This window comes from Gossypium arboreum, chromosome 3, assembly GCF_025698485.1.
Source record: "Gossypium arboreum isolate Shixiya-1 chromosome 3, ASM2569848v2, whole genome shotgun sequence".
In the NCBI taxonomy this organism is placed as follows: domain Eukaryota; kingdom Viridiplantae; phylum Streptophyta; class Magnoliopsida; order Malvales; family Malvaceae; genus Gossypium; species Gossypium arboreum.
Window position 1 is genome coordinate 101,318,202 of NC_069072.1, and position 72,089 is coordinate 101,390,290.

General features: G+C 37.4%; 1 pseudogene; it reads right to left on the minus strand.

The window, feature by feature from the left end:
* Positions 1–34,723: 34,723 nt before the first annotated feature.
* On the minus strand, positions 34,724–57,983 carry LOC128290585 (protein disulfide-isomerase like 2-1-like; annotated as a pseudogene).
* Positions 57,984–72,089: the final 14,106 nt, after the last annotated feature.

A 72,089-nucleotide genomic window follows, 5' to 3' on the forward strand; every position in this document is an offset into this window, starting at 1 on the left:
GGGACACATGCCTGCTAGGGAGGCACCAGCTTCACCGAAATATGAGATGGTGCAGGAGATGGAAGTCAGGGTAAGTCCGCCAACTTCGGGTAGCGATAACCCAGAGCTTGGAACTGAGGCGCTAACCCGGTTAGTAAGGTAACTGCTGGAGGAAGTTAAGGAGATTGGTGAAACACTCTGGGCTAGGTGTGTGGGCTATAAGAAGAAGAGAGATTGCAATTCTCTAGGGTTGGGCCTCGTTCTATGAAGCATGTTAAAACGCGTCTGAAATTTTTGACTTGCGAGCATTGCAGAAGGCGTCATCCTGGTAAATGCTGGAGGAAGTCAGGAGCATGTCTCAGATGCGGGTCTAAAGAGCATCGAGCTCGGGACTACCAAGTCACTTTTAAGTCAGGTATGTTTTGTTTGAGTGTGATGATTTAGACATAGAGATTGTATGCGTGTGATGTCTATCTACTCCAGTGGGTAGGTGTTTTGGGTGTGTGTAAGAAGTTCCAAGTTCAATTTAAAGTGTGTTTGTTTTATTGGGATCAGAGTGCACAGCAAAAGCGTAGTGGTGTAGTTGTTACGCGGCTACCGTGCTAGTCAAAAAATTACGAGGACAGAATTTCTTTAAGGAGGGGTGAATTGTAACGCCCCGAATTTAAGCCTAAAAGTATTGGGCCTTGAGTATGGGTCCGTAAGGAGGTTGTATATAAGTATTTAATTGTGCAAGGAAATAACACAATTAAATGTCTGCTTTCATGGTTAATGGCCCTGAGAAGTGTTGGAGAAATCTTGGGTTCAAACTTAGGCTTTAGCAAAATTTTATTTTATTAGTAAATCCCTAGCTTTGGCCCAATAAGGTTATAGTTAAATTTGGGTAGACCATGACACAAAAAGCCTAGTGGTCTATTGGTAAATGGCGTATGGATTGTACATGGGCTCTGAGGTTCAAGTCTTGGCGTAGACAGAATTTTCATTTTATTTATTTAAGTGAACTCAGACTTTGGCTTGTAGGCTTTATAAATAATAGTAGGAGGAAGGTGACACAAGTGAGCTTGTGGCCTAGTGGTGGTGGCATGACATGGCTATTGTAAGAGCTTGGGTTCGAATCCCATGGAATGCAAAGGGATATTTCATTTTATTTCTTTATGGTGAGAGAGGTAGAGTTTGATTGAAACTCTGCTGATGGAAGTTTGAACTGGTCAAGGAGTGGATCATGGAGGAGAAAAATGAGGATTTTTAGGATGAAAAAGGGGAGTTTGAGTTGGTGTGGTATTATGTCTTTCTTTTGGCATTTGGTTTTTTTGCTTTTTGGTGCCAAATTCTTCTATTGGCTCCTCATTCTGCTCGTTTTCTTTGTTTTTCCTTCCTTATCTCGAATAGCTACTTCCTTGGCCGATTAGACAGTTAATTTTTGTGCCGAAATCAAACTTTGCTTCTTTTTCTTAATCTCTTTTCATTTTGTTAGCCGAACCACTGCTCTCTTCTCACCTTTACTACTTCTCAGTTTTCTTAGCCGAATACTCTTTCTCCCAATTCTTTCAATCGGTTTCTTCTTTGTAGACTGGTTGCTGTTTTTCTGTGGTGTTCTGAAGAGGTGTTACTTTGGCCGAATATCAGCACTCTCCCTCCCTACTTTGGTTTTCGACTTGTATGAGTATTCTGTGATCAAGTGGTGAGTATTGATTCTTTGTAAATCTTCTTCTCCTTGCTAGTAATCCTATGTTTAACCTTGTTCTTTAAAGCCATTCAATGGCTAGGGACGAATGGTGCTAGCTTTGCTCCTCTGTTCTAGTTGGTTAGGATGATTGTCCCTTCTCCCTAATTAACCTTGCGGTTCGGTAAGTATTCCCTTTATCTTACTTAAGTCATTTATTTGAGTAAGGGTTAATAAGGTTGGTTGTATTCCTATAGGCATATGATTGATTGTACGTTGGAATTGATGTAGGTTTGGTGCTCAAGGATTAGCCGCTCTTTTTGTTAACAAAGGTGTTTAACCGTATACCATGTTTGCTAATCTGCTAAAAAGCCAAAAATGTGTGTGTAATCGTTCACCACTCAATTATTGTCAAAGCCAAAAGAGGTGTGTTATCACACCCCTGTTAAACTATGATTCGGCAAATGTCGAAAAACTGAAATGTCGAAACGCCGACATTCGTGGCCTCACGAGCGTGCGAATGCACGTGGGGAAATCCGAACCCACAAAGTGTGGGCAATAGGCTGTAAAGGCCGCCACGAGCGCTCTCGTGGCTTGGGCCTCGATGGGCTGAATGGGCCCAATAGGCCTGTGGGCTCGCTTGTGTAAATTTAACTGTAGGTAAGAAGTAGTTAGGCTTATCATGTCGTGTACATGGCATAGGTCGTTCTAGGCCACATTGGACTGAAATGGGCCGAGTGGGCCCAATGGGCTCATGGCCCCACACAAATTAAATCCACGATAAGTGATAAATATTGGATTGGGCTATGTGGGTCACATAGCCGTAACTGAATTTAGGCTAAATGGGCTACACGAGCGTGTGGGCCCACTTGGGCCGAGTTGGGCCTTAGGCCCATTTGCACCATTATGTTTGTTTAGATTAATTAAGTCGCTTGAGCCGATGATAGACCTTCGGTTGGGTCGTCAAGACCACTATTTGTAAAATAATCGTAATACCCCTATAGGGTAAAATGATCGTAATGCCCCTGTAGGGTAAAATAATCGTAATATCACTGTATAGTAAAATGACCATAATACCCCTGTATGGTAAAATGACGATTATGCCCTTATGTTTCATATGATTGATGTTCTTATGATTTACATATATGATTGTACTAAGTATGACTTTGCATACACGTAATGTTTATGACATGACATACTGTGTGGGGTTAAGATTTTGATATGGAGGAAGTACTGTACTAGTGACTATGTCACATTCACTGTTACTGGTAGCTATGCCACGATTATTGATACTAGTGGCTTGCCACATTTACTGTTTCTGGTAGCTATGCTACATTATTATTACTGGCAGCTTTATTGCGATATTTGTGTGCTGGGTGGGTGGGTCGATTTATATCCCACATGGTGTATTGGTTGGTACGGGTGGTGTACTGGCTGGATTTGGGTGGGATGCATAATTGCATTACACTGTACTGATACTGTATTGGGCTTAGGTCCACATTTATCAGATAGGGCTAAAGCCCAAACTGCTCACATCAGATATGGCTAAGGCCTGCATCGCATCTTGATACTAGATAAGGCTCAGCCTGCATCATATCGCATGTATTTTTTTCTGTTTGACTGATAGGGGATTACACACTAAGTTTTCATAAACTCACCCTTTCTTTTAACTGTACAGGTAATCCTCAGCCTTAGATGGTTTGGTGCTGCAAGGGACTCAGAGGTGGCCACACAATTGCTGATGTTCTACCTTTGACTTTATTTATTTAAATTTCATATTGGGTTTTTGTTTATGTAATAAGGCCATTTGTGGTTTAAACTTTTATTTGGGCTTTAATTTCTTACCTTAAACTGCTAGACTAGGAAAAGATGAGTTTTCAAAATAATAATTATTTTCAAGGGAAACCCGCATTTTAAACTTCAAGGATTTTAAAAGCTTTCGCGATTTTATTCAGTTTAAGGAATCAATGGAGATAAATATGGCAATTGTTTTGACAAATTAATTTCAATTAGTAAAAACTTAACTTGTCGAATTTTCTCAATCATTAAAAACTAAAAGGGTTTTAACTTAAGTTCAGATTCTTAACGACAACTGCTATTTCTGAAAAACACTTCAATATGACACGCCAGATTTAGTTGTAACGTCCAGGCTGGGTTTGGGGTGTTACACGCGTGGGGCACGCAGGCCTGTCCCCATGTACACGGGCGTGTACTTTTCCTACACACGGGCGTGTGAGGCATAACCCTAGGTATTTCACTAAAATTTTCTATAGTTCTTAATTTAGTCGCGGATTGCTTTTAATGTATGTTTTGGACCTTGTAAGTGCATAATTGGGACACTATGATGTTGTTTGATCGGTTTTAAATTAGAATGAAATTTTATAACCCTTATTTTCTGGAAGTGTCCGAGTATGTGTCTGATAATGCCTTGTACCTTGTCCCAGTCTTGAGTACGAGTAAGGGATGTTACAAAACCCGAAAGTGGATGGTTTACTTGGGTCAATAACAGGAGTGGGAGTGGGTCGATAAAGGAAAGGATTGATAGATTCCTTAGTTTGGTTTCAGTGGTTGAAAATTTCCCATTTATTGCTAAAAAAGTGGTGAGGGAAACCTTGTAACACCCCGAACTCATGGCCGTTACCGGAAATCGAACACGAGGTGTTACTGGCTTACTACATTTATTTCCCCCTTTTTTTTTTTGTTCCAGGCAAGCTGGCTACTGTATCGTGGTCGCTTTAAAAATCATATTTTGAGTTCTGAAACTCAAAATCCAATTCTGTAAATTTTCCCCAAAACTAGACTCATATATCTATATGGGGGAATTTTTGTAGAATTTTTTTTGTTGGGCCAATTAGTACAGTTTATTTTTTAAAGTCTCCCTGTTTCAAGGTTCGACTACACTGACCTCTGTACCTTACGATTTAAATATCTCCCTGTACAGGGCTTAAATGCCTATGCTGTTTGTCTCTAATGAAACTAGACTCGATAATGAATTTGTACATATAAGGCATGACCTCTAATTATCTCGATAAAATTTACGGTGAATTTTCTAAATCAAAATAGGGGATCCAGAAATTGCTCTGGTCCTGGTTCACAAGAATTTAATTAACTCCTACCAAACATTTCATATGGTCGTTTCATTTCTTCCATATGAAAATAGACTCATCAAGCTTCGATTTCATAATTTATTCATTATTTAATTCCATTTCTACTATTTTTAGTGATTTTTCAATCTCACATCACTGCTGCTGTCAGCATCTGTTACTAAAACAAACTATGCCTATTTCATGAGTTTTCCTTGATTTAACTAATAATTCATCATACATGTCACAATTTATGACCATGACTAGCCATGCCAAAGGCTAATCCTCACCGAGCATCTCCCCACTACACTATTACCAAATCATGAATTTAACACCGAAAATAATCAGCCATGACATATGGCATAATAATCGAGTAGGCCTCTACCAATACTCAACCAAAACTGAATTTCCAAGACTTGTGTCCAAACATCATAGAACCAATTCCAACCGAACATTTATGCCATTTTCGCATGGCTAAAAGTTTACATACCAAATTTCAACAAAACATAATAGCCTATACATGCCGAAATGTTCTCCTAGACCAACTAAGAAGAAAATACCAAAAGTTGCTAGCCGGTGTGATGACTTCGATGACGGTCCCGAATACGCAAAAAGTCGAGTCCAAGAAACCTAAAATAGGTGACAAGCAAACACCGAATGAGTATATAACTTAGTAAGTCATAAGCATTACACTACCATCCATTAATAAAATTTTCACAAGAGGAAACAACGAAATGAGGCTAAGTACTCCATCCATACCGAACTATGCCATAGTTTCTTAGACCTTACGATTCAATCTCATTCCAAGTCCTACATTGACATTTCATACGCTATTCAATAGAATAATTGAGGCATTTCCATACATCATTTTATTTTCGTTACAAACATACAACTAAACGAACTTTCACCTATTCCACGATGAACCTTATGTACGTGACTTCAATTATAATCATCACATAGGTTCAAAACTTACCACACTCAACTCCAAATATAAACATAGCACCTATTAGCCATGAACTCAAGGTACTTACCCTTTCCGCTGTCCGAAATCAACTCGGTAAGGTCGCACCCTTAATATAAATAATTGATAGAAAATATATATATATATATAGTGGGTTCGCACACATAGTGCTTAATAATCAACCACGCACACTTAGTGCCATGTACTTTAAACTCGCACACTTAGTGCCATGCATTTCAAGCCCGCACACTTAGTGCCAATCTCACAACCGTGAACACTTATTGCCCGCACACTTAGTGCTGAAAACCAACCACTCTATATGCTTCACTTCCTTTTTACATTCGACAATTTCATCTCTACATACATATACATTTGTATACATTTCATCTCATTAAACACAATTGCATAGGTATTACGATCATTTAAATCAATACCAACTATATGCTTAATGACTTACCTTGTGTTGGGTAAAATAATTCCAAGTCGGCTACTCGATGACCTTAGATTTCCCCTTGTTGGACGCCTCTCCTTTAGGATCTTGAGCTTAAACAAATAAATTAACTCATTCAACTGCTTTGCTACATATATTGGTATTCACATTTTAATGATTTTATGACATACGGAACGGCATGGTAAAATTTTTTTATCTTGCTACCTTATGTTCTTAGCTATTCGGCTAATAACCTTATGCAATTACCATACTTTCAATAATCCAATCACACATGCATATGTATACTTGGACATTCGGCAATCACCTTTGCTAGTTTTTCCCATTTTTTTGTTGGTTATATATACATAGTCCTAAGGTAATATCCCGAATGGGCTTACATATATATATGCATATATAGCCGAATATGCAAAGCTTAAACTCAACATCACGTAAGCTCCTAAGTGATGGCCGAATATGTATATCTATATATATATATATATATATATATATATATCAACTATACTATTACTTTTAATTCATCTAATCACAAAATTTCATCTCAAGAACACTTGACCCATTTCTCACAAAAATGAAACAACAACTAAAAAGAACATCCCATTTTTACCCCATATGGCCGATTGCTTCATTTGTTACCCAACTAACAATTCAACAATTTCAACCTCATTACAACCTCTACCTATCTAATATAACATGAACACAATCCTCCACCCCTAAATTAGATTCGGCAATCACTTAACCCATTTTAACCTCAACTTTCAAGTTAAAAGCAATTAACCACTCACCATATCCTACATTACTATCCATTTTAATGACATTAACACATCTACTAAGAGTTTCAAGCTTCTTGGCCGAATTTCAACCTCAAAATCCTAAGTCTAATCTATAGGATGAGTAGAATTTGAACTAACCATCTCAAACATGCATAGATTTTCAAGAATCATTGAATACATACCTCATTCTAGCCATCTTCCAAGCCAAAATCAAATAACCAAATCTCCTTCCTTCTCCTCACTCACGGCAATAGCCAAAGAAAAAAAGATGAACACTCCTCTTCCCTCCTTATTTTATTCATCTTTTCCTTTTAATTCCTTTCTTCAATTTATTTTAATTTACTTACCAATATTAAATAATAAACAACATAAACTTGGAGGAATGGAACCATGCTTGGCCTACCATTTAACATGAATTGGGCACTTTGACATGCAAACCCAAACTTTCCTATTTTAATACTATTTGGTCCTTACTTATTTACCTATCATAATTTTCTAAGTCTCTCAACTAGATCCTTTCAAGCAAAATTCACATTCCTAAGATAAAATTAAAACATCAAATTTTTATACAAGTACTATCACACATATAAGATGTGCAATTAAAATTTTAACTAAATTTTATGACTCGGTTTTGTGGTCCCGAAACCACATTTCGACTAGGGTCAAATTAGGGCTATCACAAACCCAGTCAGATCATGATGCGATTCTCCTTGACTTATGGGGCCGTAAACTAAATGGTTTCTCTAATGACCTTAGAATGTGTTTCAAATTCGATTTGTATTGGGCGAGTGATAGGGAAGAAAAAAATATTATAGGTAATGCGTGGAATAGGGTTGATAGAAATATGGGGATAAGTTGGATAGGGTTAGGTCAATTCTTGGTCCTTGGCAGTGTAAAAAATATGGAAAATTGAATAGTGAAATGTAAAGACTGGAGAAAAAAATCGATCTGATTATTGACTCCACAAGTAGAGGGGACAGTGTAAAGACTTTGAAGGAAACTTGTAAAAGGCTTGATTTTCTTTATGCTAGGGAAGAAAGCTATTGGGCCCAAAGGTCTCAATCATAATGGCTAAGGGAGGAGGATCGAAACACTCGGTATTTTCATGCTAAAGCTACTAAGCGGTTGAAGAAAAATATTATAGATAAGCTTAAACATATGGAAGGAAACTGGGTGACAAATAGCAAAGACATTAGCCAAGTGGCTAAAGACTATTTTTGGAGACTGTTTCGGTCAAATGGTCAAAGGGTTAATGTAAATGAGATAGAGTATTTTCGGAAGTGTAGAGTATTTTCGGAAGTGTGTGACCAGGGAGACAAAAGAATGGCTTACTAAGGATTATACAGAGGATGAGGTCCGCTAGGCTATTAAGCAGATGGACCCAAATAAAACTCCTAACATTGACAAACTTTCGGGAAATTTTTTCAAACATCATTGGGAGATTGTGGGAAACAACACTATTAACTTCTGCTTGGATGTTCTTAACAGGAACAAAAATATTTCTAACCTTAATGAAACTATGATCATTTTAATTCCTAAAACTAGAGACCTATGTGAGCTGACTAATTTTCGTCCTATCAGTTTATGCAGGTTTATTTATAAGATCATCTCGAAGACTTATGCCAATCGCCCAAAAGTGGTTCTTCCTAGCTGCATCAGTCAAAATCAAAGTGCCTTCGTGCCGAGGAGGATGATACATGATAATATTCTATTTGTGCATAAGCTCATTGACTATCTTCAAAGCTCTAAAAAGGAACCTAACAAAGGGTTTGTTGTCAAGCTCGATATGAGCAAAGCATACGATCGCGTTGAGTAGGACTTTATTGAAACAATTATGAAGAAGATAGGATTCGATGAGAAGTGGATTGTTAAAATTATGAATTGCATTCGTTTAGTTAAATATATGGTTAAATGTAATAATATTTTATCGGATATTATTATCCCCGAGAATGGTATCCGTCAAGGGGATCCCCTCTCCGCTTATTTATTTTTATTCTGCATGGAAGTAGTTTCGAGAATGCTCATCCAAGCTCAGGATAATAATATCCTAAGAGGGGTTCGAGCCAGTATAAATGGTCCTAGGATAATTCACTTATTTTTTGCCGATGACGTGCTTCTATTCGTGAGAAATAAAAAGAGTGATGTTGAAATGTTGGTTAATATGCTTAATACTTTTTCTAACATTTTAGGACAAGAGATTAATTTCGAAAAGTCAATGGTTCTATTTAGTCCCAACACTTCTAGAGCTCAAAGAAACAACTTCAGTGATATTCTAGGCATGATGGTAGTGGAAAACCTGAACAACTACCTTTGCCTTCCCATTCCAATCGGTAAGAAGAAAACAATAGCCTTTAAAGAGGCTAATAATAGATTGTCTTGCAGGATCAATAGCTAGACCAAGAGGTTGCTCTCTTTTGGTGGCAAAGAAGTCTTCATCAAAGCGGTTCTCCAATCTATACCAATGTATGTGCTGTCGATTTTCTTAGCTCCCAAAGGAGTGATCGAGGATATCCAAGCCAAGCTAAGTAAAACGTGGTGGGCGAGAAAAGACAAAGGCAGATTTTGGACTATGGTCTCTTGGAAGACTCTGTGCAAATCGAACGGCATGGGAGGTCTTGGAATTAGAGATGTTTGGCTTTTCAATTTGGCACTATTAGGGCGTCAAGTATAGAGGCTTATAAACAACAACGATTCTCTATGTTTTAAAGTTCTATCTTCGAAATATTTCCCTAAGGGTAATATTTTTAAAGCCAAAAAAGTGGACAAAGCTTCCTTTACCTGGTCAAGTATTGCGGTAGTGGCGGAAATTCTTAAAGATAGATTTGGGTGGCAGGTGGGGAATGGAGAGATGATAAATATCCTGGCTGACAACTGGGGAATGGAAGGTCTAAATGGGAAAACAATTAAAAGAGACAATCTTAATCAAAATATGATGAGCCTGAAAGACCTGTTGCTTGAGGATAGGAGAAGTTGGAATGCTCAGAAAATTAAAAATGTGTATGGGCCTGATTGGGGCGATAAGATTTGCAACATACCAATAGGGGACGAGGGTCAAGATGATAAAGTTATTTGGTTCCACAACACTCATGGGTGTATTACCTTAAAATCCGCTTACTCATGGTTGTTGTTGAAAGAAATAGGGTATGGCTCACACAGAATTTTTTGGAAAGCTGTCTGGAAGCTTGATACATTACCAAAGATTCGTGTCTTTACTTGGTGTGTGGGGCATGAGATCCTCATAACGAATGAAAAATTTGCTTCTATTAGACACGGTTTTGACAAGGGATGCCCAAGGTGTGGAGCTGAAATCGAGACCCTACTAGACGCGTTAAGAGACTGCCCAACATCTCGTGCGGTTCTCTCTTTAGGTGGTTGATCCGATAGCACTATTTCGAAGAAGTATGATCACTGCATTGATTGGCTGGAAGACTTGATGAGAAAGCTTGATAAGATAGCTATGGCCAATCTCATGGTGATTCTATGGAACTACTAGAACAATAGAAATAATTTTATCTTCAGGGGAAAAAAAGAGGAGGCGAAGATAATTTGGGAAAGAGCCAACACCTTGAATAAGGAGTTCCAGATCTGCAACTTTATAAATTAGCCTTTGCTTTCACAAAATAGCGCAGGAATGAAGTGGGAGAAACCTCCAAAAGGCTTCACAAAAATTAACTTCGACACTACAGTGGGTGAAAATGGAATCGGGTATGGGGCAATTGCTAGAGATGATGAAGGCTTTGTTTTAGGAGGTGGTGGAGGCTTTATAGAGTTAAGGTTGTCGGTGGAAGGGGCAGAGTGCGTGGCTTTGGGTGTAATTACATGTGTAATTACTCCAATTCATACCATAATTGGAAAGTGTAATTGGGATGCTCCAATTCCTAATTCGACGAGACCCACCAATTAAAATGGTTACCTAGATATACCACCTATGTGTAATTACAAACAATTACACCCAAATTCAATTATTACATGTCTTTCCAAACGTTGCCTAAATGAAATGAAAAAAATCATGATTTTTTTTCTTTTTAAAGGGAAATTCATTAATTCATTCCATAAATAAGACCATACAATTCTGGGGAAAAAAACAACAAACACCCATTGTAGGTGGTGAATGAGAAACTCCATCAACACAATAAAGGCTTTAGCCTCAGCATCAATAGAACATTGTGGAACGTTGACAATTGGCTCTATCACAACTTAAGTACGATATACCTGAAGTGGTTACAAGCACTTAATACAATAAAGAAATCAACATCAAATGGTCAAAAGCAGTGGGCAAAAATTGACAAAGGAATTAAGCTAGGGTTGGATCCAGGGGGCGTGGAGGGAGGGGGTGGTCACCCCCTTTTGAATTTTCAAAATATTGATTTATATATATAAATTATCATGTATTTTAAATTTGGTGTCCACATTGTATAACATTCGCCCCCTTAGCCAAATTGTATTCATATAATTTGCCCTCTTAAGCCATAAGTGTAAAGCCCCCACGCCCGAAACCGTCACCGGAGTCAAGCTTGAGGTGTTACTAAACTTATCTTACCTTTTAAACAACTCTAAATCACTTATTTTAATTTTCGGAATAAACTGTTTTCTGCATCATGGTTGCTTAAAAATTCATTTCTCGAGTTTCAAAACTCGAAATTAAGATCCGTAAATTTTTCCTAAAACTATACTCATATATCTATCTATTAATTTTTTTCTAGAATTTTTTACTTAGCCAATTAGTACAGTTTATTAGTTAAAGTTATCCCTGTTTCAGAATTTGACTACACTGGCCTCTACTTACTACGAACCACTTTTCTCTCTGTACAAAATTCATATGACTATACCGCTTGTTTCCATTAAAACTAGATTCAGTAAGGATTCTAAAAATATAAAGTAAACCACCTAATTATTTTTGTAAAATTTATGGTGAATTTCTAAAGTTGGAACAGAGGATCCAGAAATCGCTCTGACCCTATTTCACTAAAACCCAAATATCTTATAAAATACAAAACCTTTACCTGTTTTGATTATTCCATACGAAAATAGACACAATGAGCTTTAATTTCATATATTATTCACCATCAACCCATGTCTCTACAATTTCTTGTGATTTTTCAAAATCACGTTATTTCTGATATTTGAATCTGTTTTTAAGTTACTTTCACATTTTTCATAGTTTTCATGTGATAGTTACTACTTAATCATACATACTATTAAACATGTATATCATCAGCCATTCTATTAGTTAATCACTAGAAAGTATCATTCATTGATCATATCATATTAAAAGAAACCAAGTTCCTATACATGCCATACACAAAACGAAACGCTTAACTATACCAATGTGGTTTCTTCGATAGTGTGATCGGTCTCCGACGCTTCCTTGATCCCGAGTGGCTTGATAAAAACTATAAGAAAAAGAAAATAAAGAGAGTAAGCACTAGGCTTAGTAAGCTTACAAGCAAATAAATTACAACATTCAACATGTTGAATAAATATACATAATGTCACCTAGCCTCATAAACTTCCTTTACTTCTCATTTTCTACCTTCTTCTTTACTCACTTACCTTCTTTCTTACCTGACCTTTCACTATTCATAAATATAATCTACCTTCCCTTTTTGCTGATAATTCACTGTAATTTAACGTGTACAATGACCCGTTGAACCACTCGGAATACTAAGGATACTAGGGTCGTTCGCTCTATCAATATCTCGCTAATGCCATGTCTTCGACATGGACTTACATGAATTATTCCTGCTCCAATGCCATATATATATATATATATATATATATTATGGGCTTACATGGCTCATTCCTGTCTCCAAAGCCATATATCTGATATGGACTTACATGGCTCATTTTTGTCCTGTCCTGTCCTGTCAACCCTAATATCCTAACATTCCTAAGGTTCAAATGGGGCTTCCTGATGCTTTTTCTCTATCACTTCGCCTTTAATTCGACTTTAAATATTCTCATAACATAAATATATAAATGCTGAAATTGACAATAATAATGTAAATAAAAGAATATTGCATTTATTTATGTAAACTTACCTTGATACAAAATGTGACTAAACCTTACAATTTAGTCCTTTACTTTTCTTTTCCTCGTTCTTCTTTGGATTCTTGATCTATAATATAAAATATTTCTACTCATTAGCATTTATTTGATTTCTATTTCACTTCACAATTTATGCTGTTCAAATTTCGAAATTGCACTTTTACCCCAAAATTTACAGCTTTTTACAATTTAGTCCTGCTCAATTCACCCATCAATTGAACTAATTTTTCTAAATTAACACTTTATTTTATCATTATAAACTATTTCACGACCTTTGATATTCTGAATTTTAACACCAACATCTAATTCACAATTTTGCTCACAATTAGGTCCTAAATACCATTTTCTATCAAAATGACTTAATAAAACAACCTTAATATGAAATTAGAACTTCAATTTCATAATAATTCATCATAAACTACCCTTACTCAGCTGTGGTAACTTCCAATTTCACCCACCAAATCAAAAACTAATGAATAGATGATTGGACCTAATTGTAAAAGTCACAAAAACATAAAAATTACTAAGAAATAGTAAAATTGAACTTACATGGTGCAAAAATATGAAAAACCAGCATAGGAGACCCGCTACGACGTTTTCGGTGAGAAAGATGAAGAAATGTCTAGATTTTCAATTACATCATTTTTTAACTATTAACTTTTATGCTAATTCTAATTTTGTCCCTTGTTCACATTGTTTTCTTGCTTATTTCATACCCAAACCGTCCAGCCATTAACCTTTGGGTCTAATTGCTCTTTAAATCCATCTTTTAAATACTTAAGCTATTTACTCACAATTTAACAAATTTTGAGCTATTTTCGATTTAGTCCTTTTAATTAATTAGCTATCCAAATATCAAAATTTTCTAACTGAAACTTTAATACTAACTCAATGACACTTCATAAATATTTATAAAAATATTTATAGCTCGATTTTCAAATTCGAGGTCTCGATACCTCGTTTTTGACCCGTCGACCTAATAAATTATTTTAATTCACTAATTTCACCATTTCACAAATTCTTCTAAATTCTTACTTGACTCATAAATATTAAGTTACTATCTTGTTCAATCTTATTTGTCCGATTTAGTGATCTCAAATCACCATTTTTGACACCACTGAAAATTAGGCCGTTACATTCTACCTCAGATTTGTGGTTTCGCAACCACTATTTCGTTTAGGCCCTATTTCGGGATGTTACAATAAGGTTATACTTTATATTAATAAAGTATTTTTTAGTTTTTAGTTATATAACTTTAATAATAATAAAATATTAATGTATGATGGGCCTTGAAACTTAAATGACTGAACTTAGAGGCCCAATATGGACTTTAAAGCTAAATTCCGAAATTAATTGATTTGACTCATTCCCATACATATTAGGTTAGTGACTTTTTTGTATTTTGATTTGTATGTCTTGCTAAGCAATTATCTTCTTCTAGGGTCTTTATGCAAAAGACTCTCAATAAATATTTTTGCATAAATTATGTTCTTTATTTATATGACTTATTATCTTTTTTTTTCCTAATATGTTTATTACAACCTTCAGGTTTTTCGATTAAATTATGATAAACAAAAAGATCAAATCTTTTTTCAAGAAAAAGATGAAATTTAGAAGTTTTTCCCCTTTTGGAGTAAAATCCTGGATCTGTTCCTGAAAGGACAACGAAAAACCCATCCCTAAAGTCTCTTGCATAAGCAAGACTAAAAAATGTGCTATAAGAGCAGACAAAAAACTTCTAAAAGTGAAGGCTTACTAAATAATGGAAACAAACAAAACGCATATAAAACTTAAGACAACATAATTCTAAACCGACTTGTGAAATCATTTATTATTCTGAAATACTTTCAAAATAGAAACATATTAAGAATCCGACGAAGAGCCACCCACTTTCTAAGAGAAATTATTGGTTTTTGGTGAAGTTTCAGTGACAACATGCATCGTCATCTGTCTATAACAACTTGTCTAGAGAACATAGATACCTACAAAATAAATCTTCAAATTGAAAAGAGAGATGGCACATGGAGTGAATGAGAAGAAGAAGAAGAAGAAGAAGAAGAAGAAGAAGAAGAAGAAGAAGAAGAAAGAAACAAAGAGTTGGTGAGAGGGAGAAAAAGGTGGGTGGCAACCAGCTCAGAGGGTGACACTACTGCTAAGCAAAACAAAAGAGAAGAAGTAAACAACTTGGAGAAAAAAGAGTAAAAAACTTAGGATTTACAATACCTTTTATTGATAAAAATATATAAAAACAACATAAGGATGTTTATGTTATAAAATAAAATACAGAATAAAGAACAAAGAGAATGGGAGGGCAAAGAGTGAGGGTATTTTTATTGATCAATCGAGATATTTACAAAGCTTCTCCAAAGTCTCTTTTTATAGGCATAAGAAGTATAAGTGAAGTAGTAATTTACTTTTAATGACTATTAGAATTTAAAGTACATCAAAAATTATATTAATCTTGATGGACATCCACTTAATAAGATGTTCATAACACTCCCTCTTGGATGTCCATTGGTAGATAATGTGTCTCGTTAAAATCTTACTAAGATAAAAACCTTGTGGGAAAAAAATTCCTTGTGAAGGAAAATGAGTACAAATATCTATAACACACATAATATGTTTCTTCATTAAAAACCTTACCAGGAAAACCCAATGGGGCAACATCTTGGTTTAGGGAAAAAAGAGTACAACGCGTATTTACTCTTCCTCATAAAAACATCACATAATATCTCATATTCTATGTATTCAATCTTGAATACTAGCTTTTCGAATGACCATTTGAACGTATTCGCTAAGTATTTATATCAACATTCTTTTGAATGTCATGAGTGAGAGAAAATTTTAGGGGAAATATATTTTGATCTCTTCAGGAGTTTCAACAATAATCATAACAAATTTTAAGCATGATCCCTCTATAAAAATACAAATAGGTATTTTGGATTATTTTATAATCCTCTTTCAACTACTATTGACTAAGTCAAATTTACCACATATGTTCAATTATTTCAATTCATATAATGAACAATTTTATGATAATTTCAATATTCTTTTAGCATTCTAAATCCTTAAGGATTCTAATATAAACTTTACTATATAGTGATTCATAAAAGGTTGTAATAACAACCATTAGACACAAGTTAAATCTTTTATGAACTATCATTTTAATAATATATCTAAAGATTATTGTATCCACCACAAAATAATATTATATCTTTTCATAATCAATGTTAGGGCTGAATAATTCATGTTTTTATTCCGTTTTTGCAAAACTATTTCATTTGAAACCTTATTGGCTTTATACCTTTAGATACTTGTACTACTTGTCCAAAACCTCCACAAATTTGATTATATTTAAGTTGCGTCTTTCTATTTTGACCAATCTATTCCAAATCTATATTTCTCAATAGATTTATTCAAGATGCTCCTTTTATTTTGATAATGGTTTTGCATGCAATATTATTGTTGAACAATTTTATCATTTGGTTCCACATTTTCTGGAATTGACATAACTTATCGAGATTTCTTTATTTTCATTACTTTAATCTTTAGTTTCAGGTACCTGAATCTCTTCTGGAGTTTTACTTATTAGTTATGTCTTGGGTCTCTTCTGGAGCACCCACCTCCACTATATGACCATCTAGAAGAATTTTCATCTTTGGAACTGATCAATCTATTATTTATTCTAACTAATTGTCCTACTAGGACTTTGATTCAAATTAAAATATTAGATGATATAACATATAAAAACATTAGAAAACAAGATCATTATGTGACACCCCGAATGTGACCCTAGTCGGAGAGTGGTTTCGGGACCACGAAACCGAGTCACAAGAATAATTAAGTGTTATATTCCGTACTTATTGTATGTGGAATTGGTATGCGTAAATATTTCGTGTCTCGATTTTTATTAATTAGGTGCTAAATTATAAGAAAGGACTTAGTAGTGAACTTTGAAAGTACGATAGGGAAATAGGTGATGACTAATTAAAACATGCATGCAAAATAATGGACTTGCATGTCAAATTCCCCTTTCTACAAGTAATGGCCGCCATGACAAAGAATATGGGTCAAACATGTCATGAAACATGTTTTGTTGGGCATTAGGGAGAAATAGTAAACAAATAAGCATGGGTAAGAAAAGAATGAAAAAAAAAATGTGTGTGAGAGAGTGGCATACCCCATTGCCGTGAGTTGTAGAGAAGGAAAGAAAAAATTTTGTTCATCCTTTCTTTGAGCCAAAACTAAGGAAGAAGGAGGATTTTTGCTTCATGCTTGGTTTGGAAGAGATCTAGAAGGAGATTTGGCTAAGTTTGCATCAAGATTAAGGTATGTATGAGGTTGTGTTGGGAGTTTCATGCATGTTTTGGTTGCTAACTTGATGTGCATGTTAGCCATGGCTCAAATCTTTGGTATGCCATGGAAATGGTATTTGGCCAAAGTTGTTATAGTGATAAAGCCATTGCATGCTAAGTGTGAAGCTTGATGATGATGCATGCAATGATGGATTTTCTACTCATGAGTAAGATTTTGAGTTTTCTCTTTGTTTTATCATGATTAAAGTTGAAAAGGAGCATGATTGTCATACTTGGCCATGATGCATTCTTGAGCACGATTCATGCTTCTTGCATGTTAGTTAAAAGTTTGTGTTTTGGATGGCTATGGACACTTTGAAAATTCGCCATGCTCATATATGCATATATATGATTGCCCATTTTGTTTGGTTATGAACTAAGTGATGAATATATTGATTTAAAGAAGAAAATGTGGAAGAATGCTTGTGAAATTGCAAGCACAATTCGCCTAGCACACATATAAGTGCTTGATGCTATATTATAAGTTTTGGGCCACAATGTGCAAGCATTAATTAGTAGATTGCATGCTGTTTTTGTGAGGTATTAAGTGCAAATTTTGACCTCAACATGTACATGAATATTCGCCTTGGGTAGCCCATTGAAGGCCTTAGCATTTCCTTGATGTTCAAACAAATTGTATTGAATTGCTTGATGTAGTATAAAATGTGCATGACCATTGTGTATTCAAGCTAAAGAGTGGCCATATGACCATCTAAAATCCTTGTCATATTCGGCCATAAGCAAGCACAATGAGGTTTTAATAAATTGAATTTGTTTGAATTAGCTCAAGAGCCAAGAGGGCCACAATTGGACAAGGGGAAGGAAAAGGTGATCGAATAGCCGAAAAAGCCGTTCGACAACATCCGAGGTAAGTCCTCAAGAAGTGACCTTACTTGAATTATGTGAGATGAAATATGGATGTGTATGATTATTGATTATGTGTGTATGAGTATTTGAATTCCACCGGGCTAAGTCCCAAGGCGAATATGCTAATGATATTAATTGTGTTTGAGCCTTAGTAACGAAAATGAAATATGTATGTCCAATGATTATTGATGTATGTGTGCATGAGAAATTGAATGATATCGGGCTAAGCCCAAGACAATTATGCTGAAATTATATCCGGGTTAAGACCAAGGCAATTGTGCTAGTGGTTATATCCGGGCTAAGGCCCAAGGCATTCGTGCGAGTTATTCTATCCGGCTAAGACCAAGGCATTTGTGCACGTGATTATATCCGGTTATATTCGAAGAATCTTGGGCTGGAGGTGAGTGTTGGTTGCTGAAATGAATTTAATTAGTACACTCGGACAGCCCAAAGGATAAGGTACGTTATATGTGCATTGGAAAGTCGGCGTGTTTGAGCAACATTCGCTCAATCGACTAATGAATTTCAGTTATTGAATTGATTGATGCTTTGCGAACTTATACAATGATGAAGTATGAAGTAAGAATGTGTATTAATGAAATGATGCATTTGGCTATGTGAATGTATTGCTGTAAATTATAGTTCATTATATTCCTTGAGACTTACTAAGCATAAAAATGCTTACCCCGTTGCTTTGGCTCTTAGTTTTCTAGATTTCGCTCGAGGCAATCGGATTTGGGATCGTTGAAGTCAAGTCATCCACACTATCAAGCCTCCATTTTGGTATAAATTTTTGGTTGAACTTGAGATGGCATGTATAGGACTACCTCTTGTTTGTTAAATACGTTGTAATGTAAGTTTGTATGGCCATGCGAAAATGGCTCGAAAAGGGGAGCATGAACTTAGACTTATTGTGGGTTGTATGTATATATATTTGGGGTCATGATGTGGCTATGGTTTGGAAGCGGAATGTTGGTCATATGATCAGCCATTGGCATGGTTAAAATGATCATATATGAACCTATGTATGGCAAGATTAGTTGAATCATGGAGACTACCAAATAGGTAAGTCCTACCTTAAAACAGATGCTGCCAGCTGCAGTGGCGTGAATGTGAAAAATCACCATAATTCATAGGAATGGAATCAAATAGTGAATAAGCTATGTAAATGAACCTTGATGAGTCTATTTTCATATGGAAGAAACGAAACGGTCATAGGAGTTACAGGTTAAGAGATATTAAAGCTATTGTGAGACAGGGCCAGAATGGTTTCTGGGTTCCCTGTCGCAACTTTAAAATTCACTATAAATTATCCAAAAAGAATTAGGAGATATACCTTATATGTACAGATTCCATTTTGAGTCTAGTTTCATTAGAAACAAACGACACCAGCATTAAAGCCCTGTGCAGAGAGATATTCAAGTTATACCGCGCGAAGGTCAGAGCAGTCGATCCCTGTAACTTGGGTAACTTTAACTAATAAACTGTACCAATTGGCCCGACCAAAAATCCTAGAAATAAATCCATGGATGTATATATGAGTCTAAATTCAGGGAAAATTTACGAAACCAGTTTCCGAGTTTTGAAACTCGAGATATGATTTTTAAGGCGACAGTGACGCAGTTTTCCAGCCTGACTGGAAATGTCAAATTGGTGGGCAAAAACATGTGAACTTGGTTTGTTAACCCTCGGGTCCGACACCGGCGATGGTCTCGGGTTTGGGGTGTTACACATTAAGTGTCGAAAATACCTTAATTTGCCACAACAAATTGAGGCAGATCAAATTCCCTCACACTTAAGTCGTTGCTTGTCCTTAAGCAATAAAATAAAAATAAAAACACAAAAAACAAGAAAAATAAAACCAAATAGTGCTTGAGCATGCCACATACAAAGGTTAGTTCAGAGTTATGTACATAGAACAATGTCAATAAATAACTCTAACACAATATACAATTAACTCTCGATCTTCAATATCACACACATTTGTTCATAAAATTACAAAGTAAACAAATTCAAGAATAACAAGTACATTAATCCATCGAAATAGGTACACAAAATTTACATTTATACTCGAAGAATACAAGTAATTGGAAATGTCAAAATTTAGCTAATTTTCGTCTATGAATAGTATCACCTAGGTTACATAGGTATTTTTAGCTTGTAATGCTCTACGACTTAGGTTGGTTCAAAATTAAAGAACAAGTAGAACAAAACAGTTTAAGCACAAAAATAGCTTAGCTCACCACCTTGTACCCCTTTCCCTCAACTACCTTTTCCCTCTAATTCCTAAGGTATAGTACAATATTAGTGAATACAATCATCTTAGTGAGACTTATATGTAAAAATGAAGAATTTTTCTTTTCTTTTCTTTTTCACTCACTTTGCTTTTCTATTTTCTCAAGAACTTCTCACTTGGCTATTTTAGCCTTTTTCAAACTTTATTACTTTTGATAAATTTTTTTTCAATTTCTTACAAGTTTGTAAAACTCATATACTCACCGATCTATACTATTTCTTAGGCTCATTCTTATTTTTCTTTTATTTTTAAAACCACCATATTGTATCTACCTAACCCTCAATATCAATGGTCTGACATTTAAATTCATGTAGGGATCAAGAAAATTGTGTAATACCCCAAACCTGGCCTAGATGTTATGGTCGAATTTGGTGATGTCACATTGAAGTGTTTTTCGCAAAATATAATATCGTTGGAAAAAAAAACCTCGTTCTATGTTTAACCTCTTTATGACCTTAACGAAGATTTTATAATGTCTTGTCCCCTGTTAAAATTCGAGTCGTTTAACAAAATGTTAATCATATTAAGTTGTTATTAATTTTTAAAACATTGCTTGCTGCGGAAGCTTTTAAAATATGTTGCGTAAACGTGGTGTTTTGAAAAAAACACCTATCTTTTTGAAAACCCGCCTCCTACTGCTAGCAGATATAAATCAAAATAAATAAAATCCCCAATTAAAGATTAAAAATTTAAAGAGGCCTTATTACATCATAATACCCAAATTAAATTACTTATTAATTAAAGGTCGAATACGGAGGCATGTGCGGTTGTGTGGCCACCTCCGAGTCCCTCGCAGCACCAATCTGTCTAAGATTGGGGATTACCTGTGCAGACAAATAGAAGGGTGAGTTTATGAAAACTCAATGTGTAATCTCTTAATAAACAAACAGTCAGTCATGTAGTAAGCAAATACAGTCTAGGCCTAAGCCCGTATCAATAACAGTTCAGTTTCAGTTAAGGTCTTAGCCCATTACAGTATCGGTATCAGTGTGAGCCTTAGCCCATTTCAGTGTCGGTAACAATACAGATATGCAATTAGAAATCCTACCCAACCAGCCCCTACACTCCACTCCGTCCAGCCCTACACTCCATGTGGGGATAAAATCAACCCACCCATCCCTACACTCCAAAATAGCACCAGTTGCGGTACTAAACAGTATTCGCAACAGAGCTGCCAGTAAAGTACACTTCCTCCAATCATAATAATCCATCCCTATGCAACATATCATAATATCATATATGTACGCAATATATATAAAATGGCATGCTCAATCAGTCATGCATCTCTTAAGGGCAAAATAGTCATTTTAGCACATAAGGACATAACTGTCATTTTATCAATTTTGGAGATCCAAGTATACTTTGTAACATCCTGATTTTCAGATTTATTCGCGGTTTTCAATATTTTGTAAAGATTTTAAAAATTTTGTATTTGGATGTGAAATTAATATTTTGAGTAGGTAAATGGGCTTATAGAAGGCCTATGTGTTGGCCAAAACCCGGTTGAATTTTTGAATTTTGGACTTAGGAGTTAGGGGTTCTGGCTAGGTGGCCCTTGTATAGAGTTATGGGTAAATTGCATCACAAAAAGAGCCTTAGTAAAGTGGCAAGGGTGACGCCACTAGGCTCCTAAAAAGGTGGCGTGTGGAGCATTGGGGAAAGCATGGGATCGATTCCCTGTGTTGACAAATAGATGCATTTATTTTTAAGTCTTTGGAGGGGTAAGTGTTGGAGTCGGTGGATTACGCTAGAGGAGAGTTTGAATCAGTCTAAACGCTTGGATTAAGGAGTGATAAGGGGAGAGATTTAAGGGATTGGGAGAGAGGCTAGGAGTTGGCCAAATTTTGGGAATTGAAGAGGGAAAAATAGGCAGAGGGTTATGAGGTTAGAATTTCGGCACCTAGGGTATTGAGTGGTGCCATTCTTTCTGCTCTGACATCACAAGGTTTTTTCTTTTCTCTCTTCTTCCTCTCTAGCTGAAATTACCACTTCCCCTATTCTTCTTTTTCTGTTTTTCTTCTTCAAAACCATTCATCAATTCTGCTGTTCATCAACACTTGTGCCGAAACCACAAAAGCCGAAACCTCAAAAAAATACATTAGTTGTGCCAATTTCTTCCAAGCCAAATCCTTCAATATTTTTGTGCCTAATAAACGACAATCATCTTTTCTAAACCCTAGATACCTGTCGGCAATTCTACATCAAGGTTATAGCCCCACATTGTCATCTTCTTCATCATCCAAAAGCCGAAAAACCATAGATTTGGGGGCTTATAGCCGAAACTTCAAAACTCTGGGAGTCGAGTTATACCGTCGTTTGAAAGATAAATCTGCACCAGATTGTGTGGAGATCAAAAAGGAGTAAGGGGTAAGTGTTCATCATCTCAGATCTGGTCCTATTTTACAAAGTTAGGAAAAGTCAAGTCCCTAAAATCTAGGGAGGTCATCGATTTGGGCATGTGGCTCTAAGGGTTTTAATCGACATTTTCATCAATGATTAGTGTCTTCTTAAGTGTTGGATTGAAGGCATGGGTTGTTGGAGCAATCGGATTCGGAGCTAGCTATCGATTTTGGACAAAAGGTAAGGTTTCGAAGGCTTTTAGGGACATGGTTTGATCATGGATAAGTAGGTTGTGGGTTTAGTGATTATGGTTTGTAAATAAGAACTGTGCTAATCAATTGTAGGACATTGGGAGAGATCTCAGTAGCAATCGTCGCGAATCAGGTGTGTACCGAACACCCTTTCTTAGTTCAATTCGACAAAAGCCGAAATGCCGAAATTCTGGCATTTTATGGGCTTGTGAGTATGCGAATGCTCTCAAGACATAGAGTAACTGTTAGATCTAGCACCGCAAGGTGGTAAGTAAGTTCGTGTGACAACTTAATGTACTTCGGAAAAAGAGGGCCTCAATGGGCCAAAACTGGGCCCAATGGGCTTACGGACCAATATGGGTAAGAGATGGGCAAATTAGCCTGTTAGTTAGATGGTGGAACCAAATTGCATACTGAGGTAGAGTGGGTAGTTGCGTAAGTTACGAAATTACCCCTAAAGAGTAAAATTACCGATATACCCCTAGGGTTTAAAATTGACTAAACTGCATGCTTGTTTAATACTGTATTTTACATGATATGCTTTTATTAATATCTATTGCATGGGATTGGGATATTAATAGAGGAAGTGTTGAAAGTGGTTCATCCACGTACTGGAGGCTTTGTCTCAACCTACTGATATTTGAGTAACGTTGCTGCAACTGTGGAGTGTAGGGCTGGGTGGGTTGAGATATTCCCCACATGGAGTGTAGGGCTGGTACGGGTGCAGTGTAGCGGTTGGTGGTTTGAGTAGTCTCCCCAGATGGGCTTGCATTCAATACTACTGTTGTTACCTATGTTACTGAACTGGGCCTATGGGCCACACTGTTATGTAAAAAGGGGCTCGGTCCACTGTGTACTGTTATCTGAATAGGGCTTAGGCCCAATGGGCTCGAGCTGATTTGGGCTTTGGATGGGTTTCTGTATGCACTGAGTTTCCCAAACTCACCCCTTCCTCTTCCATCCTTGCAGGTGAGCCCTAGTTGGTGGACTTGGAGCTGGGCGGGATTCAGAGTGGCCATGAAGATTGATTGCCGGATTTAATAAGTTTAGCATTTAATTTGGATTATTTATATTATGCTTAAAGTTGTAATAAGGCCGCTCTTTTTAATTAATTTTATTTTGGGGATTATTAAACTGGTTAGCACTAGGGTTCGTTTTATAAAAAAACTACTTGTTTTTAAAACATCACGATGACGTACAAAGATTCCGCAAAGTAAATGTTTTTCCAAGAAAATAAATATTTTAAGCAGACTTAAACTTGTTTTAATGTTCGTAGACACGTAACCTGCTTAAAGTGTGGCAATGGATGTGTGCATGTCTAGGATTGGATCCGGGAAGAGCTTGGTACTTAAGCGGTCCTATAAGACTCACCTCCTCTTTTCTGGCTTCTTACCTGGTGCACAGCTTCCATTCACTTTAACTTAAAACAATAATTGATTTTTGCTAAGCTCTAAACAAGGAATTTAGATAAACACATGTTTTTTTTGAAACATCTCCATGTGACATACTAAATTCGGCCGTAACGTCTGGGCCGGGTTTGGGGTGTTACATTTAGTGGTATCAGAGTCTGGTTGCAACAACTCGACTGTGGATCGGGTCCAAAAATCTTTTCAAAAAAAAAAAGGTATTTTCTATAAGTTTTCGAAGATGTTCAAAGTTTTTCTATTGTTAAACGAGGTTAAATCAATATTTTTAAAATAAAAGTGTTTTCAAATCAAATCTTTTTATTTTCGGTAAACGAACACATGGGTATTTTAAATTTTTTTTTTTTAAATGGACTGATAAGGAAGTGGCACACTGAATCCCCGGCACCAAGTCTGTAAGTGTTCTTTTACGCTTTAAATATTTATATGGGCTGGATGGAAATAATATCATGTAGATAATCTTGAGCCTTAGAGATAGTGCTATTGATAATGTAGTATTAGGGCTACAAAACTGGGACCGTAGCTAAATTGTGATTGTGCGAAAATAACTCTGAAACTCTATCTGTTCATAAGACATTCTGTAATAAACAGTGAAACCAGTAAACTAGTGTCATAAAATTCGTAAACAGATAAATCGTTATGAGTACAAGGGTTCCTCGGGGAAGAGGCTGTGGTCGAGGCCGAGGTAGCACCCAAGCTGGATCTGCGTCATCTGAACACATACCAGCTGGCGAGGCACGTCCACCACTGGTTAATGAAAATGGGCCGTATGACCGGGCCGCAGGGGATGACGCTTTGTCTCAGGCCATGTTGAGGGTTTTGGAAAGGGTGGCTGGAGCTAACATCGGGCCCATGAATAGGGGGTCCATTTCTGAACGACTTCGGGCCAACGGAGTTGAGATTTTTAAGGGCATATCTGGAGTGGCCCCAAATGTGGCTGAGTACTGGTTGGAAGCCACAGGCGGATCATGGATGACTGGACTTTCGAGAGAAACGAAGTTGAAAGGGCGGTTTCGTTCTTTGCGGGATGAAGCGTGTCGGTGGTGGATTCTTGTGAGAGAGGGTACCCCGGTGAGAGGGTAACATGGGAGCTGTTCAAAGCAGACCTTTAAGGCAAAATATGTCTGAGCTAGCTATGTGGATGCACACGAAAGGAGTTCTTGAATCGACTCGGGAAATAAGACCATTGCTGAATATGAGGCGGAGTTTCTACGATTGAGTTGGTATGCTAATGGCATCGTTTCCACCGAATACGAGCGCAGCTTTCATTTTGAAGATGGCCTCAAAGATGAGTTAAGGGTGCTCATAGCTCCGCAGAGAGAGCGAGATTTTGCTGCACTGGTAGAGAAGGCTAAGATAGCTGAGGAGGTGAAACAAACCAAGCGGAAGAATCGTGATAGGGATCAAATCGGTTCGGGAGGGATCTTGGACCCGTGGTCTTTAAATCGAAATGTTAAGAGAGCTAGGATGGAGGAACCGGTTCGAGCAGTTTCGGTGAACACAGGTAGACCGCAAGCTTGTGGGGATTGCGGCAGAACGCATCAAGGAGAGTGCTGGAAGTGTTCTGGGGCTTGTCTTCGTTGTGGGTCTAAGGAGCATAGGATTAAGGATTGTCCTAGAAGGGCCACTCAGGCTCAGGGGGCCGAACAAGGGGCTGTGCGATCGGCTCAACCTATGAGGGATGGACCGCCGCTGCCAAGAGGTTGTGGACAAGGTCGCGGTGGTAATGGCCGTGGACGTGGGGCACCCGGCAGGGGTATTGGTAACGCGGATGCTCGTCGGCCACTTTGGTGTATCTTGCTCGTCATGCATGAGGAGGGTGACACACTTGATGTCATAACTGGTACATTTTTTATATATGGTGTACCTTATACTGCTTTGATTGATGTGGGATCAACCCATTCATATGTGGCATATAACATTTACGGGTCTGGGTGTGCACCGAGGAGACTGTGTGGGGTGTCTGTGATAAGTCCTTTAGGTCATTCGGTTAAGGTAGAGAAACTCTTCAAGGAGGTGCCTCTGGAGATTCAAGGTGGGGTTTTCTGTGGGGATTTGATGGATTTACCACTTGAAGAATTCGATTTGATACTAGAGATGGATTGGTTGACCAAGCATAAGGCAACTTTGGATTGTGCAGCTAAGAGGATGGTGTTAAGGACTGTCAATGATGAAGAGGTAATGATTATTGGAGAACGGAGGGATTACTAATCCAATGTAGTATCGGCGTTGAGGGCCGAGAAACTGATACGCAAGGGGTGCGAGGCATATCTGGCTTTGGTAAGCCAAGTCAAGTGGCCGAGGATCATTGTGGAGACCATTAGAACTGTTAGGGAATTTCGGGGTGTTTTTCTGGAAGAGCTTCCTAGATTACCTCTGAATCGGGAAGTTGAGTTTGGAATCGATTTGTTGCCGGGAACAGCTCCAATATCTTTTGCACCCTATAGGATGGCACCGAATGAGTTAGTGGAACTGAAGGCTCAAATTCAAGAGTTGTTAGATAGAGGCTTCATTAGGCCTAGTGTGTCTCCCTGGGGAGCACCGGTCCTGTTGTGAAGAAAAGGACGAGCGATGCGCATGTGCATCGATTATCGCCATTGAACAAAGCGGCGATTAAGAATAAGTATCCACTACCAAGGATTGACGATCATTCGATCAAGCGAGGGAGCCGGTATTCTCCAAAATCGATCTTCGTTCGGATACCATCGCCTAAGGGTAAAGAAGGGATATTCATAAAACAAACATTCAACTCGATATGGACATTATGAGTTTGTGGTCATCTTGTTTAATGATTTAACGCACTCTGCAGGCTTTTATGGATCGATGAATCGAGTATTCCAACCTTACTTGGATCGGTTCGTAGTCGTCTTTATCGACGATATCTGGTATACTCTAAAAGCGAGGCGAAGCATGATGAGCATCTCGTATTGTCTCGCAAGTGTTAAGGAAAAGGAGCTCTATGCGAAATTCAGCAAGTGTGAATTACGGTTGAGGAGGTAACCTTCCTAGGGCATGTGGTCTCTGCCGAGGGGATTAAGGTGGATCCTCGTAAAATTGAAGCAATTCGGAATGGAAGCCACCTAGGTCGATGTCGAAAATTGGAGTTTTCTAGGGTTAGCGAGTTACTACTGAAGGTTTGTGGAGGGTTTCTCGGTGATGGCGGCACCTTGACAAAACTCATAAAGAAAGGAGTACCATTTATGCGACCGAGAAACAGCAAAAAGCTTTTGATCGGTTGAAAAAGGTATTGACCGAAGCGCCAGTGTTGATTCAACCGGTGTCTAGGAAGGACTTTACTGTATACAACGATGCGTCGCATGTGGGGTTAGGTTGCGTACTGATGCAAGAGGGCAAGGTGGTCGCTATGCATCGCGACGACTTAAGGCTCATGAGGTGAATTACCCTACGCATGATTTGGAGCTAGCGGTGATTTTAAGTTAAAATTTGGAGACACTACTTATATGGGGAAAAGTGCATCATATACACGGATCGAAGAGCCTAAAGTATTTGTTGACTCAAAAGGAGTTGAACCTTAGGCAACAAAGATGGGTGGAGTTGCTTAAAGACTACGACTGTTCGATAGAGTACCACCTAGGAAAGGCTAATGTGGTGGCGGATGCGTTGAGTCGAAGGGTTGTTACTGATTTGAGAGCCTTGTTCGCACGATTAAGTCTGACGATGATGGAAGCTTGTTGGCGAAGCTGTAGGTAAGGCTTACTTGGGTGGCGATTAAGGAAAAACAGTTGAAGGGCGATTCATTAGCTCTTGGTTCCGACAAGTTAAGAGTGGTGAGAACGAGGATTTTGGGTTGAACACTTGAAGGAGTTACGTGCTTTCGTGGAAGGGTTTGTATTCCAAAGGACCCTGAATTGAGGCAGTTAATTCTAAAAGAGGCTCATGGTGGACTTTGTGCCATGCATCCTGGGGGGAATAAGTTATATCGAGACTTGGGAGAGGTATACTGGTGGCCCAGATTAAAACGAGAGGTGACTGAATTTGTTGGGAAATGTCTGACGTGCCAGCAAGTTAAGGCTGAGCACCAATTACCTTCGGGATTACTGCAACCTGTGAAAATTCCGTTATGGAAGTGGGAAAGAGTAACAATGGACTTTGTGAGTGGGTTACCTTTGACACCCACCAAGAAAGATTCGGTGTGGGTGGTTGTGGATAGGTTAACAAAATCTGCTCATTTCATACCTGTTCATACCGACTACTCACTACAAAAGTTGGCCAAGTTATATGTGGCAGAGGTAGTGCGACTGCATGGGGTGCCAGTGTCGATAATTTCTGATCGAGACCCTAGGTTTACATCTCGGTTTTGGCAGAAGTTGTAGGAAGCGTTGGGTACATGATTGGATTTTAGCACTGCTTTTCACCCACAGACAGATGGATAGTCAGAAAGGGTTATTCAGGTTCTGGAGGATATGTTGAGAGGTTGTATCATTGATTTTCGTGGAAGTTGGGAGGACTACTTGCCATTGGCGGAGTTTGCTTACAATAACAGCTATCAAGCAAGTATTCAAATGGCACCATATGAAGCGCTTTATGGGCGAAGATGTAAACGCCGACGTGTTGGACGAGTTGGGTGAACGACGAGTGCTTGGACCGGAATTGGTGGCGCATAATCGAAAGCAAGGTTAGGCTGATAAGGGATCGGTTAAAGGAGGCATCCGATAGATAGAAGTCGTATGCGGATCTGAAGCGCAAGGAGATTGAGTTCGCTGTTGGGGATATGGTTTTCTTGAAGGTTTCCCCTTGGAAGAAAATTTTGAGATTTGGTAAGAAGGGTAAGTTGAGCCCACGGTTTATTGGGCCTTACCGAATTGTTAAGCGGGTTGGACCAGTGGCTTATCAGCTAGAGTTACCACTAGAACTGCAGCGTATCCACGACGTTTTCATGTATCCATCTTTGAGGAGGTATCGATCGACCCAACTCATATCATACCGATTGCGTAAATCAAAATGCTGATCGATTTAACCTTCAAGAGGAACTTTGTGCAAATACTTGATCGTGACGTCAATGTGTTGAGAAGGAAATCATCCCACTAGTGAAAGTACTTTGGAGGAACCATGGCGAAGAAGAAGCTACTTGGGAGGCGAGGAGGCTATCGTCAACAGTACCCTCAAGCTGTTCTAATAAGGTAAAATTTCGAGGTCGAAATTTCTTTAAGGAGGGTAGAGTTGTAACATCCGATTTTGGATTTATTCATGAGCTTTTTATATTTTGTAAAGATTTTAAAATTTTGTATTTGGATGTGAAATTAATATTTTGAGTAGGTAAATGGGCTTATAGAAGGCCCATGTGTTGGCCAAAACCAGGTTGAATTTTTGAATTTTGGACTTAGGAGTTAGGGGTTCGGCTAGGTGGCCCTTGTATAGAGTTATGGGTAAATTGCATCACAAAAGAGCCTTAGTAAAGTGGCAAGGGTGACGCCACTAGGCTCCTAAAAGGTGGCATGTGGAGCATTGGGGAAAGCATGGGATCGATTCCTGTGTTGACAAATAAATGCATTTATTTTAAATCTTGGAGGGTAAGTGTTGGAGTCCGGTGGATTCGCTAGAGGAGAGTTTGAATCGGTCTAAACGCTTGGATTAAGGAGTGATAAGGGAGAGATTTAAGGGATTGGGAGAGAGGCTAGGAGTTGGCGAATTTTGGGAATTGAAGAGGAAAAATCGGCAGAGGGTTATGAGGTTAGAATTTGGCACCTAGGGTATTGAGTGGTGCCGTTTTTTCCGCCTCCGACATCACAAGGTTTTTCTTTTCTCTCTTCTTCCTCTCTAGCCGAAACTACCACTTCCACTATTCTTCTTTTTCTATTTTTCTTCTTCAAAACCATTCATCAATTCTGCTGTTCATCAACACTTGTGCCGAAACCACAAAAGTCGAAACCTCGAAAAAATACATTAGTTGTGTCGATTTCTTCCAAGCCAAATCCTTCGATATTTTTGTGCCTAATAAACGACAATCATCTTTTCTAAACCCTAGATACACATCGGCAATTCTACATCAAGGTTATAGCCTACATTGTCATCTCCTTCATCACCCAAAAGTCGAAAAACCATAGATTTGGGGCTTATAGCGAAACTTCAAAACTCCGGAGTCGAGTTATACCATCGTTAAAAGATAAATCGCACTGCATTGCGTGGAGATCAAAAAGGAGTAAGGGTAAGTGTTCATCATCTCGGATCCGGTCCTATTTTACAAAGTTAGGAAAAGCCAAGTCCTAAAATCTAGGAGGTTGTCGATTTGGGCATGTGGCTCTAAGGGTTTTTAACTGACGTTTTCTATCAATGATTAGTGTCTTCTTAAGTGTTGGATTGAAGGCGTGGGTTGTTGGAGCAATCGGATTTAGAGCTAGCTATCGATGTTGGCAAAAAGGTAAGGTTTCGAAGGCTTTTAGGGACATGGTTTGATCATGGATAAGTAGGCTGTGGGTTTAGTGATTATGGTTTGTAAATAAGAACTATGCTAATCAATTGTAGGACATTGGGAGAGATCTCAGCAGCAGTCGTCGCGAATCAGGTGTGTACCAAACACCCTTTCTTAGTTCAATTTAAAAAGCCGAAATGCCAAAATCGGCATTTTATGGGCTTGTGAGTATGCGAATGCTCTCAAGACATAGAGTAACTGTTAGATCTAGCACCTCAAGGTGGTAAGTAAGTTCGTGTGACATCTTAACGTACTTCGGAAAAAGAGGGCCTCAATGGGCCAAAACTGGGCCCAATGGGCTTATGGACCAATATGGGTAAGAGATGGGCAAATTAGCCTGTTAGTTAGATGGTGGAACCAAATTGCATAAAACTGTTAAAAATTACTGAGGTAGAGTGGGTAGTTGCGTAAGTTATGAAATTACACCTAAAGAGCAAAATTACCGATATACCCCTAGGGTTTAAAATTGACTAAACTGCATGATTGTTTAATACTGTATTTTACATGATGTGCTTTTATTAATATCTATTGCATGGGATTGGGATATTAATGGAGGAAGTGTTGAAAGTGGTTCATCTACGTACTGGAGGCTTTGCCTCAACTCATCGATATTTGAGCGGCGTTCGCAACTGTGGAGTGTAGAAATTTGGGTGGGTTGAGATATTCCCACATGGAGTGTAGGGTGGTGCAGGTCCAGTGTAGCGGTTGGTGGTTTGAGTAGTCTCCCCAGATGGGCTTGCATTCATTACTACTGTTGTTACCTATGTTACTGAACCGGGCCTATAGGCCACATTGTTATGTAAAAAGGGCTAAGGCCTTGCTATGATTCGAAAAGGGCTTGGTCCTTGTGTATCGTTATCTGAATAGGGCTTAAGCCCAATGGGCTCGAGTGATTTGGGCTTTGGATGGGTTTCAGATGCACCGAGTTTCCCAAACTCACCCTTCCTCTTCCATCCTTGCGGTGAGCCCTAGTTGGTGGACTTGGAGTGGGCGGGATTGAGTGGCCATGAAGATTGATTGTCGGATTTAATAAGTTTAGCATTTAATTTGGATTATTTATATTATGCTTAAAGTTGTAATAAGGCCGCTCTTTTTAATTAATTTTATTTTGCGGATTATTAAACTGGTTAGCACTAGGGTTCATTTTATAAAAAAACTACTTGTTTTTAAAAGATCACGATGACGCGCAAAGATTCCGCAAAGTAAATGTTTTTCCAAGAAAATAAATATTTTAAGCAGACTTAATGTGACAGCCCTAGTGTGACCCTAGTCGGAAAGTGGTTTCGAGACCACAAAACCGAGTCATAAAAATAATTAATTGCTATATTCTATGCTTATTATGTGTGTACATGAGTATGTGGAAGTTTTATTCTCTAATTTTGCCAATTGCATGAGAAATTATTAAATAGGGATCAATATGAGACATAGTGAAATATGATAGGCTAATTTTAAATGGCTTATTAGTGCATGTTAGCACAAAGGTGGACTTGCATGTCAAGTTGCCCAATTTCTTTATAGTGGCGGCCAAGATGGAATGTTGATGGGCAATACATATGTTTAATTAGATATTATAATAAGAAATTGGGTTATTGGAAATAAAATAATGTTAGTAAAGAAGGAAAAAGAAAAAATGCTCATCTCTCTTCTCCATTGCCGTGACTTGAGAAGAAGAAGGAGTGTTCATGTTTTCTTTCTTTTGCAATTGCCGTAACTAGAGGAAGGGAAGAAGGAAGATTCGCCAAGGTGGTCCTCTAGATTAAGGTATGTTCAAGGGTATCTTTGGAAGTATATACAACCTTTGGGTGATGAGTCTAAATTCTATCTATCTCATGGTTGGATTTGGGGTTGATGGAGAGTTAGAATTTGGCTAAGGAGCCTAAAATTTTGGTTGATACCTCAATGCTATTAGCATGCTAGTTATATGGATGTGTTAAGTTGCTTGGGATGTTAGCATGAAAGTTGGGATTGTTAAGCTAACTTGTTGGAAGTGCCGAATTTAGGACTAAGAAGAGAATGAGTATTCGGCTAACATAGTGAAAAGGTAGGTGTTGCCGATTGTTAGATTTAGACCATGGGAGTGGCTATAATGGGCATTAAGATGTAGAACTTAAGAAATGTAGTTATATGTGAATTTACATGATGTTACAAATAGATGTGAAAATATATGCTAGATTAGGAAAATTTGATTAAGTGTTCATGAGATGAAATTAGGTGTTTAAAAGATGTTATAGTTGACATTGTATATATATACATACATTCGGCCATCTAATTGAGTATGAAGGTGGTGTTAAATCTAATTGTGATGCCCATTTGGAAGTGTATATATATATATATATATATATATATACATAAGTATGCCCGTTCGTGATGTTACCTTTAATTATGTGTATAATCGACTAAATGGGTAATTAGTGAGGATGGTTGTCGAATATACAAACATACATATGCATGTGTAATTGAATTATGAATGTTTAGCAAGATGGTTAAACTAATTGATTTATTGATTAAGCTCAAGGAGTTAAAGGAGGAGAATCAAGCAAGGGAAAGATGAAGGTCATCGAGTAGACAGGGCAGTTTTGAGAAGGAATAAGACGAAGAATTAAAATCAATGGCTCTATAATGTTTGCTGAAATTCATGATGACCAATTCACCCACGGTCCTTTTGTATCATTGTTTAAAAGCAGCTTTAGTTTTGATGAAATGATGCGACTATGGAGTGTTGTTTATTAACTACAACTAAGCTGTAATTAAAGATTTAAGATTCAATTTTGCCTTAAGTTCCTGCGCCTTCTTCAGGCTTTGCTCTACTTTTGATTTCGTTATCTTAAATTTCTATTTGTTTAATTTGAAAATAAAAATTAAATTAAATTCCTTTTTTCAATTTCATTAATGTAAATCTTGTTTCTTTGATTTAAAAATTAAAATCTAATTTATAACAACTTAAAATTTAAAATTGCATTCTACTATTTAATTATTTGATTTGGTTTAACCAATTAAATCTTAGATCAATTATGTAAAATTCAAACACATGTTATTCTCCAATTTTAAAATTAAAATTACATAAATTACACTAGTATTCACCTAATTATTAATAAATTCCTTTTAATCACCCAACTATAAAAGATGACAAAATAATTATTTAACAATTTAATTTTATTTTTTATTACTTGAATTTTTAATATTTTCATTTTCATTTTAGTTAGTCAAGAAACATGATCGATCATTTTAATTTTCCATAGATGACAAAAAAATTATCGATAATTAAATGTACTTTACCTTTTAAAGTTTGAAGTACAAGTATAGGAATTATATAAAATAAAATAAAAGTCTCAATTAATGATTCATATTTAACTTTTAACAAAAATTGGATTTTAAAATTAAAATTGACAAATAAAGAGGGTAAATCTAGGAACTAAAAGCGAAAGGTCTCATTTCCAAAAGTTCAAAGAGTCCTGAAAGCATAAAATAAATTCTCTTTGGGTGAGCGGAGAGTAAAATTTCTAATTCTTGAAGAAAAGCGCATAAATACGAATCGTCTAATTAGATCATTTGCTCTAGATGATCTCAAAAAAGTACTTTACTACTATTATATAAAAGGCCTAGCCATTGCTCTCAAAGATTAAAATCAAAATGAAACGTGAGTGGATCCCAACCTTTGGGAGGCAAAACCAATCCTCGAAATCGTCGCTGAAAACTCGAGCCCCATGCCAAAGTGTACTAGATGGTGAAATCTGATGAACTAAGTTCACATAAATGTTGATAGGATATTCTTCTTGAGAGTGAATTCATCCGCTTTTCTTTGGGCTTATAGACTGCAGGAAACAAAGAATTAAAACTCATGGTTAGAGCCATCTCATGTATCGATGCTTATGATGGAAACTATGGTTTTGTATAACTAAATTTGTATTTTGACCACCTCTCCCGAGAGGGCAGCAATATGAGCTTACATGTCCCGTAAATCTACACCAAACATGATTTGAGGACACCATCCTAGTGATTAATTGTAATCGTAATCCTTACCTTGTCAAGAATGCGCTGCAACGCTCGATTTCCTTCTTGGGATAATCAAGCACCTTTCTCCAAACACTTTTAGCGACTTTCAAGTATATCTTTCCATACCTACAACCAGCAACAAGAGAGGAAGTAAAGACAGGTTTTAGCAGAAACTAGGGATTGACAAGTTCTTGGAGAAGACTATTGAGAGACAAATTGAGTACCTCTCTTTGGACCCCTTGAGTTTCTCAACTTCATTCGATCTTAGAAGACCGTCTTCTTCTCATCATTGTTGGCGACCACAAAATCCTTCACCGGTGCATCTAAACTAGACAAAATACCAGCCTAGGCAAAAGGAAGAGGAGAGCAATTAATCTCATATAGAAGTATGGATAATGATGAACATGATGTCCTAGTACAAATCATGAAGTATTAACCTTTGAAGTCAGTTGCCCTTTTCCATCACACTGGTGCCACACTTCTCATTGATGAAAGAAACAAAGTCATCTAGACCCCGCCACCATTGTAGTCTTCACCACTTTGTTGTTTTTGGGAAGAATTTGGTGTTGGATACCCACTAACTCCATACCGCAATTAAAGGCCTTTAACATACATTGCTACATTTGATGAACATTGAGAAACCATTTATAAAAGAAATCAGGTTAACTGGTTGAATTTACACACTTTTCAGCTAGATCCTTGTGCTTGTCAAAGATCTAGATTAGCTATAACTACGTCTTCTTCCATTTTGAATGCCAATGCTACCTTTTCATAGGTCTGCAATGACAAAGACCAAAGGGTTAGAAAGGAGATCACCGTTTCTAACCAAATAATCATACCTACTTTATTCAAGAAAGATATAGATGCTTACAGAGCAAGGTTTTTGCAATGCCCACACGGAAAAAAAGCCAACCGAACTCAACCAAAACACGTGAAGTAGAAAAGATGGAAACAAAAAAATATATCAACCGCAAAACTTGCCACTTGTATCATGAGGTCCTTAAACAAGTAAATCTCGGAAGATATGTAATGGTGAACTAGAAAAATCCCTAAACCTTTATTGTTTTTGCAAAATAGTAAATTTAACAACAACAAAAACAAAGCACATGCTTACCAAGGTGCATAAAACTCAACCAACACATCTTTGGTCTCATCAAGGACAACCTCATCAAAATTATCAGCATTTAGCACTACAACACTTTGGATGGTAATGTGGCTATCTTCACATTGGTCCACAGAAACAAGACACCACCTCGGCAAATACTTCGGTTTTGGCCTATGGGCATTAATCTACATTCAACAAGTTCACCTTGAGGAACACGGAAGGAAGGAATTGAGACGAAATTTCTTAGACTAAGCAACCATAACCGAAACTTGTACAAAGAAAAAAAGAAAAAAGACAAATTACCTCCTTGGTGTTGACAAACTCAAGCAAGGGCCTCTGCAGTTCGTGGTCCTTCATATCTAAATAAAACAATTTCAATCTATTAAGAACATGACTTCAATAAAAAGTTGGTACCAATAACAAAACTTAACCTAAATCAAGATCAAAATCTTTTCCAGGTTCTACTTGTACACGTTAAATTAGACTCACTTTTTAGGTTCCAAAGAGCCTTTTGGGCCGACTTGGAACTATTTTACCCAATACAAGGTAAGTCACTAAGCATATATTTTGTATTGATTTAAATAGACATAATGTCTATGTAATTATGCCGAAAGGAATGATAAATTTATATACATGTATGTATGTGGTGATGAAAGTATTGAATGAAAAGAAAAGAGGTGAGATGTATTGAGTTGTTGATTTCGGTACTAAGTGTGCGGGTATAAACATTTATGATCATGAGATTGGCACTAAGTGTGCAGGTTTAAAATTTGTACAGCACTAAGTGTGCGAGTTTGATTATATAGCACTAAGTGTGCGAGTTGATTATATAGCACTAAGTGTGCGGACTCACTATATGCTTTTGAATCACTATTAACACTGAGTGTGCGACATTATTGAGTTGATCACGGACAGCGGATCGGGTAAGTACCTTGAGTTCATGGCTAATAGGCGCTATGTTCATATTTGGAGTTGAGCTTGGTAAGTTTTGAACCTATGTGACAATTTTAATTGAAGTCACGTACATAAAAATTATCGTGGAATAAGTGAAAGGTCATTTAGTTGTATGATTGTAACGAAAACAAAATGATGTATAAAAATGCCTCAAATATCCTATTGATTAGTATATGGAATGTGAATGTGTAACTTGGTATGAGATTGAACCGAAAGGTCTAAGGAACTATGGTATAGTTCGGTTTGGATGGAGCAATTAGCCTCGTTCCATTTTGTTTCCTCTTGTGATAATGTTATTAATGGATGGTAGTGCATTGCTTATGACTTACTGAGTTATATACTCATTCGGTGTTTGCTTGTCACCTATTTTAGGTTCCTTGGACTCGTCTTTTTGCGTGCTCGGACCGTCATCTAAGTCATCACACCGGATTGCAACTTTTGGGGTATCTTCTTCTTAGTTGGTCTAGGAGAACATTTCGCATGTATAGGCTATTATGTTTTGTTGAACTTTGGTATGTAAACTTTAGCCATGCGAAAATGACATAAATATTAAGTTGAATTTTGGTCCTATGATACTTCGTCATAAGTCTTAGTAAAAATTGGTTTGATAATGTTGTCATGGCTGATTATTCTCGTGTTAAATTCATGATATGTATGATGAATTATTAGTTAGATTAAGGAAAAATCACAAAATAGGCATAGTTTGCTTTAGTAATGATGCTAGTAACAGCGATGATGTGAGATTGAAAAATCACTAAAAATTATAGGAATGGAATTAAATAAGGAATAAATTATGTAATCGAAGCTTGATGAGTCTATTTTCATATGGAAGAAACGAAATGACCATATGAGCTGTATGTTAGGAGATAATTAAACTCTTGTGAAACAGGGCGAGGCGAATTCGGATCCCTGTTCGACTTTAGAAATTCACCATAAATTAATCAGAGACAATTAGAAGTCATGCTTTATATGTATAGATTCCATTTTGAGTCTAGTTTCACCATAAATCGGCATAAGCATTGAAGCTCTGTAAAGGGAAATATCTAAGTCGTAATGCATGAAGGTCAGAGTAGTCGAACCCTGAAACAGGGGTGACTTTAACTAATAAACTGTACCAATTGACCCAACCAAAAATTCTACAAAATTTCTACCATATAGATATAAGAGTCTAGTTCCAGGAAAAGTTTACAGAACTGGATTTCGAGTTTCAGAACTCAAGATATGATTTTTAAAGCGACTAGTATGCAGATTGGCAGCTTGTCTGGGAAATTTTTAATAAGTGGTTTGAAGTGTGTTAACACCTCGTGTTCGACTCCGGCGACGGTTTCAGATTCGGGGTGTTACAATTTAATTGGTATCAGAGCTATGGTTTAGTCGGTTCTAGGACTACCATAGCGCGTATGAGTCTAGCTATACATGCCTTAATGTTAATGTTTAAATGTGTGATGACTTGACGGTTAAAATTTTTGTTTGATTAGTAAATGGATCCGGTGTAGAGAGAACCTTCGCGGATGACGTTGAAAGTGTAGCGGCTGCTCTGCACAAGGGACGCCACTGTTGAACCTCGGTCATCTGCGAATAATCAAGGTGAGGGGCTGAACAAGCCTTCTTTACCATGATGAATGAGTGTGTCGCATAATATGCCCGAACCAATCCGGCTGTCCAACCATTCCGAATTTGAATAATCCACCCCAAGAGCCCGTAATGCCATCGATTCATCGATCCCGTGAATTGAGTAAGCCACTTGTAGACTTGATTAGGAAGCGGGCCGAGGAGTTCAGGGCCATAGTTACTGATGATGCCGAAAGGGTCGAGTTTTGGCTTGATAACACCATTCGGGTGTTTGATGAACTGTCATGCACACCCGATGAATGTCTAAAGTGTGCTATATCCTTGTTGCGGGACTCACCTACTATTGGTGGAGGACCTTGATTTCCATAGTCCCAAACGAACGAGTTACTTGGGATTTCTTTCAAACGAATTTCAAAGAAATATATTAGTCAACTGTTCATCGATCAAAACGTAAGGAATTCTTGGAACTCAAGCAAGGCCGTATGACAAGATTTGAATACGAACATGAGTTCGTAAGACTCGATCAAGATATGCCCGGAGTGTGTGGTGATGAGGTTGCTATGTGCAAAAGATTCAAGAAGGATTGAATGAAGATTTAAAGCTACTAGTGGGTATTTTGGAGATAAAAGAATTTGTAACACTAGTTGAACGAGCCTGCAAGGCGGAAGAACTTGGAAAGGAGAAGAAGAAGGCTGAATTTGAAGCTAGAGACTATCGTAAAAGATCGACGGGTAAAGCTCCATTCTCGGCTGTAAAGAAGTTCAGGGAGGACACTAATAAATCGAGGATGACGGCGGGAATTTCCATTAGAGCACGACCATCGACGAACTCCCGAGCTACTTCGGTAGCTAGTGTGGGCAATAATCGTCAAGAGAAACCTGAATGTCCCCAATGCGGAAGACGACACCTAGGTGAATGTTGGGGTAAGTCTACTAACAGGGCCTGTTATGGATGCGGTTCGAAGGACCACTTCATTAGAGATTGCACGAAGCTTGATGAGAAGAATAAGATGCAAGGTGCAAGACCTAGTGGAATGATGACTAGAGGTAGATCACCAAGAATTTGAGGAGGGGTGGTAGTCGAGAGGGGCCTCGTCACTACTGTTCGAGCCGAGACCAGACTCTGCTAGAGCATATGCCATTCGCGACGAGAGGAGGCATCCTCCTGGTGTCATCACGGTACTTTCACTCTCTTTGATACTAATGTGATTGCATTGATTGACCACGCTCTACTCATTCATATGTATGTGAAACCTTAGCATCCAAGAAGGCTCTACTGTTGAGTCTCTCGAGTTTAAATTCAGTGTCAAACCCTTTGGGTCAATACGTACTTGTTGATAAAGTGTTTAAGAGATGCCTCTAATAATCCGAGAATCTGTTTTTGGCCGATTTGATGCTTTTACCGCTTGTGAATTTGATGTTATTCTTGGTATGGATTGGTTGACCGTACATGATGCAGTGGTGAACTGCAAAAGAAAAACCATCGATTTGAGGGGTGCAAATGATGAGGTAGTCCGAGTTGAGTCTACCGAGTTGAAGGGGGTGCCAGCGATAATATCTTCAATGACCGTTCAGAGATATGTGAAAAAGGGGTGTGAAACATACCTTGCGTATGTATTTGATAGCAAAGAGACGAAAAGGAAACTTGAATCAGTACCAGTGGTTTGTGAGTATTCAGATGTTTTTCCTGAGGAGTTACCGGGGTTGCCACCGGTTCGAGAGGTGGAATTCGGCATCGAGATTGTACCTGGTACCACGCCAATCTCAATAGCCTCGTATCGTATGGCATTAACGGAATTAAAGGAATTGAAAGTTCAATTGCAAGAATTGATGGATAGAGGTTTTGCTCGACCGAGTTTCTCTCCATAGGGCGCACCCGTATTGTTTGTGAAAAAGAAGGATGGAACCATGAGATTGTGCATCGACTATCGTCAGTTGAATAAAGTGACCATAAAGAATAAATACCCGTTACCACGTATTGATGATTTGTTTGATCAATTAAAGGGAGCCTCAGTATTTTCCAAGATAGATTTGAGATCCGGTTATTATCGGTTGAGGGTTGAGACTCGGACATACCCAAAACCGCTTTTAGAACGAGGTACGGTCACTACGAATTTTTAGTGATGCCGTTTGGGCTCACTAATGCCCTCTTGATATTTATGGATTTAATGAATCGAGTATTCGGGCCATACTTGGATCGATTTGTGGTTGTGTTTATTGATGATATTTTAGTTTATTCACAAGGTGAAGCCGAACACGCCGAGCATTTGAGGTTAGTATTACAGATTTTGCGAGACAAGCAATTATACACAAAATTCAGTAAATGTGAATTTTGGTTGAAAGAGGTTAGCTTTTTGGGGCACGTGGTGTCCATCGGGTGTTAGAGTGGATCCGAACAAAATTTCTGCCATACTCGGTTGGAAACCTCCGAGGAATATTACTGAAGTTAGGAGCTTTTTGGGACTTGCGGATACTACCGACGGTTTGTAAGGGGTTTCTCGATGATAGCTGCACCATTAACGAAACTACTCCAAAAAGATGTTGAGTTTGAATGGATGAAAAACCGTCGAAGAGTTTCGATCGACTAAAGACACATTTAACGAAGCTCGATTGCTAGTACAACCGGAGTCCGGCAAAGAGTTTGTCATTTATAGTGATGCATCCTTACTTGGGCTAGGTTGTGTGTTGATGCAAGAAGGTCGAGTTGTGGCTTACGCGTTGAGACAATTAAAGCCGCATGAGAGAAACTATCCGACCCACGATCTTGAATTAGCAGCCATAGTGTTTGCCTTGAAAATATGGCGACATTACTTGTTTGGAGAAAGGTGTCATATTTATTCGGACCACAAGAGTCTAAAATATATGATGACTCAAAGAGATCTAAATCTACGACAAAGACGTTGGCTTGAGTTGTTGAAGGACTATGAACTTGTTATTAATTATCACCCGTGAAAGGCTAACGTGGTTGCTGATGCTTTAAGTCGAAAAGCACTGTTTGCTTTGAGAGCGGTGAATGCTCACTTATCCGTCTCACCCGATGGGGTGCTAGTAGCTGAATTAGAGGCCAAACCATTATTGATTCGTCAAATACTTGAATCTCAGAAAGTCGACGCTGAATTGGTCACTAAACGAGCTGAATGTGCTTCGAATGAGGAATCGGAGTTTCGGATTGACGACAATGATTGCTTGACGTTCAGAGGTCGATTATGTGTTCCAAGAAATTGAAACTTATTTCGACGATTTTGGACGAGGCTCATAGTAGTCGAATGTCATCCACCGGGTAGTACTAAAATGTACAATGACCGAAATGCCAATTTTGGTGGCGGTATGAAACGAGACATTTCGAATTTGTCTCAAGGTGTTTGATATGTCAACAAGTGAAAGCGGAACATCAAGTGCCATCGGGATTACTTGACCAATCATGATACCCGAATCGAAATGGGATCGAATAACAATGGACTTTGTATCCGGGTTACCGTTGACTCGAGTAAGAAAGACTTCGATGCAGGTCATTGTCGATAGGTTGACCAAGTCTGTTCATTTTATCCCCGTCTGCACGGATTTTTCGCTCGATAAATTGGCAGAATTATATGTCTCCCAAATAGTTCGATTGCATGGGGTACCCATTTCCATTGTGTCGGATAGAGACCCAAGATTTACCTCGCGATTTTGGAAGAAATTACAAGAAGCATTGGGTACTAAGATGCATTTTAGCACCGCATTTCACCCCCAGACTGATGGCCAATCTGAACGAACAATTCAAATACTCGAGGATATGTTGAGATGTTGCGTCTTAGAGTTTCGTGGTTCATGGGAAAGATATTTGCCTTTGATTGAATTCGCTTACAACAATAGCTTTCAATCAAGCATTAAGATGGCACCTTACGAGGCTTTATACGGTCGTAAATGCCGAACCCCATTGTTTTGGACGGAACTTAGTGAAAGTAAAATCTTTGGGGTTGATTTGATTAAGAATGCTGAGTAGAAAGTTCGAGTAATTCGTGAATGTTTGAAAGCCGCTTCGGATCGTCAAAAGTCGTACGCGGATTCAAAGAGAAAAGACATTGAATATAGGGTTGGGGACAAGGTATTTCTCAAAGTTTCACCCTGGAAGAAGGTGCTTAGATTTGGCCGTAAGGGCAAATTGAGTCCGAGATTCATCGGCCCGTATGAAGTATCCGAACGAGTCGGACCGACAGATACCGATTAATTTTGCCCCCTGAGCTTGAGAAGATTCATAACGTTTTTCATGTCTCGATGCTTCGACGATATAGGTCCGATCCATCGCACGTAATCACTCCATCTGAGATCGAGATTCGGCCTAATTTGAGTTATGAAGAAGAGCCGATTCGCATTTTGATGCGTGAAGTGAAAGAATTGCGAAATAAGAAGATCCCATTAGTGAAGGTGTTGTGGCATAAACACGGAATCGAAGAAGCCACTTGGGAACTTGAGGACTCTATGAAGGATCGATATCCTAAATTGTTCTTTGGTAAGATTTTTGGGACGAAAATTTCTTATGTGGGGAGAGTTGTGATAGCCCTAGTGTGACCCTAGTCCGAAAGTGGTTTGGGACCACAAAACCGAGTCATAAAAATAATTAATTGCTATATTCTATGCTTATTATGTGTGTACATGAGTATGTGGAAGTTTCATTCTCTAATTTTGCCAATTGCATGAGAAATTATTAAATAGGGATCAATATGAGACATAGTGAAATATGATAGGCTAATTTTAAATGGCTTATTAGTGCATGTTAACACAAAGGTGGACTTGCATGTCAAGTTGCCCAATTTCTTTATAGTGGCCGCCAAGATGGAATGTTGATGGGCAATACATATGTTTAATTAGATATTATAATAAGAAATTGGGTTATTGGAAATAAAATAATGTTAGTAAAGAAGGAAAAAGAAAAAATGCTCATCTCTCTTTCCATTGCCGTGACTTGAGAAGAAGAAGGAGTGCTCATGTTTTCTTTCTTTTGCAATTGCCGTAACTAGAGGAAGGGAAGAAGGAAGATTCGCCAAGGTGGTCCTCTAGATTAAGGTATGTTCAAGGGTATCTTTGGAAGTATATACAACCTTTGGGTGATGAGTCTAAATTCTATCTATCTCATGGTTGGATTTGGGGTTGATGGAGAGTTAGAATTTGGGTAAGGAGCCTAAAAATTTTGGTTGATACCTCGATGCTATTAGCATGCTAGTTATATGGATGTGTTAAGTTGCTTGGGATGTTAGCATGAAAGTTGGAATTGTTAAGCTAACTTGTTGGAAGTGCCGAATTTAGGACTAAGAAGAGAATGAGTATTCGCTAACATAGTGAAAAGGTAGGTGTTGCCGATTGTTAGATTTAGACCATGGGAGTGGCTATAATGGGCATTAAGATGTAGAACTTAAGAAATGTAGTTATATGTGAATTTACATGATGTTACAAATAGATGTGAAAATATATGCTAGATTAGGAAAATTTGATTAAGTGTTCATGAGATGAAATTAGGTGTTTAAAAGATGTTATAGTTGACATTGTATATATATACATACATTCGCCATCTAATTGAGTATGAAGGTGGTGTTAAATCTAATTGTGATGCCCATTTGGAAGTGTATATATATATATACATAAGTATGCCCGTTCGTGATGTTACCTTTAATTATGTGTATAATCGACTAAATGGGTAATTAGTGAGGATGGTTGCGAATATACAAACATACATATGCATGTGTAATTGAATTATGAATGTTTAGCAAGATGGTTAAACTAGTTGATTTATTGATTAAGCTTAAGGAGTTAAAGGAGGAGAATCAAGCAAGGGAAAGACGAAGGTCATCGAGTAGCCGACTTGGAACTATTTTACCCAACACAAGGTAAGTCACTAAGCATATATTTTGTATTGATTTAAATAGACATAATGTCTATGTAATTATGCCGAAAGGAATGATAAATTTATATACATGTATGTATGTGGTGATGAAAGTATTGAATGAAAAGAAAAGAGGTGAGATGTATTGAGTTGTTGATTTCGGCACTAAGTGTGTGGGTATAAACATTTATGATCATGAGATTGGCACTAAGTGTGCGTGTAACACCCCGTACCCGAGTCCGTTACCGGAGTCGAACACAAGGTGCACACAAACTTAACTTAATCATTTTCACTGTCCATTTAAAAATTTCCAGACAAGCTGGTTACTGCATCACTGTCGCCTTAAAAATCATATCTTGAGTTTCAAAACTCGAAAATCAGTTTCGTAATTTTTCCCCAAAACTAGACTCATATTTACATCTACAGATTTGTTTCTAGAATTGTTGGTCAAGCCAATTAGTACAGTTTATTAGTTAAAATCTCCCCTATTCCAAGGTTCGACTACACTGACCTTTATGCATTACAAATTGGATATCTTCCGGTACAGGTCTTCAATACTGATGCTGTTTGTTTCTTTAGAAACTAGACTCAAAGAGGAATCTATAAATATATGGCATGACTCCTAATCATCTCTGGTTAATTTACAATGAATTTCCAAAGTCGGAACAGGGGATCCAGAAACCATTCTGGCCCTGTTTCACGAGAACTTTAATATCTATTAGCATATAACTCATATGACCGTTTCGTTTCTTCCATATGAAAGTAGATTCATCAGGGTTCATTTACATAATTTAGTCACTATTTAATTCCATTCCTAAAAATTTTAGTGATTTTTCAAATGCTCACCACTTCTGCTGTCCGTATCTGTTTTCAAGGTAAACTTTACCTATTTCGTGGTTTCCATGGACCAACTAGAGTTTTGTCATACATAGGTCCACATATACTCATATTTAGCCATTCCAATGGCTGATCATTTGCCTAACACTTCCATTCCAGTCCATGCTCACATCATGAAACCATACATATATACGTAAACACAAATAGTCTAATGCTATACCCCACTTTTACGAGCCATTTTCGCATGGGTACACACATACATCACAAAACGATTTGAAAAACAGCAAAGGGTAGTCCTATACATGCCATATCCGGAGTTCAACTAAAAGAATACCAAAAGGGCCTTGATAGTGTGGATGACTTGACTTGATGATCCCGAATCCGATAGCTAACGAGCAAAATCTATAAAACAGAGAAACAGAGAAACGGAGTAAGCAATTTATGCTTAGTAAGTTTGAGCAAGGATTCCAAGACAACAAAAGCATAGCAATCATATAGCTAACGGATAATTTCGTATGCACAAATTCTCAATGTCATACTTATTTCACATTCCAACCCCTATGTTCATACATAAGGGATCATCTTAGCCAAATACCGGAAGCTCATTACTCGATCGAGCGAATATCATTCAAGGAATCAACTAATTTCAAGCACATACGAACATACCTCATTGCTGGAATTTTTCAAGCGTATTAACTAAAATTTTACAGCAAGAACGCCGTTCTCGAATCACGTACCTTGAATTTAACCGGATATAACGACTAGCTCAAATGCCTTCGGACAAACCCGGTTATAGTAACTCGTCACGAATGCCATCGGGACTTAACCCGGGTTTAGTAACTCGCACAAATGCCTTCGGGCTTAACCGGATTTATTAACTCGCACAAATGCCTTCGGCTTAACCCGGATTTATTAACTCGCACGAACGCCTTCGGATCTTAGTCCGGATATGGTCACTTAACACAAAGCCTTGGGACTTAGCCGGACATCATTCAAATAGCCAAGCACAATTATCAATAAATCATGACACATTCAGATTTCATTCTCATTAGCAAAATTCAAACACAAGTCACTTATCACATTTGCAATTTCAGCTCAATAGCCACACACAAAGAGCATGATCTAATCAAATCATAATCTAAGTTCCATTACTCGAGAACTTACCTCGGACGTGGTCGAACGATTTCGACGGCTATTCGACGACTTTTTCCTTCCCCTTATCGGATTTAGCTCCCCTTTGCTCTTGAGCTTAATTTAACAAATAAATTGGTTTTATCATTTGAGCATCGAAAGAGGAATTCAAGGTACTTAGCCCACATATTTTCATTAGACATTAAAGTCACATATGTACGGAAATCATGAATCAACTCAACACATTAGTTAGTACTCTCCTTAGCCGGATTTTCTAAGCCAAGAATAGGCATCAATATGCTTGCCTCTAACCGAATGCATGCACACCATTTCCCCTCATGTGGCCAAATATGCATGTCCATGTTGAGGCCAATTATACACTTAATACCACACAAAAAAAAACAGCATACATTTTACTAACTAACGCATTCCATATTGTAACTCAATACACATCTATCATTTCCTTCATAATCAAACATCATCACAAGCAAATATACACCTTGAAATAGTATACATGTCATACCAATACATCATGTGCAAACATATATTCATGTAGGTGCAAGGGCCGAATCTCAAGTTGCTTATATCCAAATATAAACACATATCCAAAGCTCAAATCTTACTTACCATGCAACATGCATGAATCGTACTTATGGATATACCATGGCCGAATACACCACCACACCATACCGTTTCAATTTGGTCATGGTTAAACAAAGAACTTAGTATCTCATTCAAAATGCTAAAAGAAAATCTAAGAGTCCTCAATCCCCATCATATGTATCATTATCAAGCTTGATATTTAGCATGCAATGGCATTAGCACCACATCCACTTTGGCGAATATCATTCCATGACATAGCAAAGATTTGAACCATGGGCTAATAAAAACATCAAGCTAGCAACTAAAAACATGCATGAATCCCATGGCACAACCTCAAACATACCTTAATCTTGACACAAGTATGGCCAAACTTCCTCCTAATCCCCCTCCAAACCAAGCATGAAGCAAGAACCCCTTCCTTCTTCCTTAGAATTTCAGCTCAAAGAGAATGAAAAAAAGATGAACAACAATTTTTTTCTTCTCTTTTCCTCTACTCACGGCAATGGGGAGGGGGAGAGCCTTCACACACAATTTTTTTTTTTTTTATTACCCATGCATCTTATTTTATTTCTCCTTACATAATGCACTTACAAAACATGTTTCATGACATGTCTTGCCCATATTTCCTTGTCATGGCCGGCCACTAGCTATTAGGGGGGGAATTTGACATGCAAGTCCATTGTTTTGCATGCATGCTTTAAATTAGTCATCACACATTTCCCCATCATACTTTCAAAGTTTTCTACTAGGTCCTTTCTAGTGAAATTCACATTTATAACTCTAAATTAAAACATCAAAAATGTCACACATGAGTTAACACGTATTATAGGCAATAAAATAAATATTAAATTATTTTTATGCCTCGGTTTTGTGGTCCCGAAACCACATTCTGACTAGGGTCGTTTTAAGGCTGTCACAGTGCGGGTTTAAAATTTGTACAGCACTAAGTGTGCGAGTTTGATTATATAGCACTAAGTGTACGAGTTGATTATATAGCACTAAGTGTGCGGACTCACTATATGCTTTTGAATCACTATTGACACTGAGTGTGCGACATTATTGAGTTGATCACGGACAGCGGATCGGGTAAGTACCTTGAGTTCATGGCTAATAGGCGCTATGTTCATATTTGGAGTTGAGCTTGGTAAGTTTTGAACCTATGTGACAATTTTAATTGAAGTCACGTACATAAGAATTATCGTGGAATAAGTGAAAGGTCATTTAGTTGTATGATTGTAACGAAAACAAAATGATGTATAAAATGCCTCAAATATCCTATTGATTAGTATATGGAATGTGAATGTGTAACTTGGTATGAGATTGAACCAAAAGGTCTAAGGAACTATGGTATAGTTCGGTTTGGATGGAGTAATTAGCCTCGTTCCATTTTGTTTCCTCTTGTGATAATGTTATTAATGGATGGTAGTGCATTCCTTATGACTTACTGAGTTATATACTCATTCGGTGTTTGTTTGTCACCTATTTTAGGTTCCTTGGACTTGTCTTTTTGCGTGCTCGGACCGTCATCTAAGTCATCACACCGGATTGCAACTTTTTGGGGTATCTTCTTCTTAGTTGGTCTAGGAGAACATTTCAGCATGTATAGGCTATTATGTTTTGTTGAACTTTGGTATGTAAACTTTAGCCATGCGAAAATGGCATAAATATTAAGTTGAATTTTGGTCCTATGATACTTCGTCATAAGTCTTAGTAAAAATTGGTTTGATAATGTTGTCATGGCTGATTATTCTCGGTGTTAAATTCATGATATGTATGATGAATTATTAGTTAGATTAAGGAAAAATCACAAAATAGGCATAGTTTGCTTTAGTAACAGATGCTAGTAACAGCAGTGATGTGAGATTGAAAAATCACTAAAAATTGTAGGAATGGAATTAAATAAGGAATAAATTATGTAATCGAAGCTTGATGAGTCACTTTTCATATGGAAGAAATGAAACGACCATATGAGCTGTATGTTAGGAGATAATTAAACTCTTGTGAAACAGGGCCAGAGCAAATTCTGGATCCCCTGTTCCAACTTTATAAATTCACCATAAATTAATCAGAGACAATTAGAAGTCATGACTTATATGTATAGATTCTATTTTGAGTCTAGTTTCATTAGAAACAATCGGAATAAGCATTGAAGCTCTGTAAAGGGAAATATCTAAGTCGTAATGCATGAAGGTCAGAGTAGTCAAACCCTGAAACAGGGGTGACTTTAACTAATAAACTGTACCAATTGGCCCAACCAAAAATTCTACAAAAATTCTACCATATAGATATAGGAGTCTAGTTCCGGGGAAAGTTTACGGAACTGGATTTCGAGTTTTAGAACTCAAGATATGATTTTTCAAGCGACTAGTACGCAGATTGGCAGCTTGTCTGGGAAATTTTTAATAAGTGGTTTGAAGTCTGTTAACACCTCGTGTTCGACTCCGGCGACGGTCTCGGGTTCGGGGTGTTACACTTAAACTTGTTTTAATGTTCGTAGACACGTAACTTGCTTAAAGTGTGGCAATGGATGTGTGCATGTCTAGGATTGGATCCGGGAAGAGCTTGGTACTTAAGCGGTCCTATAAGACTCACCTCCTATTTTCTGGCTTCCTACCTGGTGCACAGCTTCCATTCACTTTAACTTAAAACAAGAATTGATTTTTGCTAAGCTCTAAACAAGGAATTTAGATAAACACATGTTTTTTTGAAACATCTCCATGTGACATACTAAATTCGGCCGTAACGTCTGGGCCGGGTTTGGGGTGTTACATACTTGCCAACCCAACAGTAGGTCCACAGTTGCCTAGGGCGACCCGTGCAACCTTAACAATCAAATAGTAAAAATAGGCCCAAAGCCCATAATGCGGGCCCATGTGGCCCACATAGCTCAGAAGTGGCCTTGGCCCTGTGGATTACACAACCTGGACCAACGTTCTCCACTCGTCCATGTGGTTTACCCTTGTAGGGCTCACATGCCTGTAGGGCCCACACGACCCATTTCGGCCCACCATGGCCCAAATCAGCCTCAGGCCATGAGATCGTTCATGGCCGGTCTTAATGATCTTACGCCTACATTTAGGCATTCGAATTACCACATGAGCGAGCTCATGCTCGTGTAGCGTCAATGGTTACCTATTTCGGCTATTGCTGATTTATTATTATGGCAGCGTTGTTACACACCGATTGAGAAAGTGTGCAACTAGCCCATAAGCACTCTAGCCTATCACAATTAGAAACTTCAATTAATTGCCTAACAATCTAGTTGAAGCGAACCATAACCAAACACTTATTTGAAAGATTACCTATCACTCGCCTTGATCGATCGATTGAGGCTTGCGCAAGAGATTGGTTGCAACCCCCTAAAGATTACCTGTATTCCAATAGAGACTTGTTATCTATTAACATACTCACAAATAGTTGAACGAAGTGTAAAACAACTTACCGAAGGGATAGAACTAAGAATGAGAGACAGAAATATTCGGCCAACACCCAAAAGCAAACCCTTAAATCGAGGCACGAGATGGAACAATCGTACCCCTATCAATAATCGACAGAGAAAAAAGTTGTTAGATGAAGGACAATTACAATAGAGAGAGGCAGACTAAGAAAAGAAATGTACAAATTGATCAAAGAACACTTGCCTAGTCGAAACAACAATAGAGAGATATGAAGAATTCGGCCAAAGTAAACAGATGAAAAGAGAGGTAGCACAAAAGAATTGAAAGATGGGAGAAGATGAACTCGGTCAAGCAGAAATAAATTGAGGAAGGAAGAAGAAAGATAGAATCGACCAAAACCCCAAGGCTAAAAACCGAAAGAGTTTGAGAGAGAGGAAGGAAATAGGTATTCGGTCAAAGAGAGAATTGTTTGAGAGGGAGGAGAGTAGAAGAGGAAAAGATGACAATTGAGGGAGCTGAAGAGGAGTGAAAATCCAAAATCAGTAAAGGAAAAAGGTGCTACCAAATTTTCCTAGCACTATTCGACCTCTAGAGAACAAAAGAAAAGAACCAAAATGTTCACCAAACCCGTAATAGAGTACTCAACTCAACAAAGCCGAAATTTCTTAGTGCCTACTGTTCAAAATCGGCACTCTACTCCCTCTCACCATAACTTTCCTTGATTTTCTCCTAAAATCCCTTCTCAAATCCCTCAAACCGATCACACCTCCCATGTAACACCCTAAACGCAGCCTAGACGTTATGACCGAATCAGGCGGTGTCACATTGGAGTGCTTTTTGAAAACTTGCTTTTGTTAATGAAAACTCGTTTGGAAATTTAAAGCCTCTTTGTTAGATCTTAAATCATTCTAGCTATTCGTTATTCATTTTAAATTGTCATTACTTTTTAAACTCTGTTTGTTGTGGAAGCATTTCAAAAGCGTTGTGGAAACGTAGTGTTTTTAAAACAGTTATCGTTTTGGAAAACCACGTTCTACGTCCAACAGGTATATATCATAATAAACAAAAACTCAAATTAAAAACCAAAAAATTAGAGGGGCCTTATTACATAATTCAAAACCCAAAACGAAATCTAATAACGAATAAAAGAAAACAGAAGCAGTAGTGTGGCCATCTCTCGAGTCCCTCGCAGCATTGATTCACCTAAGGATTACCTAAACAATTAAAACAAATGGGTAAGTTTACGAAAACTCAGTGTGCAATCCCAATATCAAGCAAACAATAAATAACACAGTCTGGGCCTAAGACCAGATCAATAATAGTCTAGGCTTGAGCCCATTACGAAATAGTAATAGTGTAGGCCTTAGCCCAATGCAGTAACAATACAGTACAACCATGCAACCCAACCCAAACCAGCCAACACACCACTCCATACCACAAACACACCATGTAAGGACAAAATCGGCCCACCTAGCCAACACACCGGTATCGAAGCATAGCTGCCAATAATAGTATCGCAGCAAAGCTGCCAGTAACAGTAACGCAACAAAGCTACCAGAATCAGTATATGGCAGAAAGCTATGAGTAGAGGCAAAAAGCCATCAATAGTGGCACAAAGCCATAAATAGTGGCATAAAGCCATCAGTAGCAGCAGAAAGCCATCAATAGCGGCACAGACATCAGTAGGTCCACAGTCGTCTTGTGCGACCCGTGCGACCATATCAGTATAGCACACTTCCTCCAAAATATATAAACCCATCCCCATGAAAAATATCATGTCATAACTCATACATATATGCAAAATGTCATACTCAGAAAGAACAGTGAAATCATAACACAAATTAGTTATTTACCCTCGAGGGGTAAAATAGTCATTTTACCTTATAGATGTCATTTTACCTGCCTTGGGATCTAGGTACTCTTATCAACCCATCAGAAGGCCTACAATTGCCTCGAGCTACTCATGTAACCTTAACGACTCTAATAGTGTAAATGGGCCCAAGGCCTATAATGCGGTCCAAGTAGGCCCACACGCTTGTGTGGCCTATCAAGCCCAAAAATTACCATAGCCATTCGAGCTACACAGCCCAATCCGGTAATTATAATGTACCATTGAATTTATCCATGTGGAGCCCATGAGCCTACTGGGCCACACAACCCATTGAGGCCCAAAACAGCCTAAGCCCATCAGAACGCCCATGGTGGCCACTACAACCTTACGACCATGATTCGTGGGCTTGGCTTACCACATGAGCATTCGTATACCCATGTGGTCAAATGGTCATTCTCTCAACTTTTCAGCTTTTCGTCATTTTGACTTTTTGGCTTTTGCCGTTTTACAATCTATTCAGTGTGTGAATACACACCTGCTATGGAGTTGCAGCCGAACCACTTCTGAAACGAGAACCTATGATCAACCACAACCCGTCATTGGTATCAAACCCTTGTTAATCCAATACCATAATATTGAAACTGTTGCAACCAAAACATCTACTTACAAAACAATAGTCTCAACCTTCCCTTGCTTTAACACTACGCACTCCTTCCAAAAGCTTTACATTCACATGAATAGTTAACTAACTCATAAACATCTATAATCCCATATAGATATGTCTAAAACTTTAACCCTTACCAGTAGAGGAATTATCACTTGTAAAGGAAAAGTAATCGACACAAGACCTTGCTTATAGAAATCGAGCCCCTAGCAACATTTTGTAAGATCATAGTATTACAAGTCAATCATTAAGGTGAAAAAGAGAATGAGTGGGAAGGGTACATTCGTGGGAAGGGCACATTCGCCCCGGAAGAAGAAGACGACAAACCATGAGAAGAAGACTTACTAATACCTAGCCCAAGCCTAAGCCTAGAAGTCGCTGGAAAAGTAAATGGATAATCAACCAAGAACAATCCGCCAAGAGAAGAAAGCAGAGAAGTGGAAAAAATGGATGTTCAGCTTTGAAGAATAAATGACACTAGGTTCGGCCAACACAGTAGAGAAGCAAAGGAAATTGGAAGGAAGAGAAGGAAACAATCGATTAGGAAAAAACCTAAAAGCTGAGAAGGAGAGGAAGAGAAGTTAGTTGCTTTTTGTTAAAAAAACAAAAGGAAAAAAGGAAAGTGCCGAATGGTCAAAAAGAGAAATTCCCAAGTCCCTTAGCAGAAATTGGATATTCAGAAAACAAAGGAAAACGAGAGTGCTAAACTGACCAAATGAGGTGTAGGACCCCTAGGTCGAATTCATCAGTGCCTAGAGTCCCCCTTCGGCCAACTTCCCACAACAATTAAAACTCATTCTTTTCCTCCACAAATCCCTCCCTATAAATCCTCCTTTATCTCCTCCTTGATTTCCTCCACCTTTTTCTCCTTGACCAATTCAAATTCTACCTTGCAGAGTTTCAGTCGGCTTCTTCTTCTTACATGGCAAGAGAGCAAAATAAATATTCTTTTTACCTTGCCACAACTTGAACCTTAGACCTCAAAAGAAACATCCACACGCCACATCCATTACATCAATAGGCTCTTTATGTCATACCTTACCAAATTTTATTTATAACCCTACCGACCAAAGATAGGGGTTTTATCCTTAAAAAAGCCAAAATTTTTTTGGAAGCCAGGACTTAAACCCATGACTTCCCAGACACTTCTAGAGCACACAACCACTAAGCTAAACACTCAGTTGTGTCACTTTCCTACACAATTAAATCTTTATCTATAGTCTCCTCTGTAACACCCCGTACCCGAGTCCGTTACCGGAGTCGAACACAAGGTGCATACAGACTTAATTATTTTCACAGTCCATTTAAAAATTTCCAGACAAGTTGGTTACTGCATCACTGTCGCCTTAAAAATCATATCTTGAGTTCAACAACTCAAAAATCAGTTTCGTGATTTTTCCCTGAAACTAGACTCATATTTCCATCTACATATTTTTTTCTAGAATTTTTGGTTGAGCCAATTAGTACAGTTTATTAGTTAAAGTCTCCCATGTTACAGGGATCGACTACACTGACCTTCGCGCATTACGACTTGGATATCTCCCTGTACAGGGCTTCAATACTGATTCCGTTTGTTTCTATAGAAACTAGACTCAAAGAGGAATCTATACATATATTTCATGACTCCTAATTATCTCTGGTTAATTTATAATGAATTTCCAAAGTCGGAACAGGGAATCCAGAAACCATTCTGGCCCTGTTTCACGAACACCTAAATATCTCTTAACATACAACTCATATGACCGTATCGTTTCTTCAATATGAAAGTAGATTCATCAAGGTTCATTTACATAATTTATTCACTATTGAATTACATTCCTACTATTTTTAGTGATTTTTCACATCCACATCACTGCTGCTGCCAGCATCTGCTCTTGAGGTAGACTTTACCTATTTAATAATTTCCATGATTCAATTAGCCCTTTTTGCATACATAGCACAAAGTATGATCATGATTAACCATTCCAATGGCTAATCGTTTCCAAACATTTCCGCACCTCTTAATGATCCACATACAAAACGATTATAGTACTATGCTAAAACGATATAAGCCATTTTCGCATGGCTATCCAAATTTACACAAAATCCATGAGTACATGACCAACAACAAAAGGGTAGTCCTATACATGCCATTTCAAAGTTCAACCAAAATTGTACCAAAAGGGGCTTTGATAGTGTGGGAGACTTCGACTTCCAAAAATCCCGAGTCCGATGGTGACGAGCCAAAATCTATAAAACAGAGAACAAAGAAACGAAGTAAGCAATTTATGCTTAGTAAGTTTTGAGCAAGGATTCAAGACAACAAAAGCATAGCATTCATATAGCTAAACGGATAGTTTCATATGCACACATTCTCAATATCATACTTACTTCACATTACCAACCCTTATGTTCATACACAAAAGATCAACTTAGCTAAAGGCGGTAGCTCGTTTATCAACCGGCGAATACTTATTTGTAAGGGCTCAACTAATTCAAAGCACATACGAAACATACCTCATTGCTGGAATTTTGCAAGCGTATTAACTGAAATTTTACAGCAAGATTGCTCATTCCCGAATCACGTACCTTCGGATTTTATCCGGATATAGCGACTTCGCTCAAAAGCCTTCGACACAGCCGGTTATAATAGCTCGCACAAATGCCTTCGGACTTAACCGGATTTGGGAACTCGCACAAATGCCTTCGGATCTTAGTCCGGATATGGTCACTTAGCACAAAGCCTTCGGGACTTAGCCCGGACATCATTCAAATAACCATGCACATTTAACACTAAATCATGACACATTCGCATTTCATTTCCATTAGCAAAACTCAAACACAATACACTTATCACTCTTGCAAATTTCGGCTCAATATCCACACACAAAGAGCATGATTTCGATTTGCTTAAAACATGATCTAATCCAATCATAATTTAAGCTCTATTACTCAAGAACTTACCTCGGATGTTGTCGAACGATTTCGATGGCTATTCGACCACTTTTTCCTTCCCTTTATCGGATTTGGATCCCCTTTGCTCTTGAGCTTAATTAAATAAATAAATCGATTTAATCATTTGAGCATCGAAAAGAGGAACACAAGGCACTTAGCCCACACTTATACATTAGACATTAAAGTCACATACATGTGAAATCATGCATCAAACTCAACACATTAGTTAGTACTCTCCTTAGCGAATTTTCTAGGTCGAGATAAAGGCTTCAACATGCTTACTTATGGCGAACAACACATCAACCTATGTACTCATTCATGTGGCCGATTATGCATGTTGATGTTGAGGCCAATTACATGTTTAATACCACACATGAACGGCATACATTTTACTAACTAATGCATTACATATTGTAGTTCAATACACATCTATCATTTACTTCATAACCGAAACATCATCATAAGTAAATATATACCTTGAGATAGTATATATGTCATACCAATACATCATGTGCAAACATATATATATATAGGTGCAAGGGCCGAATCTCAAGTTGATTATAACCAAATATAAACATATATCTAAAACACAAATCTTACCTACCATGCAATAAGCATAAATCATTCTTATGGATTTACCATGGCCGAATACTTCACAACACCATACCATTTCAAGTTTGGTCATGGTTAAACAAAGAACTTAATGTCTCACTCAAAAATGCTAAAAATAAAATCCAAGAGTCATCAACCCACCATCACATATATCATCAACAAGCTTCATATTTAGCATGCAATGGCATTAACACAAAATCCACCTTGGCCGAACATCATTCCCATGACATAGCAAAGATTTGAACCATGGGCTAATTAGAACTCAAGCTAGCAACTAAAAACATGCATGAATCTCATGGCACAACCTCAACATACCTTAATCTAGATACAAGTATGGCCAAACCTCCTCCTAATCCTCTTCCAAACCAAGCATGAAGCAAAAACTCCTCCCTTCTTCCTTAGAATTTTCAGCTCAAAGAAATGAAAAAGGATGAACAAAATTTTCTTTTCTTTTTCTTCAACTCACGGCAATGGGGGTAACACTTACACATTCCCATTTTTTTTTTTTCCATTTCTTTATTACCCATAACCATTAATTTATTTTTTTCCTCCCATGATGCACCAACATAACATGTCTATGACATGTTTTGCCCATAATCCCTTGTCATGGCCGGCCACTAGCTATTAGGGGGGGAAATTTGACATGCAAGTCCTCCCTTTTGCTTACATGCACTATTAGATCCGTATAGATTAGCCTATCACAATTCAAAAGTATCACACAAGTCCTATTGACTAAATTCACAAGAAATTTACTAAATCAAAACTTAAAACTTTCACACATTCATAATCACATATTTTAGACAATAAATATTGTATTCAAATAATTTGGTGAATCGGTTTAGCGGTCCCGAAATCGCTTTCCGACTAGGGTCACTTTAGGGCTGTCACATCCTCACTACACCGCTGTTTAAAACCTAATACTTCTAGGACCAAATTTGGCGCTTTACAGTTCACCCCTCCTTAAAGAAATTTTGTCCTCAAAATTTTCGACTATCAAAACAGTCGCACAACCCGGACTACACCACTACGCTCTCGTTGTGTACTCTGATCCCAACAACACTTTCACACTTTAACTTGAACTTGAAACCTCTTACAAGTACCCAAAACATCTACCTATTGGAGTAAATAGATATTTCCAGTATACAATTTCTATATCCCAATCATCACATCCAAAAAAAAAACATACCTAACTTAAAAGTGACATGGAAATCCCAAACCCGATGCTCCTTCGACCTGCATCTGAGACAAGCTCCTGACTTCCTTCGGATTCCCCTGAATGATACCCTTTACAATGCTTGCAAGGCGGCAAGTTTGGATGCATTTTAAGACATTTCATAGAGCGACGCCCCAACCTTAGAGAACTATGATCTATCTTTTCTTACAATCCAAGCACCTAGCCTCAAACACTTCCTCTAGCACCTCCCTTACTAACCTAGTCAGTACCCTAGTACCAAGAACTAGATTATCACCATCCGAAGTTAGCGAAAAAACCTTGACCTCTATCTCTTGGACAATCTCATGATCTGGTGAAATAGGCAACCTCTTGCGACCTTGCTTACCTCCAGTATCCATATCAGTACTGTCGCTAACTTAAAAATCTACATTTCAATACCAAAAGAAGTGCTCTCAATACAGTCCAATATCTAAAGAAGTCACAATATTTCTATTTACTGCATTACGATGCAAACAAGAAACAGTTTCAAAATGACTTATAGAATCGGTGCCAGAGACTCGGTGTACCACACACATTCAGTGAAAGCATTTCAAAATACTCTAAAATCATTTGAAGAAGTTCTTTTTGGAAACTCCAAGTTTGGAAGAACTTAAATCCATAGCCGAGTTTTGCAAATTGACTCTGATACCACTAAATATAACACTCCAAACCCAGCCTAGACGTTATGGCTGAATCAGGTGGTGTCACATTAGAATGCGTTTGAAAACTTACTCTTGTTGATGAAAACCTATTTGGAAATTTAAAGCCTCTTTGTTAGATCTCAAATTATTCTAGCTATCCGTTATTCATTTTAAATTATCATTACTTTTTTAACTCTGTTTGTTGCAGAAGCATTTCAAAAGCGTTGGGAAAATGTAGTATTTTTAAAACAGTTATCATTTTGGAAAACCGCGTTCTACGTCCAACAGGTATATATCATAATAAACAAAAACCCAAATTAAAAATATGAAAATTAGAGTGGCCTTATTACATAATTCAAAACCCAAAATGAAATCTAATAGTGAATAAAAGAAAACAGAAGTAGTAGTGTGGCCATCTCAGAGTCCCTCGCAGTACCAATCCACCTAAGGATTACATGAATAGTTAAAACAAATGGGTGAGTTTACGAAAACTCAATGTGTAATCCCAATATCAAGCAAGCAGAGAATAACACAGTCTGGGCCTAAGCCCAGATCATTAACAGTGTGGGCCTTAGCCCAATATAGTAACAATACAGTACAACCATGCAACCCAACCCAAAAAGCCAAAAAACCACTCTGTACCACGAACACACCATGTGGGGACAAAGTCGACCCACCTAGCCAACACACCGGTATCGCAGCATAGCTGCCAGTAACAGTATTGCAGCAAAGATGCCAGTAGTAGCATCGCAGCACATTTTCCAGAAACAATAACGCAGCAAAGCTACCAGTATCAGTATATGGCAGAAAGCCATGAGTAGCGGATCAAAGCCATCAATAGCGGTACAAATCCATCAATAGTAGTACAAAGCCATCAGTAGTGGCACAAAGACATCAATAATGGCACAAAGCCATCAGTAGTAGCACAAAGCCATCAATAGCAGCACAAAGCCATCAGTATGTCCACAGTCATCTTGTGCGACCTGTGCAACCTTAGGTCTACAGTCATCTTGTACGACCTCTGCGACCATATCAGTACAGTACACTTCTTCCAAAATATATAAACCCATCCCCATACAAAATATCATGTCATTAATCATACATTTTGTATAATTTCATACTAAGAAAGAACAGTCAAATCATAGAACAAATCAGTCATTTACCCTCGAGGAGTAAAATAGTCATTTTAACTTATAGGGGTATTTTGGTCATTTTACCTGCCTTGGGATCTAGGTACTTTTATTGACCCATTAGAAGGTCTACAGTCACCTCGAGTGACTCATGTAACCTTAACGGTTCTAACAGTATAAATAGGCCCAAGGCCCATCATGCGATCCAAGTAGGCCCACACGCCCGTGTGGCCCATCAAGCCAAACAATTACCACATCCATGTGAACTATGCAGCCAATTCGGTAATTACAACGTACCACTAAATTTATCTATGTGGAGCCCATGAACCCATTGGGCCCACATGGCCCATTTCAGCCCATCGAGGCCCAAAACAACCTAAACCCATAAAGACGCCCAAGGTGGCCTCTACAATCTTTCGCCCATGATTCGTGGGTTTGGCTTGCCACATGAGCATTCGCACATCCATGTGGTCAAAAGGCCATTCTCTTGGCTTTTTAGCTTTTCGGCGTTTCGGCTTTTTGGCTTTTTCCGTTCTATAGTCTATTCAATGTGTGAATACACACCTACTATGGAGTTGCAACCAAACCACTTCTAAAACAAGAACCTATGATCAACTGGAATGGTGGAAATGTGCAAGTGTACACAATCGTAACAAGTTATAAAGTGACAAGTAAATGTCGAGTTATCGTACCCACAGGGACAGTAAAAAGCAATATTTATGAAATTAATTAAAACACTTTGGTAAGGTAAAAATGATTTTGGTTTGAAAAGAGTGATTTATAAACTAAGATTTTAAAACTAAGCAAACAATTTAAATAAAATAAAAGAGTTCTAGTGCACGATTTCAATTAAGATTTAATCAAGATGAAATAATTGTGTTGGATTAATTATACCTTTTTGACTTAGAAATATTAAATTTGTGCTTACGCTGTTATGAAGAAATTCACGGAAACCCAGTAATTTGCTAACTTATAAACATATTTACTAATTAAAAAATTCCATTTATCTCTTGAACATTTCCCTATGCCAATTCAACCGACTAAACAGATTTAATAAAGTAAACATGCTATCGCACATACATACTTATTGAATTAAATTATCTCTCGCATATTCCTATGTCGATTCAACCGATTAATTCAACTTAATAAACATGTAAAAGATTATGTGAAGTAACAAAGTAGTCTTGCAAGTTATGCAAGGCATATGTATCGCCAAATACAATGCTAATTTAATTTTCAATTACCTTAGAAGAATTAAACATGCACTGATTAAGTACTGAGTCCATCAATTGCAATTTCAATCCATTTAAACAATTAATTCTTTAGTTATCTAAACAACTATAATGCCAGATAACCTAAGCATGATTTTACTTAATCAAGCATTTCACTGAGGCCTATAACAGCATAAACACTAATTTAATAATTCAAGTAGGCAAAATATAATCAACCCAACATGAATTAAATTCAAGCTAAACTGATTAAAATAACCATTTCAAAAACAATATTTTTCATAGATATGTTCATCATAAAAACAACAGAAATTAAAAAGAAAGGGAACAGAAAGCAAATCTAGTGTTTCTCTGTAGCTTGACTGTTGCTCCGTTCTTAGCCTCCATTGTCTTCACCAAGAAAGGCTTCTATGAATCCTTGATTGCTGCCCAATATGGCTGAAGAACACCTCTTTATCACGAGAGGAAATCAGCACAAGAGGAAGGGAAAATGGGATGGAAAAATGGAGAGGAAACTTTGAGAGAAGTGAAGAGAGGATGAGAGAATGTTGTAGAATGAGGGATGTTGAGGGATGATTTGAAATGGGCAGCATAGGGTGGCTTTTATAGCTGAAGAGGGCTGCTAAAAACAGCAAATTCAGCAGCCAAGAGAGCACTCCCATGGCCAGCCACACACATGGAAAGGTTGAAGCTTTCAACCTTGCTTAAAATAGGCTGGGGCAAATCTACAAAGCCTAAAATAAAGGTGGGTTTTGAACATAATTTGGATGTTTTTCAAGGGCCTTTTTGCAAGCATATTTTATCAGCTAATTTGCTGATTTGGGTCAGCCAATGGACGATTCTGGTCAGCCCAATTAGTGGCTGGTTCGGCTCATTTCATTCGGTTCAACTAGTGCGGTTCACTAGACCCTTTCTTCATAATTAATTAAAATTAATTCATTTAACCTAAATTAAATAGGAAATAAATTAAAATTAATTTAATTATGAATTAATACACATTTCTGGACCGTCTTGGGCTAGAAATTAATTGGCCTCGATACTTCAAATTGCTCTCGGTTTTGTTCTTCTCATAGTGTTCACCGGGCCCTTTTTCTCTAATTGTGTAATTCTGTCAAAAATAACCAAATTTAATCAAAATTAACTATGAAATTAATTAAAATTCATAATGTTCATATTTTTAACATAATTTAATTATTTTATAACATTTAATTATTTTTCGACAAGAATTGAACCGGAATAGCCTGGTTTTAAGTTAAAAAGGGTATGAAAAAGTATATAAATTTTCATGTTCCCATCAACCACAAACCCTCATTAGTCTCAAACGCTTGTTAATCCAATACCATAATATTGAAACCGTTGCAACCAAAACATCTACTTACCAAATAATAATCGCAACTTTCCTTGCTTTAACTCTACGTACTCGTTCCAAAAGCTTTACCTTCACAAGAACAATTAACTCATAAACATCTATAATCCCGTACATATATGTCTAAAACTTGAACCCTTACCAGTAGAGAAATTATCACTTATAAAGGAAAAGTAATCAGCCCAAAACCTTACTTATAGAAATCGAGCCCCAGGCAACATTCGGTAAGATCATAGTATTACAAGTCAATCATTAAGGTGGAAAATAAGAATGAGAGGGAAGGGTACATTTGGCCCCCAAAAGAAAAAGACGACAAACCTTGAGAAGAAGACTTACCAATACCTAGCCAAGGCCCTAGCCTAGAATTTGTCCGAAAAGTAAATGAATATTCGGCCAAGAACAATCCGACCAAGAGAAGAAAGCAAAGAAGTGGAAAAAAAGGATGTTCGTCTTTGAAGAATAAAGGACCCTAGATTCGGCTAACACGGAGAGAAGCAAAGGAAATTAGAGAGGAAGAGAAGGAAACAATCGATCGGGTAAAAACACGAAAGTTGAGAAAGAAAGGAAGAGAAGTCAGTTGCTATTTGTGAAAAACCAAAACTGAAAATACGCAAGAGCCCGAATGGTCAAAACGAGATATTCCACAAGTCCCTTAGCAAAAATCGACGTTTAGAAAACAAAGGAAAAATACCCAAAAAGCAAAAAGGAAAACGAGAGTGCTAAACTGAACAAATTAGGTGTAGGACCCCTAGGCCGAATTCATCAGTGCCTAGAGTCCCCATTCGGCCAACTTCCCACAACAATTCAAACTCCTTCTTTTCCTCCATAAATCCCTCCCTAAAAATCCTTCTTTATCTCCTCCTTGATTTACTCCACCCTCCTCTCCTTGACCAATTCAAATTCTACCTTGCAGAGTTTCAGTCGGCTTCTGCTTCTCACATGGCAAGAGAGCAAAATAAATACTCTTTTTACCTTGCCACGACTTGAACCTTAGACCTCAAGACAAACATCCACATGCCACATCCATTAGATCAATAGGCTCTTTATATCATACCTTACCAAATTTTCTTTATAACCCTACTGACCAAAGATAGGGTTTTATTCTTAAAAAAACCAAAATTTTTGTGGAAGCCAGGACTTGAACCCATGACTTCCCAGACACTTCTAGAGCACACAACCACTAAGCTAAACACTTAGTTGTGTCACTTTCCTGCACAATTAAATCTTCATGTGCAGTCTCCTAACTGCACCCCTGCTCAAAACCTAATACTTCTAGGCCCAAATTCGGGGCGTTACAATTCACCCCTCATTAAAGAAATTTTTCCTCGAAATGTCCAACTATCAAAATAGTTGCACAACTCGGACTACACCACTACGCTCTCGCTGTGCACTCTGATCCCAATAACACTTTCACACTTTAACTTGAACTTTAAACCTCTTACATGCACCCAAAACATTTAACCATTGGAGCAAATAGATATCACCCGTATACAATTTCTATATCACAATCGTCACATCCAAAAAAACATACCTAACTTAAAAGTGACTTGGAAATCCGAACCCAATGCTCCTTAGACACGCATCTGAGACATGCTCCTGACTTCTTCCAGCATTCCCCCAAATGATACCCTTTACAATGCTCGTAAGCTGACAAGTTCGGACGCCTTTTAACATATTTCACAGAACGAGGCTCCATCCTTAACTGTGATCTCTCTTCTTCTTACAATCCAAGTCTTTAGTCGATCGTGAATTAGTCTAACTTTATCCTCGATATCAAAAACCAACTCAGGGCCTAGAACATGCCGCTCACCCAACTCAGTCCAACATGATGGAGTACGACACCTACGACCATACAATGCCTCCCAAGGTGCCATCTGTATGCTAGTCTGGTAGCTATTGTTATATGCAAACTCCACTAAGGGCAAGTAATGTAACACCCTTACCCATGTCCAACGCTGGAACAAGGTACAAGACATTACCGTACTTAAACATACACATTCATGCAAAAATCGGGACATAAAATCTCTTTTAATTCAAAACCTTTCAAACACATGCATGTCGTCCCTTATTTGGGTCTATGAAGCCCAAAACATTCATCTTATTTGATTCGGGACTAAGCCGAGAACTTTGAAAAGTTTTAGGAAAACTTAGGAAATTTTCCCATGAAATAGGGTCACATGCCCGTGTGGATGTAGGGACACGCCCGTGTCTTCAGACCATGTAACTCTCTGTTTATGACATCAGCATGTACATCGAACCATACGGTTAGGCCACATGCCCGTGTCTCCAGGCCCTGTCCCTCATACGGTTGAGACAGACGGCCGTGTCTCAGCCCGTATGGCCAACACTTAGGCTATTTTCCAAGCCTTCATGTTACCCATAATCTCTTACAACCTTATGCACATCAACATCGCAAATCATGGCATCATTTTAGTGATTATAAACTCTTTATTAAGATATATCCTTAACATTAACATGTCCTCTTACAAGTAATGCATCTACTCATGCAATACCAAGTCTAGATTCCTTATTACACATTCATAAGACTTGTCATTTTGATGATCACTTTTACCATTATACTATGGTTTCCAACTTATCCATCAAACACTCATGTTCAATCTTTATCACGTTGTGTATATAACGTGCAATTACTACATGGCTATGACCACCTCAATTGGTCATAGAGCATACATCCAACACACATGTCATATTACTAACCTTGCATGGCAAACAAACATAATCACATTGTAAACATTAGACATGACATGAATAGCTAGGCTTACAAGCCATAATCAATATGAGCCACATCTCATGACCATATACATATAACTTAATTTAAGCCAAAACATTTGTCCAAAGCAAAATAATACATGTCAATCAACTAGATCTCTATACATGGCACTCACTTGAAATTTCTAATATATACGTCATTATTCCAAAGGTACGACTTGATAATGTGATGTTGCCTCCGGTGATCTCCAACTCGAGCTAACCTGAAAACACTAAAGGAAAGAAAAGGAAGGAAGTAAGCTTTATAGCTTAGTAAGACCATATGAAAATAATAAGCAATTTATCAACTTGTTTCTTATGGTAATACAACCCTATTTGCATATTTACTCATGTTCCAGTCAAGCTATTTTCTCGAGTCAGAGTCACTAAATCATTTATATCTGGATCTATGGAACTCTAAATTAAGTTCTGCTAATTTTCTATGAAACTACACTCACATATCTTCTTACCATAAAATTTGTAGAATTTTGGGTTCATCCAATTAGTACAGTTTATTCCTTAAAGTTACCCTTTTTTGCTGTCTACTAGTTTTGACCCCTCTTCACTAAAACTTATGTATCTCGTAATATAGGACTCGAATGATGTTTCCGCCATTTCTCTTGAAAATAGACTCATTAAGAATTTTAATCATATAAATTATTACTCAAAACTATTTTTTAAATTTTCAATGATTTTATCAAATCATAATAGTGGATTTCGAAGTCATTTTGCCTCTGTCTCACATCAATTTAAATATCTCATAAAATGAAACTCTTTTGCTTACACGGTTTCTTCTATGTGAAAATAAACTCATTAGGCTTTAATTTCATATTTTATTCAGCCTCTAACTCAATTTCCAAAAATTTTGGTGGATTTTAAAAGTCGGACTATGGCTACTGTCCAAAACTATTTTAGTGTAAATTAACGATACTAAGTTTATCACACCATATTAATTCACTTTCACCGCATTGGTAAGGTTACATATTCAAACATCATTAGTATAGACCTATAATCACAAGGTCATCACAAAATCATTCTCATAACCATGAATTACCTATTTACATATTCACTAAAGGTGCATCATAAATTGAAATCATTTCTCATGAGCTTGGCATACATACCTGTGTTACTCAACATGCTCATTTTCGTTTCATACTAATCATATAACATGAATTGAATTCATATCTCATCAATTTCATGTAAGTACCTGTACCACTCACAATATGGTCATAACCTTTCTCATTTAGCTTAAACCATAACTCTCACTGTTGAACCATTTAGAAAGCTATCGGATATTCACTAATCCTCAAACATAGGGTATAATGCCGATGCTATGTCCTAGACATAGTCTTAGACTGGCTCATCCATCAAGTTGATGCTAGGTCCCAAACATGGTCTTACACTGACTATCAAAATCGAGGCCGATGCCATTCTCCCCTCTTAGGGACTTTCGTCCCCAAAAGTCTTACCAGAAAAGTGGTTTGGTTCTCACATAAACTTCTCTTTCTCAAAATCATTGGTAAAGAACTTTTACTCTTTTGTACCTTTAATACTTGTCTCATTAATTTATCATATTCGAATCATGAGCGAATCTTTGTTATACGATGCCTTCACCAAACCTTAACCTCTATTAGTGAGTTCATGCACTCAAAAGTCCGATCCATACTATCATGCTATATATACACTCTTACTTGAATCTTTTGAATTCGAAAAGTGAAACTAGTTAATTCATCTTGGTCTTATGCTCTCTATAATTTCACACAGTTCAATTGTTTACCAATTCAACTCTCAGTTGCTTATATATTTCAAAGCCTCCTTTAGCTTCCCGAAGAAACCATGATATAAAACTCGGATCTCAATCCGATTTGTGGAGACTAGAATTCCAAGAAATCCAACAATCATAAAAACACAAAATTCTATGAATTTGATGAGCGAAAATTCAGTATATACCGGCATGATTTACATATCTCATCAAACTTTTAACAATAAGTCTCATAACATTTTTCTCTTTTAGAGGCAGGAATAATCCAGATATGAAATCCATATCAACTTTTTCTCATCTCCTTTCTAGTGCTAACACAAGCAAAAATAATTCTGATGACACTTGATATACATCCTTAAACTTTTCAACATATCTAGAATTCATGCACAAAAATCAACAATGTTGAGTTCCAAATTTGATCATTGATACACTATTTCCGAGGGTTCCTCGTGAAATTTCTATATAAGGTTTAGATTTTTCTGTCCAAGTACTAGTAGCCACAATTTCTTTCTCAAAGATCATATGATTGCATTGTCCCAAATAACACAGATATCTCAATTGAAGGCATTAATTTCAATTAACTTACTTGAGAAAAGAGATCTATCATGCCAATTGAAATTTGAAATTTCACCACTTAGGCCTTTGCTGATGTCAAATCATTATACGTAAATTAGAGAAATCCAAATACTAAAATCACCATATTACCATGATCAAATCAGGAGCATAATCACACTTGACATGATTATTGCAAGCTAAAGAACACACTTTGAACATGAGTCATAATTGATAGATTATGGAACAAAGATAACAAGAAAACCAAGTAAAGAAATCCAAGATAGAGAAATCCCAAGATACGGGACTATATCGGAAGTCTAAAAACAACCTCTTAAGATAATATGAAAGATTTTGATAATTCCCTAGAGGGAAAAAGTCTAAAAGAAAGTATCATTTAATCCCACTGGAATCAAATATGATAATTTAGAGAAACAGAATCATAACATCATGTGCATTTTCTCATAAGTTCCCATCAGACTGAATATAACAGAATACCAGAGAGAGGTAGAGCAAAGCAGGTTATAAACCAGTCAGACCAACAATGTCTTCATCTGACATTAAGATCAAATAACATTCTCATATAAAAAGAATTTCATCAGAAGATAGATAGCCACTATAATACTTCCGAGAACAATGATATCTTAAAGTATATCAAAAAAGACAGTCGTCATCTACTCACTATGATTTCCATACTCAGACATTTCATGTTTTAATAATTATTCCTCTAACTATTTCTATCATCACAAATCCCATATTATTACACTTTCTCAACCTTGTACCTGAGTAATTCGATTTACCAAAGTACATTTCTTCTCTAACTGTGACAGTGTATAAATCACATAATCTTTATGTCAACCTAATACTTTTCTAACTCGCTTACTTATCAACTCATTCTCAATCTCTAATCATGTTTATAGATATTTCTCCACTGAACTCTTTTGTTTGATACTTGTGAATTTATTCAGCGCAATTCTCGTGAAATTCTATTACAATACACCACTTTGGTAAGGGGTGGGTCATAGGGCCTCTGACTCGACTCTCATATACATACACATGTAACATAACTTTCATCATCATAGCAACATCATCAAAATCATATCATTCATTTCAGACAGACCGATATTCATATTCATTTTACGCTAATTTTCCAGTTATCTCATTTAGACAAGTATACTCATACATCACTCTATGAATTCTGAGTAACTTTACTTATCCTATTCATTTAATTAGACCAATCATGTATATAACATCATATGAGAGCCAACAAACATGGATAAGTATATTTCATTTTGTACTTTCATTTCGTCCATCATCGTATGCATATCATTACAAACATGCAAATTAATCCAAGCAATTTAACACTTATACTCAGACTATGTGAATTTGCCAACCATATTCATTCAAAAAGTATACATGAACATTCTTTCTACCTGTATTTTTTGTAAGTTATCTAAACACATGTATTCACTCAAATAAATCAATCATGTACATCATGGGATTATCAATCAATCATAGATAAGCTCATTATACCATGCACACATTCTATTTCATGTTTCTCATATCACAAATATGTACATATACGTTTCGCGAATTCTTGTTCATACCTTTCCGAGTTTCAACTCTTCATAACTGCACTTTATTGAATTCTTTAGCATCATTATCTACATGATCGAGTGTAGCTCGATTGGAGAGTACCTTGCCCACACAAGATAGTTCTCATTTGCGCCGGGAGACATCACACAATCTAAAACTTGTGGCATGTATAGCTATACTCTAACACGTGCTAGATTAGTCCGAGAACCAACTAAACCATACTCTGATACCACTAAATGTAACACCCCTTACCCATGTCCAATGCCGAAACAGGGTACGAGACATTACCGGACTTAAACATATACATTCATGGAAAAATTGGGCCATAAAATATCTTTTAATTCAAAATCTTTCAAACACATGCATGCTGTCCCTTATTTGGTTCTACGAAGCCCAAAACATTCATCAAAATTGATTCGGGACTAAACCGAGAACTTTGAAAAGTTTCAGGAAAACATAGGAAATTTTCCCATGAAACAAGGTCACACACCCATGTGGACATAGGGACATGCCCGTGTTCCTTTGGCATGCCCATGTCCTCAGACCGTGTAACTCTCTATTTATGACGTCATCATGTACATCGAACCACACGTCGGGCCACATGCTCGTGTCTCCAAGTCGTGTCCTTTACACGGTCGTGTCTCAGCCCATGTGGCCAACACTTAGGCTATTTTCCAAGCCTTCATGATACCCATAATCTCTTATAACCTTATGCACATCAAAATCGCAAATCATGGCATCATTTTAGTGATTAAACACTCTTTATTAAGATATATCCTTAACATTAACATGTCCTCTTACAAGTAATGCATCTATTCATGCAATACCAAGTCTAGATTCCTTATTTCACATTCATAAGCCTTGTCATTTTGATGACCACTTTTACCATTATACTATGGTTACCAACTTATCCATCAAGAACTCATGTTCAATCATTATCACATTGTGTATATAACGTGCAATTACTACATGGCTATGCCCACCTAAATTGGTCATAGAGTATACATCTAACACACATGTCATATTGCTAACCTTGCATGGCAAACAAACATAATCACATTATAAACATTAGACATGACATGAATAGCTAGGCTTACAAGCCATAATCAATATGAGCCACATCTCATGGCCATATACATATAACTTAATTTAAGCCAAAACATTTGGCCAAAGCAAAATAATACATGTCAATCAACTAGATCTCTATACATGCCACTCACTTGAAATTTCTAATATATACTTCATTATTCCAAAGGTAGAGACTTGATAGTGTGATGCTGCCTCCGACGATCTCCAACTCTAAGCTAACCTAAAAACACTAAAGGAAAGGAAAGGAAGGGAGTAAGCTTTATAGCTTAGTAAGACCGTATGAAAGTAATGAGCAATTTATCAACTTGTTTCTCATGGTAATACAACCCTATTTGCATTTTTACTCATGTTCCAGTCAAGCTATTTTCTCAAGTCAGAGTCACTAAATTATTTATATCTTCAGCTATGGAGCTCCAAATTAAGTTCTGCTAATTTTCTATGAAACTAAACTCACATATCTTCTTACCATAAAATTTTTATAATTCTTGGTTCATCCAATTAGTACAGTTTATTCCCTAAATTTACCCTTTTTCTTTGTTTGATAGTTCTGACCCCTCTTCACTAAAATTATTTATCTCATAATACGAGACTCGGATGATTTTACTATCTAATTCTCTTGAAAATAGACTCATTAAGAATTTTAATTATATAAATTATAACTCATAACTAGTTTTTTAAAATTTTCAATGATTTTATCAAATCAAAATAGGGGATTTCAAAGTCATTCTGACTCTGTCTCACAACAATTTAAATATTTCATAATATGAAACTCTTTCGCTTACATCGTTTCTTCTATGTGAAATTAAACTCAGGGATTTAATGTAATATTTTATTCAGCCTCTAACTCAATTTCCAAAATTTTTGGTGGATTTTAAAAGTCGGACTATGGCTGCTGTCTAAAATTGTTTTAGTGTAAATTAACAATACTAAGTTTATCACACCATATTAATTCACTTTCACCACATTGGTAAGGTTACATATACATACATCATAAGTATAGACCTATAATCACAAGGTCATCACAAAATCAGTGTAGACCTATAATCACCAAGTCATCACAAAATCATTCTCATAAGCATGAATTACCTATTTACATATTCACTAAAGGTGCATCATAAACTAAAATCATTTCTCATGAGCTTGGTATACATATCTATGTTACTCAACATGCTCATTTTCATTTCTTACTAGCCATATAACATGAATTGAATTCACATCTCATCAATTTCATGTAAGTAACTGTACCACTCACAATATGGTCATAACCTTTCTTATTTAGCTTAAACCATAACTCTCACCATTGAACCATTTGAAAAGCTATCGGATATTCACTAAGCCTCAAACATAGGGTATAATGTCGATGCTATGTCCTAGACATGGTCTTAGACTGGCACATCCATCAAGTTGATGCTAGGTCCCAGACATGGTCTTACACTGACTATCAAAATCGAGGCCGACGCCATGTCCCAGACATGGTCCTACACTAGGTCTCACATATCTGTTCCGAAGCCATGTCCCAGACATGGTCTTACACTGACACATCTAGTAGCCGATGCATGTCTCAGACATGTCTTACACTAGCTCTCATCTAAATGTCGATGCCATGTCTCAGACATGGTCTTACACTGGCTCACAAATAACTCGAATGTGATGGCATGAATATCCGAACTGTTTCTTAAGGTTCAAACGAGAATTCTACTATCTCAATATTCATCAAACATAATTATTTCCACAACCAAGCAATTCATGCTATATCAATTTAAACACATATAATAACAATGTAGTTGTATTGTTTACATACAACTTACTCGTTTCAATGGAATATCATATTCCATCAAATCTCCAAGCATTCAATCAACACATAAATGTTATTTACATTTGACATCACTTTCTCATATACAATATCATCAACCTAAACTTTAATACAATCATGGGAAATAATAACAATGGCATAAATATCATGCTCATTTAATCACACGGACATACCTCAAATGCAATTTCGGCTAATTATTCTCTTTTTGTCTTTAACCACGCACTTTCTCGACTTAAGCCCAAATCTCAATCTTTTTGATCTAAAATAAAAAAAGTTCACAAATTTAATCACTTTATCGATCTAGGTATTTAGTAACCTATATTTAAGCAAAATGATCATTTTGCCCCTAGGTCCGAAAATCAATTTTTATCATATCTTAAGTTTAGCCGAACCTTTTTACTCTTATAGCAACTCCAATTTTCCACTATTCCACATAGCATCTATTTTACAACTTATGCAATATAGTCTTTTTAGGTGTTTTCATGCTAAAACCTTTCACAAAAGTTGTTTATAAGACA